At 31.9% G+C, this 72089-nt stretch overlaps 5 long non-coding RNA genes and 5 pseudogenes across 5 annotated transcripts; all 10 read right to left on the reverse strand.

Annotated features, from left to right (window-relative positions):
- Positions 1 to 1924: 1924 nt before the first annotated feature.
- LOC129920614 (uncharacterized) lies at positions 1925 to 2766 on the reverse strand. Its single transcript, XR_008773276.1, has 3 exons — positions 2440 to 2766; positions 2216 to 2354; positions 1925 to 2144 (listed from the first exon to the last, which is right to left on the reverse strand). It is a non-coding gene; the product is annotated as an uncharacterized LOC129920614 (long non-coding RNA).
- Positions 2767 to 5570: 2804 nt separating this feature from the next.
- On the reverse strand, positions 5571 to 6187 carry LOC129920615 (uncharacterized). The gene is made up of 3 exons (XR_008773277.1): positions 5995 to 6187; positions 5771 to 5909; positions 5571 to 5699 (listed from the first exon to the last, which is right to left on the reverse strand). It is a non-coding gene; the product is annotated as an uncharacterized LOC129920615 (long non-coding RNA).
- A 13720-nt stretch (positions 6188 to 19907) lies between these two features.
- Positions 19908 to 21603, reverse strand: LOC129920613 (phosphatidylinositol 4-kinase type 2-beta-like; annotated as a pseudogene).
- A 4937-nt stretch (positions 21604 to 26540) lies between these two features.
- LOC129920606 (uncharacterized) lies at positions 26541 to 28383 on the reverse strand. The gene is made up of 4 exons (XR_008773271.1): positions 27157 to 28383; positions 26966 to 27091; positions 26742 to 26880; positions 26541 to 26670 (listed from the first exon to the last, which is right to left on the reverse strand). It is a non-coding gene; the product is annotated as an uncharacterized LOC129920606 (long non-coding RNA).
- A 4151-nt stretch (positions 28384 to 32534) lies between these two features.
- Positions 32535 to 33709, reverse strand: LOC129920604 (phosphatidylinositol 4-kinase type 2-beta-like; annotated as a pseudogene).
- Positions 33710 to 38395: 4686 nt separating this feature from the next.
- LOC129920605 (uncharacterized) lies at positions 38396 to 39320 on the reverse strand. The gene is made up of 3 exons (XR_008773270.1): positions 38986 to 39320; positions 38762 to 38900; positions 38396 to 38690 (listed from the first exon to the last, which is right to left on the reverse strand). It is a non-coding gene; the product is annotated as an uncharacterized LOC129920605 (long non-coding RNA).
- A 48-nt stretch (positions 39321 to 39368) lies between these two features.
- Positions 39369 to 42094, reverse strand: LOC129920603 (phosphatidylinositol 4-kinase type 2-beta-like; annotated as a pseudogene).
- Positions 42095 to 53273: 11179 nt separating this feature from the next.
- Positions 53274 to 55289, reverse strand: LOC129920655 (phosphatidylinositol 4-kinase type 2-beta-like; annotated as a pseudogene).
- A 6295-nt stretch (positions 55290 to 61584) lies between these two features.
- Positions 61585 to 62461, reverse strand: LOC129920563 (uncharacterized). Its single transcript, XR_008773265.1, has 3 exons — positions 62127 to 62461; positions 61903 to 62041; positions 61585 to 61831 (listed from the first exon to the last, which is right to left on the reverse strand). It is a non-coding gene; the product is annotated as an uncharacterized LOC129920563 (long non-coding RNA).
- Positions 62462 to 63561: 1100 nt separating this feature from the next.
- Positions 63562 to 65224, reverse strand: LOC129920555 (phosphatidylinositol 4-kinase type 2-beta-like; annotated as a pseudogene).
- Positions 65225 to 72089: the final 6865 nt, after the last annotated feature.

The following is a 72089-nucleotide window of genomic DNA, read 5'->3' on the forward strand; positions in this document are numbered from 1 at the left end:
AAAACGACAACATATTTTTGAATCTGGTTTTCTGTTTCTGTTTAAAAATAAATAAAAGCATCGAATTTTAATTTTAAATTAGTACTTTATTACATGAAATTTTGAAAAAAAGTAGTTTGAAATTTTTTTTTTCCAATTTTTTTTTCAAAATTTTGTTTTTAAAAATTAATTTTTCAAAAACTGTGCCATAAAATGGCTTTGTTTACAAATTTTGTAAAAGACTAATGTTTTGGCTTTAATAAAAAAAAGTATAGCACGTTATTGTAAGTATAACCGTTAATTTTTAATAATTTTTTTCCAAATTAAGTCAATTTTTTTTAAATTGCCCCTCCCCGCTACACGAAGGGGAATAGACCCCCCCTCCCATAAGATTTTTTTTAATCTTGACCTAACCTACACGCTCTAGCTTTTTGGCACATTACTCCTGAGTCCTGAATCACCCTGTATATCACCTATAGCGAGTGCAAAGCCTTGCTTGCGTCGCCTGTAGTTTGGACAACAAATATGTACGTCTTCTCTGGATCGGACGAGATGAACATCCGCATGTGGAAGGCCAGAGCATCGGAAAAACTTGGCTTGGTCAGACCACTTGAACGATCCAACTTTAACTACCAGAATACTTAGAGAAAATGAGTATACGAGTCCATGGGATATGGAACCCATCGATGAAAATAGTTTCTGGAGTTGATGCAAAATATAAAAGCTTGTAAGTCAAAATAGATGCAAGATTAATAATTGAATCTTATTGATTAAATTTGATACACTCCTTTTTGGATATCTGACAAGTAAAGAATCAGCGTATTGGATACATGTATAAAGGTCATAAAATTCCACCACAACCTAAAAATTCCGAACACCTCCTGTTAATACTCAGAATCCAGCATAGTTAACACCTCCACAGCAACAGCAAGAGCATCAAAAACAGATCAATCCAAATCAAACAATTATCTTGCAAAGTGCCGGAAGATTAAAGGACGCCTACGCTATCGACATTCAATCCCAGTACAAAGAAACGAGCACAAAGCTGATATTTTCGTTTGTTATTCCATAATTTATAAAAAAAAAACAAAATATATCATTGAAAATTTGTTTAGATTATTATTTAGAATTGTTGTCGGCGGAAAGCAAAATTGTTCTAAATCCACTGCTTACCTAAAATGAGATAATGATGCAATTTTAGTAATATGAGGGTGCTCTTTCCGAATTTGAAAATCGTTTTTGTCTAAGAAATTTCTTCAGCAGATAATATAATTTAATGGTACATCACATTATAAAAACAGCCAAGCAGCCTTCTGAAAATGAGACCCGAGTATTCTTGATTGTTCTAAGTCCCATCATATTTTCTTCTAAGTCCACTTTTTATTTAAGGAAAGTGCGTACTTGTATAGGAATTGTTCTATAAATCCAAGTTTGGGTTCTTAGTTTTTAAAAATATTAAAAAATAGTATTTATTTACTAATGAAGAAAGTTTGTATCGTTTCTTCAAAAGGGAAGACCAAACTTTATAAAAAACATAACTTGAACTACCGAGGAGCAAAAAAATATCACTCTCAATCAATTTGAAACTTAAAAATCGCTCCCTGTTAAATTTGCTTTTTGTGACTTAGAACAATTTTGCTTTCCGCCGCTTATATGTGGTCATCATAATTCAAATACGTAACCATATGATCAATGGTATCTGAATCAACGAAATCCTTATCACGCCTTTCAGCTTTATTCCAAAGTAGAATTGGACAAGTTCTCGTATTGCACGGGTCCGAACCTATAAATACGTAGCAATACGAAAAAAATAAACAATTTCCAAAAACCAAACATGGCATAAATTCAAAAAAAATGTTTACCGATGTTTCATGTTCGCTTACTTGTGATGGTTCCCATATTAATCTGTCTTCATTTTCAAAAGAAAACATAAAACTAATCAAAATAAACTCTGAATGAATTTTTAGCTGACAATCAAATTTAATTTTCCGTGTTAACTTCTGATTAACTTTATTCAATAAATTAAATATTCACCTATATTTACAAAACAAAAAATTTAAACGTATCATTACTTGACTTGGCCTTCTCGTTAGCACCATGAAAAAAATGGGCTTTTTTATTGGAAGCGCTGGGTAAACGAGGTTAATCTGCTTTTCGGTTCACTTCTGAAAAATTAAATAAAAATTTTACTAAATACTTGAATTTTGAAAAGAAGAAAAAGGAAACAAAAATTTACTTTTCAATGACCACTGCTGGCATTTGGACTAGTTGAACGGGAGATTTACCGTCCTTGAGGCTTGAGTTAAATTTAAAATTTTTCCCCGCATCACAGACATTTGACGTTAATACAATTTTCTATCGAATCCTTTGTCTTGCTAAAATTTTTTCATTTTGAAATAAAGCCAAAAAAAATTTGTAATTTAACTTATTGATAACAAAATAAATTAAATTCATCCAAACCTTAAACTAATACATTGCACAGTTCCTCTACAAAATTCATATCGGATAACGAAGGAAGGACAAGTTGTTTGGTTTCTTCACTAAAAGGCAACCACGCGTAATGGTATGGATATGCACGCCATGAATCTGAATGTTTAAATGGAAATGTAAAAGCCAGTCCATTTTAATGGATATATATATATATAAATTACTAGCTGACCCGGCGGACTTCGTTCCGCCTTTCCAAGTATTTGTTTTCAAATTTTAGCCCTGTAATGTGTTAAACTTTTTCCGGTTCACTCGGTTCGGTTGATATGTGGAGCACAAATAAATTGACTACAGCGCAACCTACAGCCCAAATAACATTTTGTGGTTAAAAAGCGGAAAATAAACCGGATATTTACTCTGGTTATTTAACGGATAAGTTACAAAACTCGTTAAAAAAATGTCTTAAAGACGTTCCAGAAACGTCTCCACAACCGAAAATGGTCAGTTATTTTTTAACTTCGTCTAAATCGGGTTTTTAAAAAACCCACTTTTTTCTACAAATACTGGGTTTTTAAAAACCTAGATTTTACGGTTATTAAATAACTGTTTATTTTAAGTTAAAGAAGAACTTGAAATAAACCATTTACGGCTATTTTATGACCGTTTACAAACCGTTATTATACAGTTTAAAAAAAAACCTGTACTGAGTTATTTGACGGTTTTTTTATAACCGTTTTACTACGGTTATTATAAAACCTGTAATTTACGTTATTACAGGTTTTTTTGAAACCTGTAATATAACAAGTTCTTATAAAACCTGTTTTAAACGTTATTTTACGGTTTTTATTATAACCTCTTACCTATAGGCAGCGTTACCGTTAAGCGACTTTAGTCGCTATTAGCGACCTTTTTGAAGCCTTAGCGACCAAGCGACGACTTTTTATTTAAAGCGACCTTTTCACTAATTTCATAATAGCGACTTTTTTTTTTCTTTCTAAAAATTTATTTCTTTTTTAATTCTGAACATTTAGAGCTTCAAATTTGTGTTTCTTTTTTCGTTCTGAACGTATTCTGAGCTTGTTCAGAGCACCATCGATGGACTCAGAATAAAATAACTGAGCAGACCGAGTTGAATGCTGAACACAAGCATTTAGCGAGTGAAATTGAAAAAAAATTTCAAAACTAATAATATAATAATCGGTCTAGTTTTTTTATTTTTAAATTTTATTTCTTGTTTCTGTAAAAGTAAATTACAAGTAAATAGACAAATGTTCAGGTGTGTTTCAAATATAATTCTGAGCGCTCAGAACAAGCTTTGTTCAGAGGCTATTCAGAGCGTGTTCAGAATGTTCTGGCTCTGTTCAGAGCTTTTTTTTGAGTTATAAAAGAAAAACGCCTACCCATAAACTCATCCATTTCCATACCCACCACCACAGTACACAAACACATAATAAGATAATATCTTCCGAACGTTGTTAAAATTTGCTTGTCAAAAATGGGCACCAATCTGTCAGGTCGGCCTTTAATTTTAATATTTCAATAGCAGTAAACAGGAAGTTTGTTTTTGTTTTAATTTATAAAATGTCATTTGAAACAATTATAAATAGAAAAATAACAAATTTTCTTTGTTTTTCTTGTCGAAAAACATTCGGTTTTTGTGCGATTTTCTACTTTTATTTAAAACAATTAAAAATAACGGTCATTGGTCGAAGATATTACGCGTATAGCCGAACAAAAAGAGGGAGTTTTCAATGGAATTTGAAAATGAAAAAATGTGTTGGAAAGCTTGAAGGCCTTTTTTCATTTAATATTTTATTTTTGTTCAAATTAAATGTTTCAAACTTCAAATGTTACGGGCCAAGCGTAGCTTTCAACTAAATTTAAGTTCCTAAAATGAAGACTGTTTTTTTAGTTTATAATTTTGTTATTATTTTTGTTGTTAGTAAAAAATTTGTTTCAAGACAACTTGTGTTTATTTTTCTATGTAAAAACATATGAAAACGGTTTAGCGACTTTTTTTTTGTCAAATAGCGACTTTTTCGACAAAAAAGCGACTTTTTTCAATTTTTCAGATTAGCGACCTTTTTTTTCTGAAAGCGACTTTTTAAGCGACCTTTCAAAAATTTTCAACGGTAACGCTGCCTATAGGTTTTTATAAAACCTGTAATAAACGTTATTTGACGGTTTTTTTTATAACCGTTTTCCTCCAGTTTTTTTAAAACCCGTAATAAACGTTGTACAGGTTTTTATAAAACTGTTAAAGTTCTTTCGATGACGTTTTATTGAAACAACCGTTTAGATTAATGGTTACAATCGGACTCTCTGCAGTTCCATAGACCAACCTGGAACTTCTTTATGAACTTCCAAAATGCATTACTCAGCTTTGACCTACTGAGTTGCATTCTGGAAGTTGGCTTGGCCCAATGAGCGTTGCGTCACATTAAGTGTGACACACAACTGCCATTCTGCATAATTAGTATGCAGTAGGAACAGTGGGTTAGGTTGTAAGGTAATGTGGGCATAACATTCCTCCCCCCTTAGGAAGCTCAAGCCAGGTCTCTGGAACTGGAGTGTTTTTCTTTATTTAATTCTTACAGCTTAATTCTAACAACAATTTACAATTAATTCTTTTTTTTGTTTATTTAAAAAAGGTTAAATAAAATCCTTTTTTTTTAACAGTGCTTATGTTGTATCTTTTTTTTTATCTTTTAATTTCATACAACTAACATGTTTGTATTTCTCTTTCTGTAAATTTCTTTTTTTTTTATTTAATTAATTAGTTAATATTTTGAATTAATTTAAATTTATATTTTTGCTCGGTCAGTTTGTTCAAGTTTGGTGTTGTTTAACGGCTTGCTGCGGAGTCGATGATTGTCGTTTCCATGTAGGTACTGAATTATTAGCCTTGACTTCAGTCTGCTTCAACTCGGGAGAACCAATTGCCATTTCTATATCTAAAAACATGGCATAAATTCAAAAAAAATGTTTACCGATGTTTCATGTTCGCTTACTTGTGATGGTTCCCATATTAATCTGTCTTCATTTTCAAAAGAAAACATAAAACTAATCAAAATAAACTCTGAATGAATTTTTAGCTGACAATCAAATTTAATTTTCCGTGTTAACTTCTGATTAACTTTATTCAATAAATAAAATATTCACCTATATTTACAAAACAAAAAATTTAAACGTATCATTACTTGACTTGGCCTTCTCGTTAGCACCATGAAAAAAATGGGCTTTTTTATTGGAAGCGCTGGGTAAACGAGGTTAATCTGCTTTTCGGTTCACTTCTGAAAAATTAAATAAAAATTTTACTAAATACTTGAATTTTGAAAAGAAGAAAAAGGAAACAAAAATTTACTTTTCAATGACCACTGCTGGCATTTGGACTAGTTGAACGGGAGATTTACCGTCCTTGAGGCTTGAGTTAAATTTAAAATTTTTCCCCGCATCACAGACATTTGACGTTAATACAATTTTCTATCGAATCCTTTGTCTTGCTAAAATTTTTTCATTTTGAAATAAAGCCAAAAAAAATTTGTAATTTAACTTATTGATAACAAAATAAATTAAATTCATCCAAACCTTAAACTAATACATTGCACAGTTCCTCTACAAAATTCATATCGGATAACGAAGGAAGGACAAGTTGTTTGGTTTCTTCACTAAAAGGCAACCACGCGTAATGGTATGGATATGCACGCCATGAATCTGAATGTTTAAATGGAAATGTAAAAGCCAGTCCATTTTAATGGATATATATATATATAAATTACTAGCTGACCCGGCGGACTTCGTTCCGCCTTTCCAAGTATTCGTTTTCAAATTTTAGCCCTGTAATGTGTTAAACTTTTTCCGGTTCACTCGGTTCGGTTGATATGTGGAGCACAAATAAATTGACTACAGCGCAACCTACAGCCCAAATAACATTTTGTGGTTAAAAAGCGGAAAATAAACCGGATATTTACTCTGGTTATTTAACGGATAAGTTACAAAACTCGTTAAAAAAATGTCTTAAAGACGTTCCAGAAACGTCTCCACAACCGAAAATGGTCAGTTATTTTTTAACTACGTCTAAATCGGGTTTTTAAAAAACCCACTGGGTTTTTAAAAACCTAGATTTTACGGTTATTAAATAGGGTCAATGTGGGTAAATGTAAACAGGGGTAAATGAAAACATGGCTCATAACAAGCTTCAGTTAAATCTATTTGATGCATACATAAGTACAAATCGCGGACGCATGTATCTTTTAACTTATACGTCAAGCTCATTGCTGTCAAGAGAGAATTCATTCGACGAGCGTATTTTCCGTGAAAGATAATTTTTTAAAGTGCCAAACAAGTCGTTAGTCTTTCAGAAAAATTAAATATTTTTGCAGATTCAATAAAGTCAGTATAATTTGCAAATATTTTTTTGTTTTTAATTTTGATGTAGATTCTATGTGATACAAGCAAATTTTAAAATACAGGACATTTATGTCGATTTGCATGTGTTTACATTTACCCCAGAATATTTTTCATAATGGGTAAATGTAAACAACGTATTCTGGGGGTAAATTTAAACATACATTTTTGGTGAAATTATTGGTTTTAATAAAAATAACATATTTTAAGTCAATTACTACTGCTAAAGTGCCGCGGAGTCACATTTTAAAGTAGCCAACACCATCATTTTCAGTGGATGATGTTGCAAAATCGGCCTTTGACGTAAAAAAACAAAAAATATTACGTTCAGAGCTGCTCAGGATGCATATTGGGCGCCTATATAAAGAATCAAAGGAAGAAAACAAAAACTTTTATTGGAATTTGAAAAAGTTTTTGTCAAATACCTTCTTGAACGTTTTTCAAGTTGTTATCCATATGATAAAGAGGAAATTCTAAATTTTATACCACCGTTTACATTTACCCCGAATTTGCAAAAAAACACAAACATGGTGGGGTATTTGTAAACATGCCATATTTGACAGTAATGTAAACAATTTGGAAAATATTTGTTTATATTTATAAAGAAGAATTGCCATCATTTCATATTTGCATTTGAAGATACCATTCAAGTTGTTCCGTGAAAACATAAAAAATCTAAAGTCGAAAGAAAAAAAAGACATGAAATTGTTTACATTTACCCACATTGACCCTAACTGTTTATTTTAAGTTAAAGAAGAACTTGAAATAAACCATTTACGGCTATTTTATGACCGTTTACAAACCGTTATTATACAGTTTAAAAAAAAACCTGTACTGAGTTATTTGACGGTTTTTTTATAACCGTTTTACTACGGTTATTATAAAACCTGTAATTTACGTTATTACAGGTTTTTTTGAAACCTGTAATATAACAAGTTCTTATAAAACCTGTTTTAAACGTTATTTTACGGTTTTTATTATAACCTCTTACCTATAGGTTTTTATAAAACCTGTAATAAACGTTATTTGACGGTTTTTTTATAACCGTTTTCCTCCAGTTTTTTTAAAACCCGTAATAAACGTTGTACAGGTTTTTATAAAACTGTTAAAGTTCTTTCGATGACGTTTTATTGAAACAACCGTTTAGATTAATGGTTACAATCGGACTCTCTGCAGTTCCATAGACCAACCTGGAACTTCTTTAAGAACTTCCAAAATGCATTACTCAGCTTTGACCTACTGAGTTGCATTCTGGAAGTTGGCTTGGCCCAATGAGCGTTGCGTCACATTAAGTGTGACACACAACTGCCATTCTGCATAATTAGTATGCAGTAGGAACAGTGGGTTAGGTTGTAAGGTAATGTGGGCATAACATTCCTCCCCCCTTAGGAAGCTCAAGCCAGGTCTCTGGAACTGGAGTGTTTTTCTTTATTTAATTCTTACAGCTTAATTCTAACAACAATTTACAATTAATTCTTTTTTTTGTTTATTTAAAAAAGGTTAAATAAAATCCTTTTTTTTTTAACAGTGCTTATGTTGTATCTTTTAATTTCAATACAACTAACATGTTTGTATTTCTCTTTCTGTAAATTTCTTTTTTTTTATTTAATTAATTAGTTAATATTTTGAATTAATTTAAATTTATATTTTTGCTCGGTCAGTTTGTTCAAGTTTGGTGTTGTTTAACGGCTTGCTGCGGAGTCGATGATTGTCGTTTCCATGTAGGTACTGAATTATTAGCCTTGACTTCAGTCTGCTTCAACTCGGGAGAACCAATTGCCATTTCTATATCTAATCGCACAAGATGCAATTGCTTAAGCTTCTAACACATTTTTATTATTGAAGTATAACAACAATTCTGGGTTGATGATGTTGAAGTATAAACATCTTCGAAGGGTATTGATTTATTTTATCGAAGTTGAATGTTTCCAGAAGGTATTTTAAGCAGGACCGGGATCGCCGACATCAGCACTGTTGCCTATTAGGTGACTGTTGTGCAGTTCGACATGTTATCTCGGCTTTGAGTTAAACTACATTTCAACTAATACGGCTGAGCTTGCCATCTAGTATGTTGATGATTGTAACTACTTCAATTCGAGTAAAATATCCCTTAGATCTTACAGCTTCCTGGCATGGGTGAAACATCATTGTGGTTAAATGTGGTAGCTTTTATGTGAGCAATAGTGTGTGTTTGAGGCAGAGATAAAGATAGGCGGTTCCCCTCCCCACCTGGAACTCAATTTTGTATCTCTAGTACTGGCAGAACATTTTATGTACATTGTACAGTCCACAGCACCTTTCCCAAACATAAACTTCGTGGCCATTCATTTTAAAGTTTTAAAGTATTTAAATAACAATTTCAATTTAAATTTAGTTCTACTTTACATAATAGTTTTTAATTAATATCTTTGTATTTTTTTTTTTTTATAAAATTTAATATTTTTTTATTATATTTTTTTTTTCAAATTTATACTATTTTTACATTTAACAATATTTTTTCCTTATTTTTCTTTAATTTTTAAGTACTTCTTGCATTATAGTTTCATAAAAATTTAATATTTGAATTTTTTTTTGTAATTAAGTTAGTTAGTTGATTTTAAAAGAACATTATATGTATTATGTAAATTTACATACATATGTTTATTAGAAATTAATTTGTTGTTTATATCTGTGTTATTTTAAAATTCTTTGCTTTTTTGGCTGTAATTGGTTACAAAATTTTTTTTTTTTTTTTTTTGCTTATTTTTTTAATCGTTTTGCAAATTTATACGGTTGTTATAGTCATAAGTGTTTTCATTTTCGTTACCATTTTTTTTGATCTAGCTATCATCAGAAAAAAAATAAACTTCTGTGTTTCCTGAAATAAAAGAATTCGTTATTATTTATTGCAAATCGTTTTAAATGCAAATTTTGAATATATAAGTATTTAAATAGAAATTACTTATTTGAGTTTTTGTAAGCAAGTTTGTGTTTACTTTTATTTACTCTTTTTGTTTTTCTGTCAAATCTTATTTTATTGGTCACATCTCCACTGCCTGAAAGTTTCGTTTTTGGCTGACCATATTTTGAAGGTTTTGAATCTGCCCCTTTCTCGACAAGAACGAGTATTTTACTTCCCTTGACAAATGGCACCGGCAGTTCAATAAACACTTTGTACTTACGAGTGTTTTTAAAGTATTTTTTATTTGTTTTCTTCTTCTTGATAGAACAATAAAGAAGTTTAAACTTTTCTAGACATAAACGCCAGAGATACAACAATTTTAACCCAATACACTCTATCAAAACAAAATAAATATTCATAATGAGTAACCATAGATCAAACTGACCTAGGTTAAGTTTTGACCCATATGTTTGCTGTTTTATTTTTTGTTTTGATTTAGGAAACGAAAAGCAATTTGACACTATAGAATGAAGTTTTGCATTCTTTTTTTGTGTTTGCCGTTTTTCGTTGCCTGGGTTCAATGCTTTGCATTTGTTTATTTCAAAAGTGTCTTCATATTTAATGTATGATATCATATGCGGTGCTTGACTGCATAATTTTGATGATATCATCATTTGTGAAGAGAGACTTTTTGGCGTTGTAATTTTGGAGGGCAAAGTTTTCGGGGCGCAGTTTAAAGGTTTTAACTGGCCATCTAATCGTTTGACTTTGAAATAGTTTCTCTTAGAGAAACAATCTTCCTCCAAATGCCGCTTCCTAGAACACCACATGCACTTAACTTTAGGCACTTTAGTTGTTTGCGTCACTGTTTTTTGTGCGCCGGGACAACTATTCTGTGTATGCTCAAAAGTTCTGCAAGTGTAGCAGAATGATGTTCTGTAACGTATTTGACAATTAATATAGGTGTGGTTTTGTTTTCCACAGAACTCACATGTAATGAATTCCTTTGAGAACCTATTTAATTGTCTACTGGACTGGGGGGAGTCGTCATTCAACCGGTTGTATGTTTGTTTAAAATTTACAAACTTTGTTTGTTTGGATCGTTGATTGAATAAAGAAGATCCAACAACTTTAGCATTTTTTTTACAACTCATTTTAGTATTTTGTAGCAAAATTATAAAAGAGACAAAAAAAATACAATACTTACCTGCACACAATTTGAGTCTATTCTTTAAGTAGTGTATTCTGTTGATATAAATATATGTATAATTATTTTTATCTGTTCTTGCACACCACCTGATATTGATTTTATTTGTGCGTACTCTTCACGTAAGTATGAAACGTCATACAAAACACTTTATTTTTTTTTATTATTTTTTTACGAAGAGAAAAAAAAAAACAAAAAACAAAAAAAAAATTTAGTTAGTTCGCGAGGTGAAATGATTAAAAACCGAGGTTCGCGGACCGGCTGCGCCAATGTTAAAGTTCTTTCGATGACGTTTTATTGAAACAACCGTTTAGATTAATGGTTACAATCGGACTCTCTGCAGTTCCATAGACCAACCTGGAACTTCTTTAAGAACTTCCAAAATGCATTACTCAGCTTTGACCTACTGAGTTGCATTCTGGAAGTTGGCTTGGCCCACTGAGCGTTGCGTCACATTAAGTGTGACACACAACTGCCATTCTGCATAATAATAAACGTTATTTGACGGTTTTTTTTTTAACCGTTTTCCTCCAGTTTTTTTAAAACCCGTAATAAACGTTGTACAGGTTTTTATAAAACCTATAATAAACGTTATTTGACGGTTTTTTTATAACCATTTACCTACAGTTTTTATAAAACCTGTAAATAACTTCGTACAGGTTCTTATAAAACCTGTAATAAACGTTACTTGACGGTTTTTTTATAACCGTTTATTTATAGTTTTTTATAAAATCTGTAAAATGTTATTTCACGGCTTTTTTATAACCGGTTATTTACAGATTTTAAAAAACCTTTAAAATGTTTGCTTACCAACATGCTGCAAACCATAAGATTCTTCCCAGCTGAAAATTTAATATTTTAAATAAGAACGCTGAAATTTAAGTTAAGTGAAACATTATTTTTTAATGAATTTAAAACTAAAACTAAAAATAAAACTAAAAATAAAACTAAAAATAAAACAACCTATGTCGTGGATTGCCCGTCAGAGGTAGAGGAGCTGGTGTTGGAACTGTAAAGAGAAAAATGTTAACTTAAATGTTGATTATAATTTTTTTCTTTTAACTTACGTGGGCGGTTTTCCCATTCGAAATGGGGCTTGCTTTAAAAAAGTTTTGAAAAATGAAGCACCCTCGGCTTCACTGTAAGTGGGGAACCTTGTTCGGACCGCTTCCATTATAGTTTTATATAAAAACTTGTATTGGCTGAAGCTTTTTTTGGCGTTTGTGCCCAGCCAAGAATGTTCCGCCAGTAGTGCATCTGTAAAAATGCACTTGCATATAGTGCGGATCGTTTTCGTTCCGTTGACCCCCCCATATGAGCTCAACTTACAGACCTGAAAGAAAACAAAAATATGTTTTAAAAATAATGTGGTTTAAAGTGTGTTAAGTTTCGCATCTTTGAGTGCAATATGACACAGACCCTAAACTTTTAAATTTTCTGAATCAAAGTTATATACCTCTCTGAAAAAAGGAGACGACAAGTGTGACATAATTATTTACCTAAGTTGTCAAAATCATTTGTTGAAATAAATGTAGCTGATGTAGGCACAGTCCCAGCTCTCGTTTATGAGATATACCAGGTTATTATTTTAATTTTCTGATGGAATACCTGTACCTCAAAAACGAGGGCTGGCAGGAAGATTCTGATTTCGAATTATAGTTCAGCACATCAAAAGCATAAGTGGCTTTGTTTAAGAATATTAAAAAAAATCAATTTTATTGGTCTGTGTCATATTGCATTCAAAGATTTCAGGATAAAAATAACCTATCAACATAAACTTAATATTTTTAGAGAAGTAACAAATGAAAATGAAATCAATATAGAATCTATTGATATCTTATAAATTCAAATATTTCATATATTTTGGTACTTTCCAATTTTTTTTTTAACAATCCATTTTGATGGAGTTTTTCCTCCATTTCCTCAATTTGTTGGACAGAGGTAAGTGGGAAAATTTCATCAAGTTCCAGTTCCTCATCCACTTCCTCTGCATTGTCTTTTCCAATTTTGGACGCCAACAAATTGACCGAAACTTCGGACTTCGCCATGAATGCCTCCAGCATTCCTTGCATGGCCTGCACCTTCACCTCAGTGGAACGCTGTCTTTCCAAAATTTCGTCTATTTTGGACGACAGTTCCTTGAATTGGGTACTGGTGCTGGGGCCTATAAACAATTTAAAATAAGAGTTATAGTAAAATACAAAAAAAAAGTAATACGGTTAGTGAAAGAACTAATATGCTATCTCAGCTGTTACTAAGAGGGACAGGGGTTTATCCTATTCAAATAACATTGGATAAACCCCAGTCTAAGATAAGCTGGAGTTTAAAAACGACTTTAAAAATGGTACTAGTGTTAAAATACATTTTTTATACCTTCATGCGTGTATAACTCGGAAATGACATTAGTGATGGTAACATCTTCATTTGGGTTGGTGAACGGGGAAACGTCTTGAAAATTAGAAGTAAGTATGACAAAATTAGTTACTTTGTTCCCATGTTTATACATTTTAAACTTACCAGAATTAGGAATCAAAGTTGACATCAATTTGTTCAGATCTGTCATGTATTCCGAAGAATTGGTGTCGATGGTCTCTTCTTCCGTATTTTCTTCAGAAGAAGACAAATACTCGGCATCCTTTGCCTTCTGAACTGCTTCCTCCCAGGAACCTTAAAAGGAAATACATGTTTCGTCGTAAATATAAGTGGCATGAAAGGGATAGGGTCAATGTGGGTAAATGTAAACAGGGGTAAATGAAAACATGGCTCATAACAAGCTTCAGTTAAATCTATTTGATGCATACATAAGTACAAATCGCGGACGCATGTATCTTTTAACTTATACGTCAAGCTCATTGCTGTCAAGAGAGAATTCATTCGACGAGCGTATTTTCCGTGAAAGATAATTTTTTAAAGTGCCAAACAAGTCGTTGGTCTTTCAGAAAAATTAAATATTTTTGCAGATTCAATAAAGTCAGTATAATTTGCAAATATTTTTTTGTTTTTAATTTTGATGTAGATTCTATGTGATACAGGCAAATTTTAAAATACAGGACATTTATGTCGATTTGCATGTGTTTACATTTACCCCAGAATATTTTTCATAATGGGTAAATGTAAACAACGTATTCTGGGGGTAAATATAAACATACATTTTTGGTGAAATTATTGGTTTTAATAAAAATAACATATTTTTAGTCAATTACTACTGCTAAAGTGCCGCGGAGTCACATTTTAAAGTAGCCAACACCATCATTTTCAGTGGATGATGTTGCAAAATCGGCCTTTGACGTAAAAAAAACAAAAAATATGACGTTCAGAGCTGCTCAGGATGCATATTGGGCGCCTATATAAAGAATCAAAGGAAGAAAACAAAAACTTTTATTGGAATTTGAAAAAGTTTTTGTCAAATACCTTCTTGAACGTTTTTCAAGTTGTTATTCATATGATAAAGAGGAAATTCTAAATTTTAAACCACCGTTTACATTTACCCCAAATTTGTAAAAAAACACAAACATGGTGGGGTATTTGTAAACATGCCATATTTGACAGTAATGTAAACAAATTGGGAAATATTTGTTTATATTTATAAAGAAGAATTGCCATCACTTCATATTTGCATTTGAAGATACCATTCAAGTTGTTCCGTGAAAACATAAAAAAATCTAAAGTCGAAAGAAAAAAAAGACATGAAATTGTTTACATTTACCCACATTGACCCTACAAGAAAATATTTGTTCAAAAGGTGAAGTGGCTTAAGACCGGCCGAACAGCTCTGATTTTGACGATTTTTTTTCAAACGTAGGTAATTAAAAATGCTTTAAAGTCTATAGATTAAAAATTGCCGATGTTGCCGTATTGTGTTTTAAAATTACAATTAAATTTTTTTTGAACAAAACCATTTTTTTTGCTTAAATTTCATAAAACAAATGATAGCAAAAGATTCTCTAGGTTATTTAAGGAAAAAAAATAAAAGGGAGTAAGGGACAATCTTCCATCGTTTAAGGGATAAATGCAATTTTCTCATAATCTGACTTTAAACACAAAAAAAATATTTTGAAAACAACGGCAACACCTACAATATATTAAAATACATTTTTAAAAAGCCAGAAGCTCATTCTTATCTCCTAAATTTAAATCCACTAAATTTAATCAAGAGTTTTTGAAAAAAATTTCAATTTCAATTTTGATAAAAACTGAATTTTTGCATTGAAATAATTAATTTTCTCAAAGACTTTGGTAAATAAGAACTTTAAATTTTTGCTATTTAACTTTCAACAATAAGGGCTATTGACTGAAGAAAAAATAACTTTATAACTTTTTAAAAAACAAAAAAGTAAATTTTTTTTTCAAAACTTCTAATAAAAAAAGTTCTTCGAAAATGAAATAATTTTTATTTTTTTTCATTTACCGTAATACATATTGACATTTTCTTTTATAATTTCAAATCGTAATAAATGTGGCCAGAAAAATTTGAAAATAAATGCATTTTATATTACGAAAAAGTTTAAAAAACGACATCTTAAAATTTTTTCAATAATTTTTTTTTTTCAAAAATCTGAGTTCAGATACCATTCTTTCAAAAGCTCTTAATTCAATTAACTTAATTTTAATTTTAAAAATATGACTAAGCTTCTAGCTTTTTAAAAATGTATATTTAAATGTTGTAGGCTTGTAGGTGTTGCCGTTGTTTTCAAAATATTTTTTTTGTGTTTGAAGTCAGATTATGAGAAAATTGCTTTTATCTCTTAAACGATGGAAGATTGTCCCTTAGTCCCTTTTATTTTTTTTCCTTAAATAACATAGAGAATCTTTTGCTATCATTTGTTTTATGAAATTTAAGCAAAAAAAATGGTTTTGTTAAAAAAAAATTTAATTTAAAAAAAAATCTTCAATTAAATTTAAAAAATCAAAACGACAACACCGCCAATTTTTAATATATAGACTTAAAAGTATTTTTAATAACCGAATTTTGAAAAAAAGATCATCAAAATCTAAGCTGTTCAGCCGGGTTCCCTAATATTGCCAATTTTTGAGCTTTAGTTACTCCACTATATGTGTACTTTAGACCGTTCGTTGTGTTTTTTTTTTATTAGGGTCAAGCTCTAAAGCCAAGTACGCTGCTGATATATGAGAAATACATTGGATTTTTTTAATGTTTAAGAGTTTTATTTATCCCTACGTTCAGTATATTCCAAAAAAATGTTGGAGATGGTTGGAAATTTTTTGAGGAAAAAACTTTTTTTTTAAATATTGAAAGGTCATAACCGCGATTACTTTAAGTATATGAAAGGGGACCTAAAGTGTATCAAAATTAACGTAACTAAGCTTTCAAAAATAGGCCCCCAGGATAAACTGCTTTAAGTTTAGATACGAATAAAATTTTACTTGGAGAAAAGTGGTCTAAGTGAACTTAATAAAAATAAAATAAAAATGATGTAGTTAAACTTGTATCTTACCGATGTCATCAAATATTAATTTGCATGCTATGCTTTGCCAATCATCCGATGCTGTGATGCAATTTTTCCGACCGCAAATGGAATCTTTCTTGGACTTTGGCCATAATAGCTTCGTTCCATCGATGACCCAATTTTTGGGAACTGCCGTCACGAACTTCCCTTCATCTTCGAGCGTCTCCACAACACAATACATTTTGATTAACAATGTACTAATGGAAAAAAAACAGATTCAGTGTTTGGTAAAGTTATTTTGAAAAATTTAGAGGAAATATTTTCTATGTTATAAAAATTAGGCAAATTTTCTTCTTCATTTGATTTATAAACGCTTAAAAATTTAGAATAGAACGGTTTTTCGTAAAAAATTTGTTTTTTTTTTAAGCTTGAACCATAGATAACTGGGATGCCATGTCGATATGTTGCAAACTCCATTCTAACAATTATTAGTTATTTTTTCAAACTCAGAAGTTATTTTTCAAACTCAGAAGTTATTTTCCAAACTCAGAAGATATTTTTCAAACTCAGAAGTTATTTTCCAAACTCAGAAGATATTTTTCAAACTCAGAAGTTATTTTGCAAACTCAGAAGTTATTTTCCAAACTCAGAAGCTATTTTCCAAACTCAGAAGATATTTTTCAAACTCAGAAGTTATTTTTCAAACTCAGAAGTTATTTTCCAAACTCAGAAGATATTTTTCAAACTCAGAAGTTATTTTTCAAACTCAGAAGTTATTTTTTAAACAATATTTAAAATAAATTACAAACAAATAACAATATTTAATATTAATTAAATTAATGATAATTTGACCAATTATTTGAACTATTAATGTTTATGTTGAATCGGGCTTTTTTGGTCACTTCCTTTTATATGCAAATAAAATAAAAAAAAAATAGTATGAAATAAAGATTTTTATTGCATATGAAAGGAAGTGACCAAAAAAGCCCGATTCAACATAAACAACAATATTTAATATTTAAAATAAATTATAAACAAATAACTTACCTCTTAATAATTTTTCACAGATAGATATTTTTTTTAATTTACTTTTATATTTTTTCACAATAACTTTCGCGCACAATAAGTTGTCACCACCAGCCACAAAAGAATACTGAGAGATCTGAGAAAAATGAGAGACAAAAATATGATAGGCGACGCGCGACGCTCGAGTATGGTGAATGTGTATGTGTAGAGAGTTATTGGTTAGTTGAAATTGGGTTGGAACTTAGTTGAAAAATTACCAATGTTGTTAAAAGGTAAATAACGAGTTGATTAAAAACTTATGCGTACTTATAGTAGTTATTTAAAAACTTACTTTAAACTTAGGATTTATAATGGGTTAATTTTAAACCAATAAACAACTTTCATGGTAAAAAGTCAGTAATTTAAAATCTCGTTTCAAACTTAAGGTCAAATTTGGTTAATTTCTAGTCTATAAAAAGCTTTTTGTGTAAAAAAGGAGTTATTTAAATACTTACTTGAAACTTGTAATGAAAATCTGGTTATTTTTTAGCCCATAAAAGACAAATAAAGAAGTTAATTAGAAACTTTCTTTAAACTTAGGATTTATAATGGGTTAATTTTAAACCACTAAACAACTTTAATGGTAAAAAGTCAGTAATTTAAAATCTCGTTTCAAACTTAAGGTCAAATTTGGTTAATTTCTAGTCTATAAAAAGCTTTTTGTGTAAAAAAGGAGTTATTTAAATACTTACTTGAAACTTGTAATGAAAATTTGGTTATTTTTTAGCCCTTAAAAGACAAATAAAGAAGTTAATTAGAAACTTACTTTAAACTTAGGATTTATAATGGGTTAATTTTAAACCAATAAACAACTTCCATCTTAAAGTGAGTAATTTAAAAACTCGTTTCAAACTATAGATAAAATTTGGTTAATTTATAAGCAATAAAAAACTTTTTGGGTAAAAAAAGAGTTATTAAAATACTTATTTAAAACTTTGAGATCAGATTTGGTTAAATTCTAACCTAAAAACAACTTTTTGTGCGAAAAAAAAGTTATTAAAATACTTACTTCAAACTTGGAGTCAAAATTTGGTTATTTTTTAACCCTTAAAACACAAATCTAGGAGTTATTTAAAAACTTACTTATGACTTTGTGTCAAAAACGAGTTATTAAAATACTTTTCTGAAACTTTTGAAGAAATTTGGTTATTTTAAAACCAACTTCAAACTGAGGTTATAATTTAACCAAAAAAATTGGGTTGAAAAAATAACAAGAATGTAACCTGGGTTTTATAAAAGTAAATAAATAGCCAAAATATTTCCTTAGTTTAAAAATGGAATTTTTGAAACTAATTTATGACTTAAAAGTTTATTTTACGTATAATTTTAACCCAAAACAAACCTTCGAAAATACTGGGTTTTTTTTCTAACCTAAAATTAACCACAGACTTTAAACAACCCGTTTATAGCCGCTTTATGACCGCGGTTATTTGCAGTTATTTTATAACTTTGGTTATTTTGTAACCGAGGTTTGAAATTGTTACTTGGGAGGGTCCAATTATAACACAAAACCTGTCTGGGGCAAACCTTATCACACACACAAAATTTCACAAAAAATATCCAGTCATTCGACCCCAAATACGGATTTTGAATTAAACTTGACAACAGCGCCACCTACCGGGTCCAATTATAACACAATACCTGTCTCAGATGGACCTTATCGCACACACAAAATTTCACAAAAATCTATTCAGTCTTTCGACCCCAAATATGGAATTTGCATATACATAACTTGACAACAGCGCCACCTACCGGGTCCAATTATAACACAAAACCTGTCTCGGATAGACCTTATCGCATACACAAAATTTCACAAAAATCTGTTCAGTCATTCGACCCCAAATACGGAATTTGCATATAAATTGACAACAGCGCCACCTACCGGGTCCAATTATAACACAAAACCTGTCTCGGATGGACCTTATCGCACACACAAAATTTCACAAAAATCTGTTCAGTCATTCGACCCCAAATACGGAATTTGCATATAACTTGTCAACAGCGCCACCTACTGGGTCCAATTATAACACAAAACCTGTCTCGGATAGACCTTATCGCATACACAAATTTTCACAAAAATCTGTTCAGTCATTCGACCCCAAATACGGAATTTGCATATAAATTGACAACAGCGCCACCTACCGGGTTCTATTATAACACAATACCTGTCTCAGATGGACCTTATCGCACACACAAAATTTCACAAAAATCTATTCAGTCTTTCGACCCCAAATATGGAATTTGCATATACATAACTTGACAACAGCGCCACCTACCGGGTCCAATTATAACGCAAAACCTGTCTCGGATAGACCTTATCGCATACACAAAATTTCACAAAAATCTGTTCAGTCATTCGACCCCAAATACGGAATTTGCATATAACTTGTCAACAGCGCCACCTACTGGGTCCAATTATAAAACAAAACCTGTCTCGGATGGACCTTATCACCCCCACCAAATTTCAGAAAAATCTATCAAGTCGTTTAGAAGGAGTAGGGTCACAAACAAACGCACAGGAGAATTATAAATATAAGATAGCGGCGATTTTAATTTCTGGCAATTGAACAACATTCCAATTATTTGTGTTATCTGGATTAAGATATTGCTTTATCAGTTAGAGATGTAACTCCATCAGTTCTCGATGACTCGGTTGGGATAATCTCAGTTGTTCTTGTTGGCATAACAGTATCATTAACTTGTTTAACAATTTTTGGTTGATCATATTTTACTAGCCAATTATCGTTCCCACGATATGTGTTTCTTATGATTTGTAGTCTAAGAGAAATAATCTTTCAAATTGTAATTGAAAAGATTTAGCTAGGACAGATGTTAGAGCTTTGTTTTCAAAACGTCGTAGGCAGTAATCAGCTCCCTGTAGTTTTGCACGAATATTTGAAATGATCCTTTCTAAAAAATTAATAATTAACATAACATTTTCTATACAAAAACAATTTAGGGTTGAAAAACTAACTTTCAAAGGAAAGCTCATTCAATTAAATCTTGTGATGGGAAGTCTTCATTGATTTGTTTTTTTTTTTTTTTAGTTTCGCTTTTCGTCTATCGATTCGGGCATAATTAAATGTCTCGGCAACTAAACGAACTATTCGTGTATTCGGTACAACGCCTAATTGTATTTTTTGGTCAACTTGACTTGCTCCAGCTTCCGAGAGATATCTGAAACAAAATAATAACAAGTTATCAGAGATTGTATTATTTAGTAAAATGATTTAAATCCTTACCCTTGATCCGGAATTAAACAAGCACGTCCAAAACAACACAGTTTGTGCATCCATTTTGTCGTTTTGGATTCATTTGTCCATATGGCTCTTCGTTTTTGGGTTTGAATACTGCCACTACTTTCTGTTTGAAGTTCTGAAAAAGTTTTATGTTATTTGATATGCATTATATTTAGATATGTTTGCAAGTCAATGTATTAGGTATATTTTAATGTAGATGACACAAATCCCTTCTAACTAGAAATCATTTAAATATTCTAAAAGTTTTGAGACTTATTGGCCTGGTCAGACCATGTGAATACCTTTCAGAATACCTTGAAGGAGAAATACGCTGCCCATCCACAAACCATACGAATCTACCTCAATGCGAATATACAAATCTGCTGGATGATCGAGATTCGAGACTCTTTAGTCCTTACACAGTAATATAAAACTCTCCTACAACTCTATCGTCGTTGTTGAAGCGCAACAAATAGGAACTTATCTCAGCCTTCATGCTTTCTTGCATAGCCAGAAGGCATTGATAATTTTTGCTCAGGGAATATGTATACTACATAGAAGGAGGGGGTAAGGGTTGTGAAAGGATAAAGGAACAACTTACATTCCTTAACGATTTAATAGATTCAATCCATTGCGTTCGCTTAACGGACTCAGGAAGATAATGTCATCGTCTTAGTGGTGGACTTATCGTCTATTCTAAAAACTTAGTTGGGTGAAACCCAGACCAGGTGGGACTCGAGATAGACACTTTAGTTCATCGACATACAAATTGTATCGTTGTTACTGTAGATTTGATCTTATTCGACCACGCGAAAATGTTGATGTATCCTCTTCGAAGAAAACAGCAACAAATTCTCCTCTAATATAATGGTTTAGAGGGTTTTTCATGGACGTAATGTTTCCAGAACATTATGTTGTATAGTTTGTTGAATTTTTCTATTGGTTTTGGTAAAAAATTTTTTTCCTCAAAAATTTGTTTCTTTACTTTGTTTGTTTATTATTACTGACAAATGTCACTTAAATGTTAAATCGATAAGTATTACCAACTGCAAGAAAAATAAACTCTTTTTTTTCACGAGAAGATGTCGCCAACGTATGTGTATGGAAGCTTTTCACTTTTTCACTTTTTATAATTTTTTTAAAAAGTGCCCATTGTAGTTATGGCTTTAAAGGCTTAACTACATTGGCCACTTTTTGAAAAAATTTCAAAAAGTGGAAAAGTGAAAAGCTTTACAAAAAGTGAAAAGCTTTTACACACATACCGTAGCGACATCTTCTCGCGAAAAAGAGTTCATTCAATTTTTTTTTGGAGCTGGTAACACTTATGAATTTAAGTGACATTAATGGCGTTTTTAATTGGCAATCTGGAAGCAAAAAAAAGCAATCTGAAAGCGTTCAATTGGGCAAAACTGACAGTTCTGATTCTGAAAAAAAGAGAATTTCTCTTCTGGTTTTAAAAACAGAATCAGAAGCAGAATCACTCCAACATTCATAGAGCAGCACAAATGTTTGCAGCATAAAAACAAATGAAATTTGGCGCGAATACACGTATATGTGACACAAGTCAAACTCAGAGATACCCAAAAGAGATGAGAAACTTCTGACGTCATACGGGTTTGCCTACAAGCATAGAGGAAGGAATAAATAAACCAGTTTAAAAAAAAAAACAAGAATACAAAAAAAAACTCGTTTGTCCTATTCCATATTACTCCAGTCAAAGCGTCACGACCTTGCTCGTGTGGGTCATAGAGAGCTAATTTTTTTTTTAAATTGTAGATAATTTAAAGGACTACAATAATATTTTATTTTCTTAGCCAATACTCGCACCGTTTGCAAAATAATAAGGCGAGAGTTTGCTAAACAAAAAAACGACTGACTTAATATTACTTATTTTTTATTTGTTTCAACAAAAAGATTGTGCACTAAATTGATAGAAAATGTTGTAATGAACAATTCATTGCTTTATTTTTTGCCGTAGGACATTCTGAAGTCGAGTTATTCCCAAAAAACGATATTTTTGGGTGTTTTCGCACCGGTTTTGCATGCGTTCATTTATCAATAGCTCGGCCATCTTTGGTGATACAGAGCTGATTTTTTCTGTAAAATGCAGGACATGAACAGGGCTACAAAATAGGTTGGAAAAATGTCAATCATGATATAAGCTTTTTTCGAAATAATGACAAAAATGTGTTTTTTAACAACAAGAATTTGATTTTAAATGGTTGCCATTTTATATTTACTCACTCAAATACAATGAAATTACATACAACGATAGAAAATATTATAAGGAAGAGAATGTATGTTTATTTTTTGGTCTACGATAATCTGGAGCAAAGATATTAGCTTAGAAGTAAAATATCCCAAAAAATGCATTTTTGTGAATAACTCCGCTAAAAAGAATGATCAGGTGGTGAGAAATTGGGTTTAAGCCTTTTAGATATACCCCTATCGATCCATGAAATAAAAACTGACAGTGCCTCTCATCGCAAGGTGAGGCCCTTTTTTCCGACGCTTTGACTGGAGTATATACCTACCACGCAACACCAGATACCATACATTGCGAACGTGCGAGAGATCCATTTCCTGTATCCTCTCATTTTCGCAAAAAAAATACAACACTTTGCATGCGCGATGAGCTTGCCTGGCTCCAATCCTTTTTTATGGAAAAACCTATGTACAAACAATATGTAGAATGTAGATACCTAAGTTCATCTTATTCTTTATACCACCAAACAACCACTCGACAGAGCGAGTGCGAGAGATCATGTAGAAACAAAATAGAAGATAATAAAGAGAGAGAGATACAACTAGCGCCAGCGGAATTTGTTTAAACTACAAATTCCAATACATACGCATTCCATGAATTTCTGAGGAAAAAAATGGAAAGTAGACTCTTTTTCAAAAATTAATTGTAAGAAAACTATTATAGCAATTCTTGTTTTCTAACTTGATATTGATAGAAAAAATAATGAAAAAAAATAAAAAAAATATAACAAAAAATCTAAAAATTCTGGTTTCTTAGTACAGTTTATTGTTTTTGGGACTACTTAAAAAGCGATTGGAGGGTTACAAAATAATATTTTCCAACAAAATATAGCTTTACTCCATAGTCAATAAACTAAGCTTTTAAATAAAATAAAAATCAAAATCATACTTTGAAAAACAAAGAAATTAAACCACTTTGTTTTAAAAAAGTTAAGAAAAAATGACTTTTTAACTTTATTTTTGTTGTTTAAGACCTTAAAACTTAATATAAATTTCTTTAACTAATCAATGTGTTAGTATTTGAGTTGAGTAACTTATTTCTTTTTATTTCGATGAATTTTATTAATAATTGCAGAAGTTACACATGTTCAAATATTCTAACATAAGGAAAAATAGCTTCAGTTTCGATTAATTTTTTTCTATGAAAAAATACATTTTTAGTTTTTCAAAATAGTTTTACTCCGTAGTTTGATTCAATCTCAATCCAAAATAGAAATAAAAAAAATAAAAATTTTAGTCTAACTAAGAAACAAACCAATGTCTTTCAGGGTTTCAGGTCGTTCTAAAACAACGAAAATTTTATCATGTTTTGTTCTCTCTTCATTACAAGTGCACAAATTTGGAAATTGTAGGGATCAAGATATTTAGCCTTGTTTATTATCTAAATAATAAAATTTATTTCATTCAATTATCTTTAAAAATGTGAAAGTTATGCACCGATTTGTAAACGATAGCCTGATTTTTACGTGGTCCACTCAGCCTTAATCCAATACGGTATCACTTAATTGTATCCTTATTTAAGTCTGAATGTTAAAAAATAATTGACGAATTGTTAATGTTTCATAAATTAATTTATCAACAAGTCCAGCTACGTAAAAACAGAATATAAAGAGGTTTTTTTTTAGAAAAAAGCCGTTTTGGTTTTTTGTTAATTTCTCGAATCTGGTTTTCTGTTTCTGTTTAAAAATAAATAAAAGCATCGATTTTTAATTTTAAATTAGTACTTTATTACATGAAATTTTGAAAAAAAGTAGTTTGAAATTTTTTTTTTCCAATTTTTTTTCAAAATTTTGTTTTTAAAAATTAAATTTTCAAAAACTGTGCCATAAAATGGCTTTGTTTACAAATTTTGTAAAAGACTAATGTTTTGGCTTTAATAAAAAAAAGTATAGCACGTTATTGTAAGTATAACCGTTAATTTTTAATAATTTTTTTTCCAAATTAAGTCAATTTTTTTTAAATTGCCCCTCCCCGCTACACGAATTGGAATAGACCCCCCCTCTCATAAGATTTTTTTTTTATCTTGACCTAACCTACACGCTCTAGCTTTTTGGCACATTACTCCTGAATCACCCTGTATATCACCTAAAGCGAGTGCAAAGCCTTGCTTGCGTCGCCTGTAGTTTGGACAACAAATATGTACGTCTTCTCTGGATCGGACGAGATGAACATCCGCATGTGGAAGGCCAGAGCATCGGAAAAACTTGGCTTGGTCAGACCACTTGAACGATCCAACTTTAACTACCAGAATACTTAGAGAAAATGAGTATACGAGTCCATGGGATATGGAACCCATCTATGAAAATAGTTTCTGGAGTTGATGCAAAATATAAAAGCTTGTAAGTCAAAATAGATGCAAGATTAATAATTGAATCTTATTGATTAAATTTGATACACTCCTTTTTGGATATCTGACAAGTAAAGAATCAGCGTATTGGATACATGTATAAAGGTCATAAAATTCCACCACAACCTAAAAATTCCGAACACCTCCTGTTAATACTCAGAATCCAGCATAGTTAACACCTCCACAGCAACAGCAAGAGCATCAAAAACAGATCAATCCAAATCAAACAATTATCTTGCAAAGTGCCGGAAGATTAAAGGACGCGTACGCTATCGACATTCAATCCCAGTACAAAGAAACGAGCACAAAGCTGATATTTTCGTTTGTTATTCCATAATTTATAAATAAATTAAAAAATAAACAAAAACAAAATATTTCATTGAAAATTTGTTTAGATTATTATTTAGAATTGTTGTCGGCGGAAAGCAAAATTGTTCTAAATCCACTGCTTACCTAAAATGAGATAATGATGCAATTTTAGTAATATGAGGGTGCTCTTTCCGAATTTGAAAATCGTTTTTGTCTAAGAAATTTCTTCAGCAGATAATATAATTTAATGGGACATCACATTATAAAAACAGCCAAGCAGCCTTCTGAAAATGAGACCCGAGTATTCTTGATTGTTCTAAGTCCCATCATATTTTCTTCTAAGTCCACTTTTTATTTAAGGAAAGTGCGTACTTGTATAGGAATTGTTCTATAAATCCGAGTTTGGGTTCTTAGTTTTTAAAAATATTAAAAAATAGTATTTATTTACTAATGAAGAAAGTTTGTATCGTTTCTTCAAAAGGAAAGACCAAACTTTATAAAAAACATAACTTGAACTACCGAGGAGCAAAAAAATATCACTCTCAATCAATTTGAAACTTAAAAATCGCTCCCTGTTAAATTTGCTTTTTGTGACTTAGAACAATTTTGCTTTCCGCCGCTTATATGTGGTCATCATAATCCAAATACGTAACCATATGATCAATGGTATCTGAATCAACGAAATCCTTATCACGCCTTTCAGCTTTATTCCAAAGTAGAATTGGACAAGTTCTCGTATTGCACGGGTCCGAACCTATAAATACGTAGCAATACGAAAAAAATAAACAATTTCCAAACACCAAACATGGCATAAATTCAAAAAAAATGTTTACCGATGTTTCATGTTCGCTTACTTGTGATGGTTCCCATATTAATCTGTCTTCATTTTCAAAAGAAAACATAAAACTAATCAAAATAAACTCTGAATGAATTTTTAGCTGACAATCAAATTTAATTTTCCGTGTTAACTTCTGATTAACTTTATTCAATAAATTAAAAAATCACCTATATTTACAAAACAAAAAATTTAAACGTATCATTACTTGACTTGGCCTTCTCGTTAGCACCATGAAAAAAATGGGCTTTTTTATTGGAAGCGCTGGGTAAACGAGGTTAATCTGCTTTTCGGTTCACTTCTGAAAAATTAAATAAAAATTTTACTAAATACTTGAATTTTGAAAAGAAGAAAAAGGAAACAAAAATTTACTTTTCAATGACCACTGCTGGCATTTGGACTAGTTGAACGGGAGATTTACCGTCCTTGAGGCTTGAGTTAAATTTAAAATTTTTCCCCGCATCACAGACATTTGACGTTAATACAATTTTCTATCGAATCCTTTGTCTTGCTAAAATTTTTTCATTTTGAAATAAAGCCAAAAAAAATTTGTAATTTAACTTATTGATAACAAAATAAATAAAATTCATCCAAACCTTAAACTAATACATTGCACAGTTCCTCTACAAAATTCATATCGGATAACGAAGGAAGGACAAGTTGTTTGGTTTCTTCACTAAAAGGCAACCACGCGTAATGGTATGGATATGCACGCCATTAATCTGAATGTTTAAATGGAAATGTAAAAGCCAGTCCATTTTAATGGATATATATATATATAAATTACTAGCTGACCCGGCGGACTTCGTTCCGCCTTTCCAAGTATTTGTTTTCAAATTTTAGCCCTGTAATGTGTTAAACTTTTTCCGGTTCACTCGGTTCGGTTGATATGTGGAGCACAAATAAATTGACTACAGCGCAACCTACAGGGTCCAATTATAACACAAAACCTGTCTGGGGCAAACCTTATCACACACACAAAATTTCACAAAAAATATCCAGCCATTCGACCCCAAATACGGATTTTGAATTAAACTTGACAAAAGCGCCACCTACCGGGTCCAATTATAACACAATACCAGTCTCAGCTGGACCTTATCGCACACACAAAATTTCACAAAAATCTATTCAGTCTTTCGACCCCAAATATGGAATTTGCATATACATAACTTGACAACAGCGCCACCTACCGGGTCCAATTATAACACAAAACCTGTCTCGGATAGACCTTATCGCATACACAAAATTTCACAAAAATCTGTTCAGTCATTCGACCCCAAATACGGAATTTGCATATAAATTGACAACAGCGCCACCTACCGGGTCCAATTATAACACAAAACCTGTCTCGGATGGACCTTATCGCACACACAAAATTTCACAAAAATCTGTTCAGTCATTCGACCCCAAATACGGAACTTGCATATAACTTGTCAACAGCGCCACCTACTGGGTCCAATTATAACACAAAACCTGTCTCGGATAGACCTTATCGCATACACAAAATTTCACAAAAATCTGTTCAGTCATTCGACCCCAAATACGGAATTTGCATATAAATTGACAACAGCGCCACCTACCGGGTCCTATTATAACACAATACCTGTCTCAGATGGACCTTATCGCACACACAAAATTTCACAAAAATCTATTCAGTCTTTCGACCCCAAATATGGAATTTGCATATACATAACTTGACAACAGCGCCACCTACCGGGTCCAATTATAACGCAAAACCTGTATCGGATAGACCTTATCGCATACACAAAGTTTCACAAAAATCTGTTCAGTCATTCGACCCCAAATACGGAATTTGCATATAAATTGACAACAGCGCCACCTACCGGGTCCAATTATAACACAAAACCTGTCTCGGATGGACCTTATCGCACACACAAAATTTCACAAAAATCTGTTCAGTCATTCGACCCCAAATACGGAATTTGCATATAACTTGTCAACAGCGCCACCTACTGGGTCCAATTATAAAACAAAACCTGTCTCGGGTGGACCTTATCACCCCCACCAAATTTCAGAAAAATCTATCAAGTCGTTTAGAAAGAGTAGGGTCACAAACAAACGCACAGGAGAATTATATATATAAGAGATATAAATTAAAATCTTATAACTTTAAACGAGCTAAAATTGTTTATATATATGTATATATATATATAAAATTGGGATCTCGGAAACGGCTCTAACGATTTCGATGAAATTTTCAGGGTTTGTTCATCTAAGCGAGTAAAAAATTTTGGAAGTATTTTTGGAAAAATCCGCCCACTGCCACGCCCACTTTTTTAACATATAAGTTTTTTCAGAAACGGCTCTAACGATTTCGATGAAATTTTCAGGGTTTGTTTATCTTAGCGAGTCAAAAGTTTTGCAAGTTTTTTTTGGAAAAATCCGCCCACTGCCACGCCCACTTTTTTAACATATAAGTTTTTTCAGTAACGGCTCTAACGATTTCGATGAAATTTTCAGGGTTTGTTTATCTTAGCGAGTCAAAAGTTTTGGAAGTTTTTTTTGGAAAATCCGCCCACTGCCACGCCCACTTTTTTAACATATAAGTTTTTTCAGAAACGGCTCTAACGATTTCGATGAAATTTTCAGGGTTTGTTTATCTTAGCGAGTCAAAAGTTTTGGAAGTTTTTTTTGGAAAAATCCGCCCACTGCCACGCCCACTTTTTTAACATATAAGTTTTTTCAGAAACGGCTCTAACGATTTCGATGAAATTTTCAGGGTTTGTTTATCTTAGCGAGTCAAAAGTTTTGGAAGTTTTTTTGGAAAAATCCGCCCACTGCCACGCCCACTTTTTTAACATATAAGTTTTTTCGGGAACGGCTCTAACGATTTCGATGAAATTTTCAGGGTTTGTTTATCTAAGTGAGTAAAAAGTTTGGAAGTATTTTTGGAAAAATCCGCCCACTGCCACGCCCACTTTTTTAACATGGAATTTTTTTTTGGTAACCACTTTAAGGATTTCGATGAAATTTTCGGAGTTTGTTTATCTAAGTGAGTAAAAAGTTTGGAAGTATTTTTGGAAAAATCCGCCCACTGCCACGCCCACTTTTTTAACATGGAATTTTTTTTGGTAACAACTTTAAGGATTTCGATGAAATTTTAAGGTTTTGGTCCCCTAGCCGAATAAAATGTTTTGGAAGTACTTTTAGAAACATCCGCTCACAGCTACGCTTATTTTTCTCACATATTAGTTTTTTGGTAATTGCTTTAAAGATTTCGATAAAATTTTGAGGGTTTTTTCCTCTAGGCAAATACAACATTTTGAAAGTATTTTCTCTTACATTAGTTTTTTTTCGCGGAGACAGATTCAACGATTTCAATAAAATTTTGAAGGATGGTTCCATATTTTACGCATTGTTCTTTTTCTTTTTGTTACAATAACTAAACAAAAATTTTTAGATCATGACTTTTTTGATCATGTATTGAAACTTTTAAGTAATTTGTTAATTAGGTATCACACATTACCTTTGTCTTACGTTTTTCTTTTGATTAAATGCAACTATTGTTAACGTATAAAAATAAAATAACTCACAACAAGCCGACAAGGCTTAACTTGAAAAAAAGATTAACTTTATGTACACTATCCAAAACTTTCTGACCCGTAAATTAAAATTTGAACAAAAAGGGATCTCATTGCTGTAGGCATTTTCGATAATGCAGATTCCTGTAACCCTTCTATCCATTACTGATCGTCGTATGTGTATTCAAACGTAAATAAACTGGATTATAAAGTGGGAATGTGGTGTTTTGTAACCCGCGAAAAAACTGGTCATTGCAAACTCAAACCCACTCCAAAAAATTGCTGTTTACATTTGACTTTTTTCACTGAAAGTTATGACATTTAAAGATACCGAGCAAAGCTCGGTCACCCAGGTACTAATCCATTTATGTATGATCATGACTCAGAATTAATTGTATGAAATACTTTATATGCATTTATATATGATCATGACTCAGAATTAATTGTAGGAAATGCTTCTAACATATTTATATTTATTGTTAATTTAATGAAATGTTTTTTAAATTCATACATTTTCTTTAAAAATTTTATAATCAAAGGATGAAAAATGTTGTTATTTATGTTTATAGTCGACGACAGTTTTTTTTTGTTGTCCATTTATTTTAATATTTAATCCGTCAAGACTTCTACTATATACCTAATATAATACTATTTTGAAAACCTTTTATTAAATAAATAAACACAAACTATGAAAACTAAAAATTTACTTTTTTGATATTGGAATGTCGTGCGTGCATATCTTATAACTTTAAACGAGCTAAAATTGTTTATATATATGTATATATGTATATAAATATATATAAAATTGGGATCTCAGAAACGGTTCTAACGATTTCGATGAAATTTTCAGTGTTTGTTCATCTAAGCGAGTAAAAAGTTTTGGAAGTATTTTTGGAAAAATCCGCCCACTGCCACGCCCGCTTTTTTAACATATAAGTTTTTTCGGGAACGGCTCTAACGATTTCGATGAAATTTTCAGGGTTTGTTTATATAAGCGAGTAAAAAGTTTTGGAAGTTTTTTTTTTTGAAAAATCCGCCCACTGCCACGTCCACTTTTTTAACATATAAGTTTTTTCGGAAACGGCTCTAATGATTTCGATGAAATTTTCAGGGTTTGTTCATCCAAGAAAGTAAAAAGTTTTGGAATTTTTTTTTTGGAAAAATCTGCCCACTGCCAAGCCCACTTTTTTAACATTTAAGTTTTTTTTTTCGGAAACGTCTCTAACGATTTCGATGACATTTTAAGGGCTTGTTTATCTAAGGGAGTTAAAAGTTTTGTAAGTATTTTTGGAAAAATCCGCCCACTGCCATGCCCACTTTTTTACCATAGATTTTTTTTTTTGAAATTTTGAAGTCCTCTAGACATTTTGGAAGTATTTTCTCTTATATTAGTTTTGTTTTCGCAGAGAGAGATTCAACGACTTCAATAAAATTTTGAGGGATGGTTCCATGTTTTACGCATTGTTCTTTTTCTTTTTGTTATAATAACTAAACAAAATTTTTTAGATCATGACTTTTTTGATCATGTATTGATCATTTATTCAGTTGGTTGTTTTTTGTTCTGAAAAACCCTGTTTTGTTGAATTCAAATTGTAATATTTTGTGATCTAACTGCAACTTAGGAAACTTTTATACTTTTTTGAAAACTACAATAACAGGGCAACTTTTTAAAATAATAAACCATTTTCACAGCGTAAAATTTTGTTTGTGGTGTTGGTCGCAAATAAAAGTTAGAAATAGATTTTCTATAAAACTTGAAACTGTTAGTTAATTTGCAGCGAAATATGGCGTATGGAATAAAAAATATTTTGATTAATTAATTGTTCCTAATTATTGGCAATGTTTTCGTAAAAGAATTAAAAAGAAAAAACAAATATCAATAATGGGCGCAGGAAGCAAAATACTGTTGTCAAGTAGGGATTTTTCGAAATTTCACAAGAATTGCATTAAATTGAAACCCGTAAGGATTTGGGAGGAACAAGGTTCCAAATTCTGAGAGCCCTTAAGTTCCCCAATCAGCATATTTCGTTTGATCCATTACTTTTGGGACACCCTATATAAGTAAAAAAAAGAAAGGAGTAAAGCATCCACTGATACTAGTTCATACTAGCTAGTTCACCCAAAAACATACTAAGTTTTCTAAACTCAGGATTTCTACGTGAACTCTAAAAAGAGGACATCACAATAGGCCCATCAGAGGCCGCAGTGATAAGGCAAATTATTCCCACCTCTCACCCTAATCTTAGTCTTAATCCACTGATACAGAATAGAACAGAGACAGGCTATACAAAAAAAAAAGATTAACTTTATATTCACCATCCAAAACTTTCTGACCCGTAAATTAAAATTTGAACAAAAAGGGATCTCATTGCTGTAAGCATTTTCGATAATGCAGATTCCTGTAACCCTTCTATTCATTGCTGGTCGTATATTCAAACTTAAATAAACTTGATTATAAAGTGGGAATGTGGTGTTCTGTAACCCGCGAAAAAACTGGTCATTGCAAACTCAAACCCACTCCAAAAAATTGCTGTTTACATTTGATTTTTTTTTCACTCAAAGCTATAACATTTTAGGATACCGAGCAAAGCTCGGTCACCCAGGTACTATTATTAATAGCGGCGATTTTAATTTCTGGCAATTGAACAACATTCCAATTATTTGTGTTATCTGGATTAAGATATTGCTTTATCAGTTAGAGATGTAACTCCATCAGTTCTCGATGACTCGGTTGGGATAATCTCAGTTGTTCTTGTTGGCATAACAGTATCATTAACTTGTTTAACAATTTTTGGTTGATCATATTTTACTAGCCAATTATCGTTCCCACGATATGTGTTTCTTATGATTTGTAGTCTAAGAGAAATAATCTTTCAAATTGTAATTGAAAAGATTTAGCTAGGACAGATGTTAGAGCTTTGTTTTCAAAACGTCGTAGGCAGTAATCAGCTCCCTGTAGTTTTGCACGAATATTTGAAATGATCCTTTCTAAAAAATTAATAATTAACATAACATTTTCTATACAAAAACAATTAAGGGTTGAAAAACTAACTTTCAAAGGAAAGCTCATTCAATTAAATCTTGTGATGGGAAGTCTTCATTGATTTGTTTTTTTTTTTTAATTCGCTTTTCGTCTATCGATTTGGGCATAATTAAATGTCTCGGCAACTAAACGAACTATTCGTGTATTCGGTACAACGCCTAATTGTATTTTTTGGTCAACTTCACTTGCTCCAGCTTCCGAGAGATATCTGAAACAAAATAATAACAAGTTATCAGAGATTGTATTATTTAGTAAAATGATTTAAATCCTTACCCTTGATCCGGAATTAAACAAGCACGTCCAAAACAACACAGTTTGTGCATCCATTTTGTCGTTTTGGATTCATTTGTCCATATGGCTCTTCGTTTTTGGGTTTGAATACTGCCACTACTTTCTGTTTGAAGTTCTGAAAAAGTTTTATGTTATTTGATATGCATTATATTTAGATATGTTTGCAAGTCAATGTATTAGGTATATTTTAATGTAGATGACACAACTTCCTTCTAACTAGAAATCATTTAAATATTCTAAAAGTTTTGAGACTTATTGGCCTGGTCAGACCATGTGAATACCTTTCAGAATACCTTGAAGGAGAAATACGCTGCCCATCCACAAACCATACGAATCTACCTCAATGCGAATATACAAATCTGCTGGATGATCGAGATTCGAGACTCTTTAGTCCTTACACAGTAATATAAAACTCTCCTACAACTCTATCGTCGTTGTTGAAGCGCAACAAATAGGAACTTATCTCAGCCCTCATGCTTTCTTGCATAGCCAGAAGGCATTGATAATATTTGCTCAGGGAATATTATATTGTTGCTAAAAAAAAATATACTATTTTATGTATACTACATAGAAGGAGGGGGTAAGGGTTGTGAAAGGAACAACTTACATCCCTTAACGATTTAATAGATTCAATCCATTGCGTTCGCTTAACGGACTCAGGAAGATAATGTCATCGTCTTAGTGGTGGACTTATCGTCTATTCTAAGAACTTAGTTGGGTGAAACCCAGACCAGGTGGGACTCGAGATAGACACTTTAGTTCATCGACATACAAATTGTATCGTTGTTACTGTAGATTTGATCTTATTCGACCACGCGAAAATGTTGATGTATCCTCTTCGAAGAAAACAGCAACAAATTCTCCTCTAATATAATGGTTTAGAGGGTTTTTCATGGACGTAATGTTTCCAGAACATTATGTTGTATAGTTTGTTGAATTTTTCTATTGGTTTTGGTAAAATTTTTTTTTCCTCAAGAATTTGTTTCTTTACTTTGTTTGTTTATTATTACTGACAAATGTCACTTAAATGTTAAATCGATAAGTATTACCAACTGCAAGCATTGTATATATATTCTTATAATATATATATACAATGTGCAAGAAAAATAAACTCTTTTTTTTCACGAGAAGATGTCGCCAACGTATGTGTATGGAAGCTTTTCACTTTTTGGAAAGCTTTTCACTTTTTGGAATTTTTTTAAAAAGTGCCCATTGTAGTTATGGCTTTAAAGGCTTAACTACATTGGCCACTTTTTGAAAAAATTTCAAAAAGTGGAAAAGTGAAAAGCTTTACAAAAAGTGAAAAGCTTTTACACACATACCGTAGCGACATCTTCTCGCGAAAAAGAGTTCATTCAATTTTTTTTTGGAGCTGGTAACACTTATGAATTTAAGTGACATTAATGGCGTTTTTAATTGGCAATCTGGAAGCAAAAAAAAGCAATCTGAAAGCGTTCAATTGGGCAAAACTGACAGTTCTGATTCTGAAAAAAAGAGAATTTCTCTTCTGGTTTTAAAAACAGAATCAGAAGCAGAATCACTCAAACATTCATAGAGCAGCACAAATGTTTGCAGCATAAAAACAAATGAAATTTGGCGCGAATACACGTATATGTGACACAAGTCAAACTCAACCAACACATTCACACCAAACATCAGATTCTTCGGAATAAAAAAAAAACTGTTCAATTGGGATTCCGAATCGAAGAACAATTCCGGATTGCCAATTAAAAACGCCATAAGTATGTTCAGCGAGGATTTTTCTAGATCAGAACAGGACAGGACAGCACAGTTTCGTGAGAAACGTCAGATCATGATCAAGAGATAAATAAACCAGTTTAAAAAAAAAAAAAACAAGAATACAAAAAAAACTCGTTTGTCCTATTCCATATACCTACCACGCAACACCAGATACCATACATTGCGAACGTGCGAGAGATCCATTTCCTGTATCCTCTCATTTTCGCAAAAAAAATACAACACTTTGCATGCGCGATGAGCTTGCCTGGCGCCAATCCTTTTTTATGGAAAAACCTATGTACAAACAATATGTAGAATGTAGATACCTAAGTTCATCTTATTCTTTATACCACCAAACAACCACTCGACAGAGCGAGTGCGAGAGATCATGTAGAAACAAAATAGAAGATAATAAAGAGAGAGAGATACAACTAGCGCCAGCGGAATTTGTTTAAACTACAAATTCCAATACATACGCATTCCATGAATTTCTGAGGAAAAAAATGGAAAGTAGACTCTTTTTCAAAAATTAATTGTAAGAAAACTATTATAGCAATTCTTGTTTTCTAACTTGATATTGATAGAAAAAATAATGAAAAAAAAATAAAAAAAATATAACAAAAAATCTAAAAATTCTGGTTTCTTAGTACAGTTTATTGTTTTTGGGACTACTTAAAAAGCGATTGGAGGGTTACAAAATAATATTTTCCAACAAAATATAGCTTTACTCCATAGTCAATAAACTAAGCTTTTAAATAAAATAAAAATCAAAATCATACTTTGAAAAACAAAGAAATTAAACCACTTTGTTTTAAAAAAGTTAAGAAAAAATGACTTTTTAACTTTTTTTTGTTGTTTAAGACCTTAAAACTTAATATAAATTTCTTTAACTAATCAATGTGTTAGTATTTGAGTTGAGGTACTTATTTCTTTTTATTTCGATGAATTTTATTAATAATTGCAGAAGTTACACATGTTCAAACATTCTAACATAAGGAAAAATAGCTTCAGTTTCGATTAATTTTTTTCTATGAAAAAATACATTTTTAGTTTTTCAAAATAGTTTTACTCCGTAGTTTGATTCAATCTCAATCCAAAATAGAATTAAAAAAAATAAAAATTTTAGTCTAACTAAGAAACAAACCAATGTCTTTCAGGGTTTCAGGTCGTTCTAAAACAACGAAAATTTTATCATGTTTTGTTCTCTCTTCATTACAAGTGCACAAATTTGGAAATTGTAGGGATGAAGATATTTAGCCTTGTTTATTATCTAAATAATAAAATTTATTTCATTCAATTATCTTTAAAAATGTGAAAGTTATGCACCGATTTGTAAACGATAGCCCGATTTTTACGTGGTCCACTCAGCCTTAATCCAATACGGTATCACTTAATTGTATCCTTATTTAAGTCTGAATGTTAAAAAATAATTGACGAATTGTTAATGTTTCATAAATTAATTTATCAACAAGTCCAGCTACGTAAAAACAGAATATAAAGAGGTTTTTTTTTAGAAAAAAGCCGTTTTGGTTTTTTGTTAATTTCTCGAATCTGGTTTTCTGTTTCTGTTTAAAAATAAATAAAAGCATCGAATTTCAATTTTAAATTAGTATACTTTATTACATGAAATTTTGAAAAAAAGTAGTTTGAAATTTTTTTTTTTTCCAATTTTTTTTTCAAAATTTTGTTTTTAAAAATTAAATTTTCAAAAACTGTGCCATAAAATGGCTTTGTTTACAAATTTTGTAAAAGACTAATGTTTTGGCTTTAATAAAAAAAGTATAGCACGTTATTGTAAGTATAACCGTTAATTTTTAATAATTTTTTTTCCAAATTAAGTCAATTTTTTTTTAAATTGCCCCTCCCCGCTACACGAAGGGGAATAGACCCCCCCTCTCATAAGATTTTTTTTTTATCTTGACCTAACCTACACGCTCTAGCTTTTTGGCACATTACTCCTGAATCACCCTGTATATCACCTAAAGCGAGTGCAAAGCCTTGCTTGCGTCGCCTGTAGTTTGGACAACAAATATGTACGTCTTCTCTGGATCGGACGAGATGAACATCCGCATGTGGAAGGCCAGAGCATCGGAAAAACTTGGCTTGGTCAGACCACTTGAACGATCCAACTTTAACTACCAGAATACTTAGAGAAAATGAGTATACGAGTCCATGGGATATGGAACCCATCGATGAAAATAGTTTCTGGAGTTGATGCAAAATATAAAAGCTTGTAAGTCAAAATAGATGCAAGATTAATAATTGAATCTTATTGATTAAATTTGATACACTCCTTTTTGGATACCTGACAAGTAAAGAATCAGCGTATTGGATACATGTATAAAGGTCATAAAATTCCACCACAACCTAAAAATTCCGAACACCTCCTGTTAATACTCAGAATCCAGCATAGTTAACACCTCCACAGCAACAGCAAGAGCATCAAAAACAGATCAATCCAAATCAAACAATTATCTTGCAAAGTGCCGGAAGATTAAAGGACGCGTACGCTATCGACATTCAATCCCAGTACAAAGAAACGAGCACAAAGCTGATATTTTCGTTTGTTATTCCATAATTTATAAATAATGATTTTATTTATAAATAAATTAAAAAATAAACAAAAACAAAATATTTCATTGAAAATTTGTTTAGATTATTATTTAGAATTGTTGTCGGCGGAAAGCAAAATTGTTCTAAATCCACTGCTTACCTAAAATGAGATAATGATGCAATTTTAGTAATATGAGGGTGCTCTTTCCGAATTTGAAAATCGTTTTTGTCTAAGAAATTTCTTCAGCAGATAATATAATTTAATGGGACATCACATTATAAAAACAGCCAAGCAGCCTTCTGAAAATGAGACCCGAGTATTCTTGATTGTTCTAAGTCCCATCATATTTTCTTCTAAGTCCACTTTTTATTTAAGGAAAGTGCGTACTTGTATAGGAATTGTTCTATAAATCCAAGTTTGGGTTCTTAGTTTTTAAAAATATTAAAAAATAGTATTTATTTACTAATGAAGAAAGTTTGTATCGTTTCTTCAAAAGGAAACACCAAACTTTATAAAAAACATAACTTGAACTACCGAGGAGCAAAAAAATATCACTCTCAATCAATTTGAAACTTAAAAATCGCTCCCTGTTAAATTTGCTTTTTGTGACTTAGAACAATTTTGCTTTCCGCCGCTTATATGTGGTCATCATAATCCAAATACGTAACCATATGATCAATGGTATCTGAATCAACGAAATCCTTATCACGCCTTTCAGCTTTATTCCAAAGTAGAATTGGACAATTTCTCGTATTGCACGGGTCCGAACCTATAAATACGTAGCAATACGAAAAAAATAAACAATTTCCAAACACCAAACATGGCATAAATTCAAAAAAAATGTTTACCGATGTTTCATGTTCGCTTACTTGTGATGGTTCCCATATTAATCTGTCTTCATTTTCAAAAGAAAACATAAAACTAATCAAAATAAACTCTGAATGAATTTTTAGCTGACAATCAAATTTAATTTTCCGTGTTAACTTCTGATTAACTTTATTCAATAAATTAAATATTCACCTATATTTACAAAACAAAAAATTTAAACGTATCATTACTTGACTTGGCCTTCTCGTTAGCACCATGAAAAAAATGGGCTTTTTTATTGGAAGCGCTGGGTAAACGAGGTTAATCTGCTTTTCGGTTCACTTCTGAAAAATTAAATAAAAATTTTACTAAATACTTGAATTTTGAAAAGAAGAAAAAGGAAACAAAAATTTACTTTTCAATGACCACTGCTGGCATTTGGACTAGTTGAACGGGAGATTTACCGTCCTTGAGGCTTGAGTTAAATTTAAAATTTTTCCCCGCATCACAGACATTTGACGTTAATACAATTTTCTATCGAATCCTTTGTCTTGCTAAAATTTTTTCATTTTGAAATAAAGCCAAAAAAAATTTGTAATTTAACTTATTGATAACAAAATAAATTAAATTCATCCAAACCTTAAACTAATACATTGCACAGTTCCTCTACAAAATTCATATCGGATAACGAAGGAAGGACAAGTTGTTTGGTTTCTTCACTAAAAGGCAACCACGCGTAATGGTATGGATATGCACGCCATGAATCTGAATGTTTAAATGGAAATGTAAAAGCCAGTCCATTATAATGAATATATATATATATAAATTACTAGCTGACCCGGCGGACTTCGTTCCGCCTTTCCAAGTATTTGTTTTCAAATTTTAGCCCTGTAATGTGTTAAACTTTTTCCGGTTCACTCGGTTCGGTTGATATGTGGAGCACAAATAAATTGACTACAGCGCAACCTACAGGGTCCAATTATAACACAAAAACCTGTCTGGGGCAAACCTTATCACACACACACAAAATTTCACAAAAAATATCCAGTCATTCGACCCCAAATACGGATTTTGAAATAAACTTGACAAAAGCGCCACCTACCGGGTCCAATTATAACACAATACCTGTCTCAGATGGACCTTATCGCACACACAAAATTTCACAAAAATCTATTCAGTCTTTCGACCCCAAATATGGAATTTGCATATACATAACTTGACAACAGCGCCACCTACCGGGTCCAATTATAACACAAAACCTGTCTCGGATAGACCTTATCGCATACACAAAATTTCACAAAAATCTGTTCAGTCATTCGACCCCAAATACGGAATTTGCATATAAATTGACAACAGCGCCACCTACCGGGTCCAATTATAACACAAAACCTGTCTCGGATGGACCTTATCGCACACACAAAATTTCACAAAAATCTGTTCAGTCATTCGACCCCAAATACGGAACTTGCATATAACTTGTCAACAGCGCCACCTACTGGGTCCAATTATAACACAAAACCTGTCTCGGATAGACCTTATCGCATACACAAAATTTCACAAAAATCTGTTCAGTCATTCGACCCCAAATACGGAATTTGCATATAAATTGACAACAGCGCCACCTACCGGGTCCTATTATAACACAATACCTGTCTCAGATGGACCTTATCGCACACACAAAATTTCACAAAAATCTATTCAGTCTTTCGACCCCAAATATGGAATTTGCATATACATAACTTGACAACAGCGCCACCTACCGGGTCCAATTATAACGCAAAACCTGTCTCGGATAGACCTTATCGCATACACAAAATTTCACAAAAATCTGTTCAGTCATTCGACCCCAAATACGGAATTTGCATATAACTTGTCAACAGCGCCACCTACTGGGTCCAATTATAAAACAAAACCTGTCTCGGATGGACCTTATCACCCCCACCAAATTTCAGAAAAATCTATCAAGTCGTTTAGAAGAAGTAGGGTCACAAACAAACGCACAGGAGAATTATATATATAAGATAGCGGCGATTTTAATTTCTGGCAATTGAACAACATTCCAATTATTTGTGTTATCTGGATTAAGATATTGCTTTATCAGTTAGAGATGTAACTCCATCAGTTCTCGATGACTCGGTTGGGATAATCTCAGTTGTTCTTGTTGGCATAACAGTATCATTAACTTGTTTAACAATTTTTGGTTGATCATATTTTATTAGCCAATTATCGTTCCCACGATATGTGTTTCTTATGATTTGTAGTCTAAGAGAAATAATCTTTCAAATTGTAATTGAAAAGATTTAGCTAGGACAGATGTTAGAGCTTTGTTTTCAAAACGTCGTAGGCAGTAATCAGCTCCCTGTAGTTTTGCACGAATATTTGAAATGATCCTTTCTAAAAAATTAATAATTAACATAACATTTTCTATACAAAAACAATTTAGGGTTGAAAAACTAACTTTCAAAGGAAAGCTCATTCAATTAAATCTTGTGATGGGAAGTCTTCATTGATTTGTTTTTTTTTTTTTTTAGTTTCGCTTTTCGTCTATCGATTCGGGCATAATTAAATGTCTCGGCAACTAAACGAACTATTCGTGTATTCGGTACAACGCCTAATTGTATTTTTTGGTCAACTTGACTTGCTCCAGCTTCCGAGAGATATCTGAAACAAAATAATAACAAGTTATCAGAGATTGTATTATTTAGTAAAATGATTTAAATCCTTACCCTTGATCCGGAATTAAACAAGCACGTCCAAAACAACACAGTTTGTGCATCCATTTTGTCGTTTTGGATTCATTTGTCCATATGGCTCTTCGTTTTTGGGTTTGAATACTGCCACTACTTTCTGTTTGAAGTTCTGAAAAAGTTTTATGTTATTTGATATGCATTATATTTAGATATGTTTGCAAGTCAATGTATTAGGTATATTTTAATGTAGATGACACAACTTCCTTCTAACTAGAAATCATTTAAATATTCTAAAAGTTTTGAGACTTATTGGCCTGGTCAGACCATGTGAATACCTTTCAGAATACCTTGAAGGAGAAATACGCTGCCCATCCACAAACCATACGAATCTACCTCAATGCGAATATACAAATCTGCTGGATGATCGAGATTCGAGACTCTTTAGTCCTTACACAGTAATATAAAACTCTCCTACAACTCTATCGTCGTTGTTGAAGCGCAACAAATAGGAACTTATCTCAGCCTTCATGCTTTCTTGCATAGCCAGAAGGCATTGATAATATTTGCTCAGGGAATATTATATTGTTGCTAAAAAAAAATATACTATTTTATGTATACTACATAGAAGGAGGGGGTAAGGGTTGTGAAAGGAACAACTTACATCCCTTAACGATTTAATAGATTCAATCCATTGCGTTCGCTTAACGGACTCAGGAAGATAATGTCATCGTCTTAGTGGTGGACTTATCGTCTATTCTAAAAACTTAGTTGGGTGAAACCCAGACCAGGTGGGACTCGAGATAGACACTTTAGTTCATCGACATACAAATTGTATCGTTGTTACTGTAGATTTGATCTTATTCGACCACGCGAAAATGTTGATGTATCCTCTTCGAAGAAAACAGCAACAAATTCTCCTCTAATATAATGGTTTAGAGGGTTTTTCATGGACGTAATGTTTCCAGAACATTATGTTGTATAGTTTGTTGAATTTTTCTATTGGTTTTGGTAAAATTTTTTTTTCCTCAAGAATTTGTTTCTTTACTTTGTTTGTTTATTATTACTGACAAATGTCACTTAAATGTTAAATCGATAAGTATTACCAACTGCAAGCATTGTATATATATTCTTATAATATATATATACAATGTGCAAGAAAAATAAACTCTTTTTTTTCACGAGAAGATGTCGCCAACGTATGTGTATGGAAGCTTTTCACTTTTTGGAAAGCTTTTCACTTTTTGGAATTTTTTTAAAAAGTGCCCATTGTAGTTATGGCTTTAAAGGCTTAACTACATTGGCCACTTTTTGAAAAAATTTCAAAAAGTGGAAAAGTGAAAAGCTTTACAAAAAGTGAAAAGCTTTTACACACATACCGTAGCGACATCTTCTCGCGAAAAAGAGTTCATTCAATTTTTTTTTGGAGCTGGTAACACTTATGAATTTAAGTGACATTAATGGCGTTTTTAATTGGCAATCTGGAAGCAAAAAAAAGCAATCTGAAAGCGTTCAATTGGGCAAAACTGACAGTTCTGATTCTGAAAAAAAGAGAATTTCTCTTCTGGTTTTAAAAACAGAATCAGAAGCAGAATCACTCAAACATTCATAGAGCAGCACAAATGTTTGCAGCATAAAAACAAATGAAATTTGGCGCGAATACACGTATATGTGACACAAGTCAAACTCAACCAACACATTCACACCAAACATCAGATTCTTCGGAATAAAAAAAAAACTGTTCAATTGGGATTCCGAATCGAAGAACAATTCCGGATTGCCAATTAAAAACGCCATAAGTATGTTCAGCGAGGATTTTTCTAGATCAGAACAGGACAGGACAGCACAGTTTCGTGAGAAACGTCAGATCATGATCAAGAGATAAATAAACCAGTTTAAAAAAAAAAAAAACAAGAATACAAAAAAAACTCGTTTGTCCTATTCCATATACCTACCACGCAACACCAGATACCATACATTGCGAACGTGCGAGAGATCCATTTCCTGTATCCTCTCATTTTCGCAAAAAAAATACAACACTTTGCATGCGCGATGAGCTTGCCTGGCGCCAATCCTTTTTTATGGAAAAACCTATGTACAAACAATATGTAGAATGTAGATACCTAAGTTCATCTTATTCTTTATACCACCAAACAACCACTCGACAGAGCGAGTGCGAGAGATCATGTAGAAACAAAATAGAAGATAATAAAGAGAGAGAGATACAACTAGCGCCAGCGGAATTTGTTTAAACTACAAATTCCAATACATACGCATTCCATGAATTTCTGAGGAAAAAAATGGAAAGTAGACTCTTTTTCAAAAATTAATTGTAAGAAAACTATTATAGCAATTCTTGTTTTCTAACTTGATATTGATAGAAAAAATAATGAAAAAAAATAAAAAAAATATAACAAAAAATCTAAAAATTCTGGTTTCTTAGTACAGTTTATTGTTTTTGGGACTACTTAAAAAGTGATTGGAGGGTTACAAAATAATATTTTCCAACAAAATATAGCTTTACTCCATAGTCAATAAACTAAGCTTTTAAATAAAATAAAAATCAAAATCATACTTTGAAAAACAAAGAAATTAAACCACTTTGTTTTAAAAAAGTTAAGAAAAAATGACTTTTTAACTTTTTTTTGTTGTTTAAGACCTTAAAACTTAATATTAATTTATTTAACTAATCAATGTGTTAGTATTTGAGTTGAGGTACTTATTTCTTTTTATTTCGATGAATTTTATTAATAATTGCAGAAGTTACACATGTTCAAACATTCTAACATAAGGAAAAATAGCTTCAGTTTCGATTAATTTTTTTCTATGAAAAAATACATTTTTAGTTTTTCAAAATAGTTTTACTCCGTAGTTTGATTCAATCTCAATTCAAAATAGAAATAAAAAAAATAAAAATTTTAGTCTAACTAAGAAACAAACCAATGTCTTTCAGGGTTTCAGGTCGTTCTAAAACAACGAAAATTTTATCATGTTTTGTTCTCTCTTCATTACAAGTGCACAAATTTGGAAATTGTAGGGATGAAGATATTTAGCCTTGTTTATTATCTAAATAATAAAATTTATTTCATTCAATTATCTTTAAAAATGTGAAAGTTATGCACCGATTTGTAAACGATAGCCCGATTTTTACGTGGTCCACTCAGCCTTAATCCAATACGGTATCTTCTTCTTCTTCTTCCTTTTTCTCGGCGCTGTTATGATCTCGATGTCGAGGGGATCATAACTATCCCACGTAACTGCTTCACACTAGTGATCCGCCTGTGGGGTTCGCCGGGTTGACCTCAGAAATCGGCGGCAAGCCTCCCGGTTTTGTATTGTTCCATTTCTAAGGCCAACTGAATGCTGGTGGTTTTGCATTTGCTTGTACCAGGAGTTTTTAGGCCTACCTTTCTTTCTATTTCGTGTTGGAACGTTGTATGATATTGCTTTTTTGACGGGGTTCTCAGGATCTCTCCTTTGAACATGGCAATACCAACTGAGTCGGTCGTGTTCAATTTTTTGGGAGATGGTGTTTTTAACATGAAGGCTTCCTCGGATCTTCGTACTTCTAATTCTATCAAGCTTTGTTACTCCTGCTGTCATACGAAGCATCTTCATCTCAGCTGCCGTTAACTTACTCTCATACTTTTTGTACATTGTCCAACATTGTGAACCGTATGTGAGTGCTGGACGCACAACTGCGGTGTAGAGTCTTCCTTTCCTTCCAATACGGTATCACTTAATTGTATCCTTATTTAAGTCTGAATGTTAAAAAATAATTGACGAATTGTTAATGTTTCATAAATTAATTTATCAACAAGTCCAGCTACGTAAAAACAGAATATAAAGAGGTTTTTTTAGAAAAAAGCCGTTTTGGTTTTTTGTTAATTTCTCGAATCTGGTTTTCTGTTTCTGTTTAAAAATAAATAAAAGCATCGAATTTCAATTTTAAATTAGTACTTTATTACATGAAATTTTGAAAAAAAGTAGTTTGAAATTTTTTTTTTTCCAATTTTTTTTTCAAAATTTTGTTTTTAAAAATTAAATTTTCAAAAACTGTGCCATAAAATGGCTTTGTTTACAAATTTTGTAAAAGACTAATGTTTTGGCTTTAATAAAAAAAGTATAGCACGTTATTGTAAGTATAACCGTTAATTTTTAATAATTTTTTTTCCAAATTAAGTCAATTTTTTTTAAATTGCCCCTCCCCGCTACACGAAGGGGAATAGACCCCCCCTCTCATAAGATTTTTTTTTTATCTTGACCTAACCTACACGCTCTAGCTTTTTGGCACATTACTCCTGAATCACCCTGTATATCACCTAAAGCGAGTGCAAAGCCTTGCTTGCGTCGCCTGTAGTTTGGACAACAAATATGTACGTCTTCTCTGGATCGGACGAGATGAACATCAGCATGTGGAAGGCCAGAGCATCGGAAAAACTTGGCTTGGTCAGACCACTTGAACGATCCAACTTTAACTACCAGAATACTTAGAGAAAATGAGTATACGAGTCCATGGGATATGGAACCCATCGATGAAAATAGTTTCTGGAGTTGATGCAAAATATAAAAGCTTGTAAGTCAAAATAGATGCAAGATTAATAATTGAATCTTATTGATTAAATTTGATACACTCCTTTTTGGATATCTGACAAGTAAAGAATCAGCGTATTGGATACATGTATAAAGGTCATAAAATTCCACCACAACCTAAAAATTCCGAACACCTCCTGTTAATACTCAGAATCCAGCATAGTTAACACCTCCACAGCAACAGCAAGAGCATCAAAAACAGATCAATCCAAATCAAACAATTATCTTGCAAAGTGCCGGAAGATTAAAGGACGCGTACGCTATCGACATTCAATCCCAGTACAAAGAAACGAGCACAAAGCTGATATTTTCGTTTGTTATTCCATAATTTATAAATAATGATTTTATTTATAAATAAATTAAAAAATAAACAAAAACAAAATATTTCATTGAAAATTTGTTTAGATTATTATTTAGAATTGTTGTCGGCGGAAAGCAAAATTGTTCTAAATCCACTGCTTACCTAAAATGAGATAATGATGCAATTTTAGTAATATGAGGGTGCTCTTTCCGAATTTGAAAATCGTTTTTGTCTAAGAAATTTCTTCAGCAGATAATATAATTTAATGGGACATCAAATTATAAAAACAGCCAAGCAGCCTTCTGAAAATGAGACCCGAGTATTCTTGATTGTTCTAAGTCCCATCATATTTTCTTCTAAGTCCACTTTTTATTTAAGGAAAGTGCGTACTTGTATAGGAATTGTTCTATAAATCCAAGTTTGGGTTCTTAGTTTTTAAAAATATTAAAAAATAGTATTTATTTACTAATGAAGAAAGTTTGTATCGTTTCTTCAAAAGGAAAGACCACACTTTATAAAAAACATAACTTGAACTACCGAGGAGCAAAAAAATATCACTCTCAATCAATTTGAAACTTAAAAATCGCTCCCTGTTAAATTTGCTTTTTGTGACTTAGAACAATTTTGCTTTCCGCCGCTTATATGTGGTCATCATAATCCAAATACGTAACCATATGATCAATGGTATCTGAATCAACGAAATCCTTATCACGCCTTTCAGCTTTATTCCAAAGTAGAATTGGACAAGTTCTCGTATTGCACGGGTCCGAACCTATAAATACGTAGCAATACGAAAAAAATAAACAATTTCCAAACACCAAACATGGCATAAATTCAAAAAAAATGTTTACCGATGTTTCATGTTCGCTTACTTGTGATGGTTCCCATATTAATCTGTCTTCATTTTCAAAAGAAAACATAAAACTAATCAAAATAAACTCTGAATGAATTTTTAGCTGACAATCAAATTTAATTTTCCGTGTTAACTTCTGATTAACTTTATTCAATAAATTAAATATTCACCTATATTTACAAAACAAAAAATTTAAACGTATCATTACTTGACTTGGCCTTCTCGTTAGCACCATGAAAAAAATGGGCTTTTTTATTGGAAGCGCTGGGTAAACGAGGTTAATCTGCTTTTCGGTTCACTTCTGAAAAATTAAATAAAAATTTTACTAAATACTTGAATTTTGAAAAGAAGAAAAAGGAAACAAAAATTTACTTTTCAATGACCACTGCTGGCATTTGGACTAGTTGAACGGGAGATTTACCGTCCTTGAGGCTTGAGTTAAATTTAAAATTTTTCCCCGCATCACAGACATTTGACGTTAATACAGTTTTCTATCGAATCCTTTGTCTTGCTAAAATTTTTTCATTTTGAAATAAAGCCAAAAAAAATTTGTAATTTAACTTATTGATAACAAAATAAATTAAATTCATCCAAACCTTAAACTAATACATTGCACAGTTCCTCTACAAAATTCATATCGGATAACGAAGGAAGGACAAGTTGTTTGGTTTCTTCACTAAAAGGCAACCACGCGTAATGGTATGGATATGCACGCCATGAATCTGAATGTTTAAATGGAAATGTAAAAGCCAGTCCATTATAATGAATATATATATATATAAATTACTAGCTGACCCGGCGGACTTCGTTCCGCCTTTCCAAGTATTTGTTTTCAAATTTTAGCCCTGTAATGTGTTAAACTTTTTCCGGTTCACTCGGTTCGGTTGATATGTGGAGCACAAATAAATTGACTACAGCGCAACCTACAGGGTCCAATTATAACACAAAAACCTGTCTGGGGCAAACCTTATCACACACACAAAATTTCACAAAAAATATCCAGTCATTCGACCCCAAATACGGATTTTGAAATAAACTTGACAAAAGCGCCACCTACCGGGTCCAATTATAACACAATACCTGTCTCAGATGGACCTTATCGCACACACAAAATTTCACAAAAATCTATTCAGTCTTTCGACCCCAAATATGGAATTTGCATATACATAACTTGACAACAGCGCCACCTACCGGGTCCAATTATAACACAAAACCTGTCTCGGATAGACCTTATCGCATACACAAAATTTCACAAAAATCTGTTCAGTCATTCGACCCCAAATACGGAATTTGCATATAAATTGACAACAGCGCCACCTACCGGGTCCAATTATAACACAAAACCTGTCTCGGATGGACCTTATCGCACACACAAAATTTCACAAAAATCTGTTCAGTCATTCGACCCCAAATACGGAACTTGCATATAACTTGTCAACAGCGCCACCTACTGGGTCCAATTATAACACAAAACCTGTCTCGGATAGACCTTATCGCATACACAAAATTTCACAAAAATCTGTTCAGTCATTCGACCCCAAATACGGAATTTGCATATAAATTGACAACAGCGCCACCTACCGGGTCCTATTATAACACAATACCTGTGTGAATATATACAATATATAGTGTGAAGACGAGAGTTCTTTTAAGACTGATTTATTCATCAATATAAAATAACTTAAAACTATGACATTTCTCTTATGTACTAAACTTATATACTAAACTAATAATAAGAACTATACTTCTCAACTTCATATGGTATGTTCTCACAACATCTCCCTTCTTATTATATAAAAAATACATAATATGAAAACATAAATAATATTTGGTTGTTAATTATTTCATTTAACAAAATTATTTCATTTAACAAAATAAGAATTCGATTATAGATTTATTAATGGATTACATCCTTTTTTTTTTTTTTTTTTTTAGTTGATTCAAAATTATTAAAAAAAAAATAATTAATTCATTATAAACTTAATTTAATTCAATTCATTTATTTATACTTTTATTTCATTAATTTTGTTTTGTTTTTTTTTTTTTTTTTAATTTTACAAAGGATATCTCTTCGGCTCTTTAACCTTTCTTCCTCTTTGAGTTTTATAATTTGGACTTTTACATGTAGTATCTGATGTTTCGACTGATGAAGATCGTTTGTCAGAACATTCTGGAGTTATACTATCTGCATTTGATTGCTTATTGGTATTATCCGAATGTAAACCTTCAATTGATTTATTTTCACGAGACTGATTTTGTAAAATTATATGTTCCCTATTTCGTCTATACTGTCCCGTACCGGATCGATCATCGGACAGATCTTCAACTATATACGAATTAGGTTCTTTGCATTGCTCTAATATTTTACCTGGCGACCAAGTATCATTAGGTTTTCGTTTAAAAAGAACTCCATCACCAAGAACAACTTTGGGTAATATCTTTGTATGTATGTCGTAGTATTTTTTCATTTTTTCATTATATTTTTTTACGTTTTTGCTGTGAGTTTTTGCGTCGACTATTTCAGGTTTCAAATACTTTGTATTGACAGGTAAATTAGATCTGAGATTTCTAGACATTAATAATTTAGCTGGTGATTCAAACTTATCTTTGGGTGTGTTTCTGTACTGCAGAAGACCTATATAAGGATCAGTATTTGATTCATAACATTTTTTAAAAATATTTTTAATTGTTTTAACAGATCGCTCTGTTAAACCGTTAGACCTAGGGTAATTAGGACTGGACGTAAGATACTCAATATCCCAAGCAGATAAAAAGTTTTTATATTCCATTGAATTGAAAGGCGGTCCATTATCGGACATCAAAATTTTTGGTATACCATGCCTAGCAAAGAAAGATTTGAGATGGTTTATAATGTTTTTACTTGTAGAATTTTTTTTTAAATTTGCAACCTCTATATATTTAGAGTAGTAATCTACAGCTAAGAGGTAAACTTCATTTTTCCAATGAAAAAGATCAACACCTAACTTTTCCCATGGAAGATTTGTCGGAGGGTGAGGAGTAAGAGGCATTTTTGGATTTGATGGTCTATATTTACCGCACGTTTTGCAACTCAGAACAATATTCTTTATGTCATTGTAAATATTGGGCCAGTACACAATGTCTCTGGTTTGATTCAAACATCTTTTAATGCCAAAATGACCCTCATGAATCTTATTTAAAATCTCTCTCCTCATTGATTTAGGTATGATAAGACTTTTGTTTTTAAAAATTAAATCGTCAATAACCGTTATCTCTCCCCTCATATGAAAATAAGGTTGCGCTTCTATTTTTGTCAAACTATTTCTTTCTGGCCATCCGTTTAAACAATATTCTTTGACGACTTGCAGAGCACCATCATCATTCGTTTTTCTTTTAATTTCTTCTAATTTTGTTTCTGTTACTGACAAATTTGATAATATCAAATTAACATGTACATTTACCTCATCAGAGCTTTTTTTGAATTCAGAATCATTAACGCAGCATGCTCTTGATAAAGTATCCGCAACATACATGTTTTTCCCTGGGACATAAATAGGGTGTAAATCATAGATTTGAAGCTTAAGAAGAATTCTTTGAAGTCTAGGAGAAACTTTACATAAACTTTTTTTTAAAATCGGTATGAGTGGTTTGTGGTCTGTTTCAACCGTAACCGCTTGACCATAAAGATATCTGTGAAACCTATTGCAGCCGAAATATATTGCCAAGAGTTCCTTTTCAATCTGGGAATAATTTTGTTGAGTTTCGGTTAACGTTGTAGATGCATAGGCTATAGGGCTTTTTTCATGCAAAATAACCGCTCCCATCGCATCTTTGGAAGAGTCAACTGAAAGTGTTATTGACTTTTTAGGGTCAAAATGACATAATATTGGTGATTTACAAAGTAAATTTTTAATTTTTTCAAATTCTTTTTGATGTGAACTAGTCCATTGCCAGTCAATGTCTTTTTTAAGAAGCGATCTTAGATTTAGCGTCTCTGCTGATAAATTTTGAATGTAAGCACCAAGATAATTTACCATGCCTAAAAATCTCTGTAGGTCTTTAACACATGATGGCGTAGTCATGTTCTGGATAGCTTCTATCTTTGAAGGATCCGACGATATACCTTCAGGTTCGAAAATGTGCCCTAAATATTTGATTTTAGTAACCCCTATTTTGCATTTGTTTTTGTTTAATTTTAGGCCTAACTGTTTTGTTCTTTCTAAAACTAGTCTTAAATTGTTATCATGCTCTTCTCTCGTTCTTCCATGCACTAAAAAATCATCAACGTATATTAATAATCCTGGTAAATCACTAAATAATCTTTGCATGCAATTATGAAAAATTTTTGAAGCCGCGCTGATTCCATATGGTAATCTTAAAAAACGTTTCCTTCCAAAAGGAGTATTAAAAGTACAAAGAAAAGAACTTTTTTCGTCTAATTCTAACATCCAAAATCCTGAATTCGCATCAAGAAGGCTAAAGAACTTAGAACCTGCCAGCTGAGAACGAATATATTCAAAATCAGGCATTTCGAAATGCGGGCGAACTATTGCCTCATTTAAATTTCTAGGATCAAGACAGACTCTGAGTTCTTTATTTGCCTTTTCTACTAGAACAATCGAACTTACCCATGAAGTGGGTTCATGAACATCAGTTATTACACCAAGCTGCTCCATACGACCAAGTTCTTCTTTATAACGCTTCATTAATTTAAACGGCACTTTTCTTGGAGCATCTATTTTAGGTTTTACATCCGGATTTACTTTTAAACTTATTTTTTCTGACAAAAGACCTAAGCCTTCGAAAACATCACTGAACTCCTTTAATAAATTATTTTCACATGTTTCATTAGTTATTTCATAAACTTTTTTCAATAAATTTAATTCTTTGCATGTTTTTAAACCAATAATTGGAATACAATCATCTTTTTTAACTACAAAAAAATCAATATCTACTTCTTTTTTATTGTCAAGACTACATTTTAATTTGCAAATTCCGCTGTTAATAATACTTTCACCGGTATAAGATATGATTTTAGCAATAGTAGGTTTAATTTTTATATTTTTTAACAAAAGTTGATTTAATGTTTTTTCTGAAATTACATTGGCTTGAGCGCCGGTGTCTAACAAACAACTAACTTTTTTCTTATTTATACATAATTCTACAGTCCAAAGATCATTACCAGTCATCGTCTTACCATTGCCACCTTTCATCTGCTTTATTGTTCCCAAAAATAACTCCTCTTCTCCTTCTTCCGCATTTATGACTCTTACATGAAGCTTACTTTTGCACATAACAGCGTAATGATTCCGTTTACCGCATTTCTTACATGTTGAACCTAAAGCTGGGCATTTGAAGTGGTGTTGCTGTCCACATCGATAACAGGTTTTTTGTGTATGTGTAGCCTTTGTCTGGTGATAATTTTTCTCCGCTACTGATGACGTCTTCGTATTTCTGCCTCTTTCCTTCATTGCATTGCTATTGTAGTTAACGTTAGATCTCGGTAGCCTTCTATCGATTTTGGCAACTACACTTGTTGTTGGAGTTTCAAGTTGCTTTGCCTGCTCTTTCGTATTTTCCATAAGGCGTGCAATTTCTATTGCTTTATCAAGTTTTAATTTGTCATCTTGCAATAGCTTATCTCTAATGGAACTATTTTCTTTACTTAAGCCACAAATGAAGATGTCTTTTACTATGCTGCTTTGCAACGTTCCAAGTTCACATGATTTGCTTAAATTTTTAAGATTTGTAACAAATTCTGTAATGGACTCACCAATGATTTGCTTTCGCGTAAAGAAGTTGTGTCTTTCCATCGCAATATTCTTTTTTGGAGAACAGAATTCTTCGAATTTATCGATTACGTCTTGCAAACTTACTGTGTCCATTTCGAGATTAAACGAGCTGAAGATAGGCAACGAGTCTGGTCCAAGATAATGCAGAAATATAGCCACTTTTCGTTGATCTTTTTCTTTTTCCATGTTGGATGCTCTCAGGAAAATTTTAAATTGTAGGATCCAATTTTTCCAGAGATCTGATAAATTTTGATGACCATGTGTAAAATCCAATGGTGATAACGTTGGGACTATTCCCACGTGTCCTTCGTCAGACATAACTTCAATTTTTGGTTTAGTTTCAACAATTTCTGTTTTATTTGGACTTTTGCCTTTAGTCATAAATTTTTTTTTTAAACTTTTTATAAATTGCAAATTTTCAATTTAAATTTAAATTTGTCACTTTTTTTTTTTTTTTTTAATTTAAGTTTTTACTTCTGACACCATATTATAGTGTGAAGACGAGAGTTCTTTTAAGACTGATTTATTCATCAATATAAAATAACTTAAAACTATGACATTTCTCTTATGTACTAAACTTATATACTAAACTAATAATAAGAACTATACTTCTCAACTTCATATGGTATGTTCACAACATCTCAGATGGACCTTATCGCACACACAAAATTTCACAAAAATCTATTCAGTCTTTCGACCCCAAATATGGAATTTGCATATACATAACTTGACAACAGCGCCACCTACCGGGTCCAATTATAACGCAAAACCTGTCTCGGATAGACCTTATCGCATACACAAAATTTCACAAAAATCTGTTCAGTCATTCGACCCCAAATACGGAATTTGCATATAACTTGTCAACAGCGCCACCTACTGGGTCCAATTATAAAACAAAACCTGTCTCGGATGGACCTTATCACCCCCACCAAATTTCAGAAAAATCTATCAAGTCGTTTAGAAGAAGTAGGGTCACAAACAAACGCACAGGAGAATTATATATATAAGATAGCGGCGATTTTAATTTCTGGCAATTGAACAACATTCCAATTATTTGTGTTATCTGGATTAAGATATTGCTTTATCAGTTAGAGATGTAACTCCATCAGTTCTCGATGACTCGGTTGGGATAATCTCAGTTGTTCTTGTTGGCATAACAGTATCATTAACTTGTTTAACAATTTTTGGTTGATCATATTTTACTAGCCAATTATCGTTCCCACGATATGTGTTTCTTATGATTTGTAGTCTAAGAGAAATAATCTTTCAAATTGTAATTGAAAAGATTTAGCTAGGACAGATGTTAGAGCTTTGTTTTCAAAACGTCGTAGGCAGTAATCAGCTCCCTGTAGTTTTGCACGAATATTTGAAATGATCCTTTCTAAAAAATTAATAATTAACATAACATTTTCTATACAAAAACAATTAAGGGTTGAAAAACTAACTTTCAAAGGAAAGCTCATTCAATTAAATCTTGTGATGGGAAGTCTTCATTGATTTGTTTTTTTTTTTAGTTTCGCTTTTCGTCTATCGATTCGGGCATAATTAAATGTCTCGGCAACTAAACGAACTATTCGTGTATTCGGTACAACGCCTAATTGTATTTTTTGGTCAACTTCACTTGCTCCAGCTTCCGAGAGATATCTGAAACAAAATAATAACAAGTTATCAGAGATTGTATTATTTAGTAAAATGATTTAAATCCTTACCCTTGATCCGGAATTAAACAAGCACGTCCAAAACAACACAGTTTGTGCATCCATTTTGTCGTTTTGGATTCATTTGTCCATATGGCTCTTCGTTTTTGGGTTTGAATACTGCCACTACTTTCTGTTTGAAGTTCTGAAAAAGTTTTATGTTATTTGATATGCATTATATTTAGATATGTTTGCAAGTCAATGTATTAGGTATATTTTAATGTAGATGACACAACTTCCTTCTAACTAGAAATCATTTAAATATTCTAAAAGTTTTGAGACTTATTGGCCTGGTCAGACCATGTGAATACCTTTCAGAATACCTTGAAGGAGAAATACGCTGCCCATCCACAAACCATACGAATCTACCTCAATGCGAATATACAAATCTGCTGGATGATCGAGATTCGAGACTCTTTAGTCCTTACACAGTAATATAAAACTCTCCTACAACTCTATCGTCGTTGTTGAAGCGCAACAAATAGGAACTTATCTCAGCCTTCATGCTTTCTTGCATAGCCAGAAGGCATTGATAATATTTGCTCAGGGAATATTATATTGTTGCTAAAAAAAAATATACTATTTTATGTATACTACATAGAAGGAGGGGGTAAGGGTTGTGAAAGGAACAACTTACATCCCTTAACGATTTAATAGATTCAATCCATTGCGTTCGCTTAACGGACTCAGGAAGATAATGTCATCGTCTTAGTGGTGGACTTATCGTCTATTCTAAAAACTTAGTTGGGTGAAACCCAGACCAGGTGGGACTCGAGATAGACACTTTAGTTCATCGACATACAAATTGTATCGTTGTTACTGTAGATTTGATCTTATTCGACCACGCGAAAATGTTGATGTATCCTCTTCGAAGAAAACAGCAACAAATTCTCCTCTAATATAATGGTTTAGAGGGTTTTTCATGGACGTAATGTTTCCAGAACATTATGTTGTATAGTTTGTTGAATTTTTCTATTGGTTTTGGTAAATTTTTTTTTTCCTCAAGAATTTGTTTCTTTACTTTGTTTGTTTATTATTACTGACAAATGTCACTTAAATGTTAAATCGATAAGTATTACCAACTGCAAGCATTGTATACAGGGTGTCCCACAGTCACCGCCCCAAACGAAAACCATGGATTCCTGAGGTCATTTTAAGTCGAAAAACTTAAGAGGTAAATTTCTCGTTTTCGTCCCGTTTTCGAGTTACCACGGTTTTTATGATTTTTGTTCTCTTTTCCCTTATCTGGCTTTATCTTTGCCAAACTACGTTTAATTTGAAAAATTTTTTTTACAACCAATCTAGAATTTAGTACAGTTTTAGTTTGTCTCAAAACTTTTTTTACTGCGGACAACCGTTTCTCCACAATTTTGCATCAAATACAATTTTCTTCGTTTTTTAAGTTGTTTTTTACACTTTCATATCATTTAAGTCAAAAAAACACGTTAATGAGTATTAATTTTTTGTCCTTTTTATTAAAGCCCAGTTTATTTTCATAAAAAAAATAAGTTTTATTTCATAAAAAAGGCTACTGAAAGTAATTAAAAAAAATAAACAAACTGAGTGAATTAAAAAAAAAAATAATTTTTAAATACAAAATTTATTTAAATGAATTAAAAACTTTTTCTGAGCTATTGTGGCTAAGAAAAGAACAAATAAATAAATCTCAGAAAAAGTTTAAATTCATTTAAATAAATTTTGTATTTAAAAATTATTTTTTTTTTTTAATTCACTCAGTTTGTTTATTTTTTTTAATTACTTTCAGTAGCCTTTTTTATGAAATAAAACTTATTTTTTTTATGAAAATAAACTGGGCTTTAAAAAAAGGACAAAAAATTAATACTCATTAACGTGTTTTTTTGACTTAAATGATATGAAAGTGTAAAAAACAACTTAAAAAACGAAGAAAATTGTATTTGATGCAAAATTGTGGAGAAACGGTTGTCCGCAGTAAAAAAAGTTTTGAGACAAACTAAAACTGTACTAAATTCTAGATTGGTTGTAAAAAAAATTTTTCAAATTAAACGTAGTTTGGCAAAGATAAAGCCAGATAAGGGAAAAGAGAACAAAAATCATAAAAACCGTGGTAACTAGAAAACGGGACGAAAACGAGAAAATTACCTCTTAAGTTTTTCGACTTAAAATGACCTCAGGAATCCATGGTTTTCGTTTGGGGCGGTGACTGTGGGACACCCTGTATATATTCTTATAATATACAGGGTGCCCCACAGTCACCGCCCCAAATGAAAACCATGGATTCCTGAGGTAATTTTAAGTCGAAAAACTTAAGAGGTAATTTTCTCGTTTTCGTCCCGTTTTCGAGTTACCACGGTTTTTATGATTTTTTCTCTTTTGTCCTTTAACTGGCCTTAACTTTGCCAAACTACGTTTGATTTGAAAGATTTTTTTTGCAACCAATCAAGAATTTATTGCAGTGTAAGTTTGTCTCAAAACTTTTTTTTCTGCGGACAACCGTTTCTCCACAATTTTGCATCAAACACAATTTTCTTCGTTTTTTAAGTTGTTTTTTACACTTTCATATTATTTAAGTCAAAAAAACACGTTAATGAGTATTAATTTTTTGTGCTTTTTATTAAACCCCAGTTTATTTTCATAAAAAAAATAGGTTTTATTTCATAAAAAAGGCTACTGAAAGTAATTAAAAAAAAATAAACAAACTGAGTGAATTAAAAAAAAAAATAATTTTTCAATACAAAATTAATTTAAATGAATTAAAACTTTTTCTGAGCTTTATCTATTTCTTTTCTTTTTTTCTTTTCTTAACCACAATTGCTCAGAAAAAGTTTTTAATTCATTTAAATTAATTTTTTATTTAAAAATTATTTTTTTTTTCATTCACTCAGTTTGTTTATTTTTTTTAATTACTTTCAGTAGCCTTTTTTATGAAATAAAACTTATTTTTTTTTATGAAAATAAACTGGGCTTTAATAAAATGCACAAAAAATTTATACTCATTAACGTGTTTTTTTGACTTAAATGATATGAAAGTGTAAAAAACAACTTAAAAAACGAAAAAAGTTGTGTTTGATGCAAAATTGTGGAGAAACGGTTGTCCGCAGAAAAAAAAGTTTTGAGACAAACTTAAACTGCAATAAATTCTTGATTGATTGCAAAAAAAATCTTTCAAATCAAACGTAGTTTGGCAAAGATAAGGCCAGTTAAAGGACAAAAGAGAAAAAATCATAAAAACCGTGGTAATTTGAAAACGGGACGAAAACGAGAAAATTACCTCTTAAGTTTTTCGACTTAAAATGACCTCAGGAATCCATGGTTTTCATTTGGGGCGGTGACTGTGGGACACCCTGTATATATACAATGTGCAAGAAAAATAAACTCTTTTTTTTTCACGAGAAGATGTCGCCAACGTATGTGTATGGAAGCTTTTCACTTTTTGGAAAGCTTTTCACTTTTTCACTTTTTGGAATTTTTTTAAAAAGTGCCCATTGTAGTTATGGCTTTAAAGGCTTAACTACATTGGCCACTTTTTGAAAAAATTTCAAAAAGTGGAAAAGTGAAAAGCTTTACAAAAAGTGAAAAGCTTTTACACACATACCGTAGCGACATCTTCTCGCGAAAAAGAGTTCATTCAATTTTTTTTTGGAGCTGGTAACACTTATGAATTTAAGTGACATTAATGGCGTTTTTAATTGGCAATCTGGAAGCAAAAAAAAGCAATCTGAAAGCGTTCAATTGGGCAAAACTGACAGTTCTGATTCTGAAAAAAAGAGAATTTCTCTTCTGGTTTTAAAAACAGAATCAGAAGCAGAATCACTCAAACATTCATAGAGCAGCACAAATGTTTGCAGCATAAAAACAAATGAAATTTGGCGCGAATACACGTATATGTGACACAAGTCAAACTCAACCAATACATTCACACCAAACATCAGATTCTTCGGAATAAAAAAAAAACTGTTCAATTGGGATTCCGAATCGAAGAACAATTCCGGATTGCCAATTAAAAACGCCATAAGTATGTTCAGCGAGGATTTTTCTAGATCAGAACAGGACAGGACAGCACAGTTTCGTGAGAAACGTCAGATCATGATCAAGAGATAAATAAACCAGTTTAAAAAAAAAAAAAACAAGAATACAAAAAAAACTCGTTTGTCCTATTCCATATACCTACCACGCAACACCAGATACCATACATTGCGAACGTGCGAGAGATCCATTTCCTGTATCCTCTCATTTTCGCAAAAAAAATACAACACTTTGCATGCGCGATGAGCTTGCCTGGCGCCAATCCTTTTTTATGGAAAAACCTATGTACAAACAATATGTAGAATGTAGATACCTAAGTTCATCTTATTCTTTATACCACCAAACAACCACTCGACAGAGCGAGTGCGAGAGATCATGTAGAAACAAAATAGAAGATAATAAAGAGAGAGAGATACAACTAGCGCCAGCGGAATTTGTTTAAACTACAAATTCCAATACATACGCATTCCATGAATTTCTGAGGAAAAAAATGGAAAGTAGACTCTTTTTCAAAAATTAATTGTAAGAAAACTATTATAGCAATTCTTGTTTTCTAACTTGATATTGATAGAAAAAATAATGAAAAAAAATAAAAAAAATATAACAAAAAATCTAAAAATTCTGGTTTCTTAGTACAGTTTATTGTTTTTGGGACTACTTAAAAAGTGATTGGAGGGTTACAAAATAATATTTTCCAACAAAATATAGCTTTACTCCATAGTCAATAAACTAAGCTTTTAAATAAAATAAAAATCAAAATCATACTTTGAAAAACAAAGAAATTAAACCACTTTGTTTTAAAAAAGTTAAGAAAAAATGACTTTTTAACTTTTTTTTGTTGTTTAAGACCTTAAAACTTAATATAAATTTCTTTAACTAATCAATGTGTTAGTATTTGAGTTGAGGTACTTATTTCTTTTTATTTCGATGAATTTTATTAATAATTCTAACATAAGGAAAAATAGCTTCAGTTTCGATTAATTTTTTTCTATGAAAAAATACATTTTTAGTTTTTCAAAATAGTTTTACTCCGTAGTTTGATTCAATCTCAATCCAAAATAGAAATTTTATCATGTTTTGTTCTCTCTTCATTACAAGTGCACAAATTTGGAAATTGTAGGGATGAAGATATTTAGCCTTGTTTATTATCTAAATAATAAAATTTATTTCATTCAATTATCTTTAAAAATGTGAAAGTTATGCACCGATTTGTAAACGATAGCCCGATTTTTACGTGGTCCACTCAGCCTTAATCCAATACGGTATCACTTAATTGTATCCTTATTTAAGTCTGAATGTTAAAAAATAATTGACGAATTGTTAATGTTTCATAAATTAATTTATCAACAAGTCCAGCTACGTAAAAACAGAATATAAAGAGGTTTTTTTTAGAAAAAAGCCGTTTTAGTTTTTTGTTAATTTCTCGAATCTGGTTTTCTGTTTCTGTTTAAAAATAAATAAAAGCATCGAATTTCAATTTTAAATTAGTACTTTATTACATGAAATTTTGAAAAAAAGTAGTTTGAAATTTTTTTTTTCCAATTTTTTTTTCAAAATTTTGTTTTTAAAAATTAAATTTTCAAAAACTGTGCCATAAAATGGCTTTGTTTACAAATTTTGTAAAAGACTAATGTTTTGGCTTTAATAAAAAAAGTATAGCACGTTATTGTAAGTATAACCGTTAATTTTTAATAATTTTTTTTCCAAATTAAGTCAATTTTTTTAAAATTGCCCCTCCCCGCTACACGAAGGGGAATAGACCCCCCCTCCCATAAGATTTTTTTTTTATCTTGACCTAACCTACACGCTCTAGCTTTTTGGCACATTACTCCTGAATCACCCTGTATATCACCTAAAGCGAGTGCAAAGCCTTGCTTGCGTCGCCTGTAGTTTGGACAACAAATATGTACGTCTTCTCTGGATCGGACGAGATGAACATCAGCATGTGGAAGGCCAGAGCATCGGAAAAACTTGGCTTGGTCAGACCACTTGAACGATCCAACTTTAACTACCAGAATACTTAGAGAAAATGAGTATACGAGTCCATGGGATATGGAACCCATCGATGAAAATAGTTTCTGGAGTTGATGCAAAATATAAAAGCTTGTAAGTCAAAATAGATGCAAGATTAATAATTGAATCTTATTGATTAAATTTGATACACTCCTTTTTGGATATCTGACAAGTAAAGAATCAGCGTATTGGATACATGTATAAAGGTCATAAAATTCCACCACAACCTAAAAATTCCGAACACCTCCTGTTAATACTTAGAATCCAGCATAGTTAACACCTCCACAGCAACAGCAAGAGCATCAAAAACAGATCAATCCAAATCAAACAATTATCTTGCAAAGTGCCGGAAGATTAAAGGACGCGTACGCTATCGACATTCAATCCCAGTACAAAGAAACGAGCACAAAGCTGATATTTTCGTTTGTTATTCCATAATTTATAAATAATGATTTTATTCATAAATAAATTAAAAAATAAACAAAAACAAAATATTTCATTGAAAATTTGTTTAGATTATTATTTAGAATTGTTGTCGGCGGAAAGCAAAATTGTTCTAAATCCACTGCTTACCTAAAATGAGATAATGATGCAATTTTAGTAATATGAGGGTGCTCTTTCCGAATTTGAAAATCGTTTTTGTCTAAGAAATTTCTTCAGCAGATAATATAATTTAATGGGACATCAAATTATAAAAACAGCCAAGCAGCCTTCTGAAAATGAGACCCGAGTATTCTTGATTGTTCTAAGTCCCATCATATTTTCTTCTAAGTCCACTTTTTATTTAAGGAAAGTGCGTACTTGTATAGGAATTGTTCTATAAATCCAAGTTTGGGTTCTTAGTTTTTAAAAATATTAAAAAATAGTATTTATTTACTAATGAAGAAAGTTTGTATCGTTTCTTCAAAAGGAAAGACCAAACTTTATAAAAAACATAACTTGAACTACCGAGGAGCAAAAAAATATCACTCTCAATCAATTTGAAACTTAAAAATCGCTCCCTGTTAAATTTGCTTTTTGTGACTTAGAACAATTTTGCTTTCCGCCGCTTATATGTGGTCATCATAATCCAAATACGTAACCATATGATCAATGGTATCTGAATCAACGAAATCCTTATCACGCCTTTCAGCTTTATTCCAAAGTAGAATTGGACAAGTTCTCGTATTGCACGGGTCCGAACCTATAAATACGTAGCAATACGAAAAAAATAAACAATTTCCAAAAACCAAACATGGCATAAATTCAAAAAAAATGTTTACCGATGTTTCATGTTCGCTTACTTGTGATGGTTCCCATATTAATCTGTCTTCATTTTCAAAAGAAAACATAAAACTAATCAAAATAAACTCTGAATGAATTTTTAGCTGACAATCAAATTTAATTTTCCGTGTTAACTTCTGATTAACTTTATTCAATAAATTAAATATTCACCTATATTTACAAAACAAAAAATTTAAACGTATCATTACTTGACTTGGCCTTCTCGTTAGCACCATGAAAAAAATGGGCTTTTTTATTGGAAGCGCTGGGTAAACGAGGTTAATCTGCTTTTCGGTTCACTTCTGAAAAATTAAATAAAAATTTTACTAAATACTTGAATTTTGAAAAGAAGAAAAAGGAAACAAAAATTTACTTTTCAATGACCACTGCTGGCATTTGGACTAGTTGAACGGGAGATTTACCGTCCTTGAGGCTTGAGTTAAACTTAAAATTTTTCCCCGCATCACAGACATTTGACGTTAATACAATTTTCTATCGAATCCTTTGTCTTGCTAAAATTTTTTCATTTTGAAATAAAGCCAAAAAAAATTTGTAATTTAACTTATTGATAACAAAACAAATTAAATTCATCCAAACCTTAAACTAATACATTGCACAGTTCCTCTACAAAATTCATATCGGATAACGAAGGAAGGACAAGTTGTTTGGTTTCTTCACTAAAAGGCAACCACGCGTAATGGTATGGATATGCACGCCATGAATCTGAATGTTTAAATGGAAATGTAAAAGCCAGTCCATTTTAATGGATATATATATATATAAATTACTAGCTGACCCGGCGGACTTCGTTCCGCCTTTCCAAGTATTTGTTTTCAAATTTTAGCCCTGTAATGTGTTAAACTTTTTCCGGTTCACTCGGTTCGGTTGATATGTGGAGCACAAATAAATTGACTACAGCGCAACCTACAGGGTCCAATTATAACACAAAAACCTGTCTGGGGCAAACCTTATCACACACACACAAAATTTCACAAAAAATATCCAGTCATTCGACCCCAAATACGGATTTTGAAATAAACTTGACAAAAGCGCCACCTACCGGGTCCAATTATAACACAATACCTGTCTCAGATGGACCTTATCGCACACACAAAATTTCACAAAAATCTATTCAGTCTTTCGACCCCAAATATGGAATTTGCATATACATAACTTGACAACAGCGCCACCAACCGGGTCCAATTATAACACAAAACCTGTCTCGGATAGACCTTATCGCATACACAAAATTTCACAAAAATCTGTTCAGTCATTCGACCCCAAATACGGAATTTGCATATAAATTGACAACAGCGCCACCTACCGGGTCCAATTATAACACAAAACCTGTCTCGGATGGACCTTATCGCACACACAAAATTTCACAAAAATCTGTTCAGTCATTCGACCCCAAATACGGAATTTGCATATAACTTGTCAACAGCGCCACCTACTGGGTCCAATTATAACACAAAACCTGTCTCGGATAGACCTTATCGCATACACAAAATTTCACAAAAATCTGTTCAGACCCCAAATACGGAATTTGCATATAAATTGACAACAGCGCCACCTACCGGGTCCTATTATAACACAATACCTGTCTCAGATGGACCTTATCGCACACACAAAATTTCACAAAAATCTATTCAGTCTTTCGACCCCAAATATGGAATTTGCATATACATAACTTGACAACAGCGCCACCTACCGGGTCCAATTATAACGCAAAACCTGTCTCGGATAGACCTTATCGCATACACAAAATTTCACAAAAATCTGTTCAGTCATTCGACCCCAAATACGGAATTTGCATATAACTTGTCAACAGCGCCACCTACTGGGTCCAATTATAAAACAAAACCTGTCTCGGATGGACCTTATCACCCCCACCAAATTTCAGAAAAATCTATCAAGTCGTTTAGAAGAAGTAGGGTCACAAACAAACGCACAGGAGAATTATATATATAAGATAGCGGCGATTTTAATTTCTGGCAATTGAACAACATTCCAATTATTTGTGTTATCTGGATTAAGATACTGCTTTATCAGTTAGAGATGTAACTCCATCAGTTCTCGATGACTCGGTTGGGATAATCTCAGTTGTTCTTGTTGGCATAACAGTATCATTAACTTGTTTAACAATTTTTGGTTGATCATATTTTACTAGCCAATTATCGTTCCCACGATATGTGTTTCTTATGATTTGTAGTCTAAGAGAAATAATCTTTCAAATTGTAATTGAAAAGATTTAGCTAGGACAGATGTTAGAGCTTTGTTTTCAAAACGTCGTAGGCAGTAATCAGCTCCCTGTAGTTTTGCACGAATATTTGAAATGATCCTTTCTAAAAAATTAATAATTAACATAACATTTTCTATACAAAAACAATTAAGGGTTGAAAAACTAACTTTCAAAGGAAAGCTCATTCAATTAAATCTTGTGATGGGAAGTCTTCATTGATTTGTTTTTTTTTTTAGTTTCGCTTTTCGTCTATCGATTCGGGCATAATTAAATGTCTCGGCAACTAAACGAACTATTCGTGTATTCGGTACAACGCCTAATTGTATTTTTTGGTCAACTTCACTTGCTCCAGCTTCCGAGAGATATCTGAAACAAAATAATAACAAGTTATCAGAGATTGTATTATTTAGTAAAATGATTTAAATCCTTACCCTTGATCCGGAATTAAACAAGCACGTCCAAAACAACACAGTTTGTGCATCCATTTTGTCGTTTTGGATTCATTTGTCCATATGGCTCTTCGTTTTTGGGTTTGAATACTGCCACTACTTTCTGTTTGAAGTTCTGAAAAAGTTTTATGTTATTTGATATGCATTATATTTAGATATGTTTGCAAGTCAATGTATTAGGTATATTTTAATGTAGATGACACAACTTCCTTCTAACTAGAAATCATTTAAATATTCTAAAAGTTTTGAGACTTATTGGCCTGGTCAGACCATGTGAATACCTTTCAGAATACCTTGAAGGAGAAATACGCTGCCCATCCACAAACCATACGAATCTACCTCAATGCGAATATACAAATCTGCTGGATGATCGAGATTCGAGACTCTTTAGTCCTTACACAGTAATATAAAACTCTCCTACAACTCTATCGTCGTTGTTGAAGCGCAACAAATAGGAACTTATCTCAGCCTTCATGCTTTCTTGCATAGCCAGAAGGCATTGATAATATTTGCTCAGGGAATATTATATTGTTGCTAAAAAAAAATATACTATTTTATGTATACTACATAGAAGGAGGGGGTAAGGGTCGTGAAAGGAACAACTTACATCCCTTAACGATTTAATAGATTCAATCCATTGCGTTCGCTTAACGGACTCAGGAAGATAATGTCATCGTCTTAGTGGTGGACTTATCGTCTATTCTAAAAACTTAGTTGGGTGAAACCCAGACCAGGTGGGACTCGAGATAGACACTTTAGTTCATCGACATACAAATTGTATCGTTGTTACTGTAGATTTGATCTTATTCGACCACGCGAAAATGTTGATGTATCCTCTTCGAAGAAAACAGCAACAAATTCTCCTCTAATATAATGGTTTAGAGGGTTTTTCATGGACGTAATGTTTCCAGAACATTATGTTGTATAGTTTGTTGAATTTTTCTATTGGTTTTGGTAAAATTTTTTTTTCCTCAAGAATTTGTTTCTTTACTTTGTTTGTTTATTATTACTGACAAATGTCACTTAAATGTTAAATCGATAAGTATTACCAACTGCAAGCATTGTATATATATTCTTATAATCGCAACAAAAACATTACTGTTAAAAAAAGAGCCAAGTTCTCCTTTGTTGAAATTATGCTGGCACAAAAGGTACTGAGATGTAAAAGTGTACCAAGTTCTAAAGTTTGGGTTCAAATTCGTATCAATAAAATTTTGATTGTTCTCTTGACAATTTTTCTTAATTATCGATTTTTAAAGTTATTTCAAAAATTGCCAAGTAAACAATCAAAATTTTATTGATACGAATTTGAACCCAAACTTTAGAACTTGGTACACTTTTACATCTCAGTACCTTTTGTGCCAGCATAATTTCAACATAGGAGAACTTGGCTCTTTTTTTAACAGTAATGTTTTTGTTGCGATTTCACTACTTTTTGCAAGGTATGGCTGTAGAATATAAAATCTCTATATTTGATGAAAATTCAGTGAAAATGGTTGGTTGCCACGCCCCCTGCCTGAAATTCTCAAACTTTAAATTTTTTCCTTTGTGTAAACTACCAGCTCCACCATTCTACCAAATTTCAAGATTCTACGACAATCAGAAGTGCTCTATAATAATTTATGAAAATTCAGCGGAAATGGGCGGTTGCCACGCCCCCTGGCTGAAATTCTCAAATTTTAAATTTATTCCTTTGTATAAACTATTAGCTCTACTATTCTACCAAATTTCAAGATTCTACGACAATCAGAAGTGCTCTATAATAATTTATGAAAATTCAGCGGAAATGGGCGGTTGCCACGCCCCCTGGCTGAAATTCTCAAATTTAAAATTTTTTCCTTTGTATAAACTACCAGCTCTACCATTCTACCAAATTTCAAGATTCTACGACAATCAGAAGTGCTCTATAATAATTTATGAAAATTCAGCGGGAATGCCGGTTGCCACGCCCCCTGGCTGAAATTCTCAAATTTAAAATTTTTTCCTTTGTATAAACTACCAGCTCTGCCATTCTACCAAATTTCAAGATTCTACGACAATCAGAAGTGCTCTATAATAATTTATGAAAATTCAGCGGAAATGGGCGGTTGCCACGCCCCCTGGCTGAAATTCTCAAATTTAAAATTTTTTCCTTTGTATAAACTACCAGCTCTACCATTCTACCAAATTTCAAGATTCTACGACAATCAGAAGTGCTCTATAATAATTTATGAAAATTCAGCGGAAATGGGCGGTTGCCACGCCCCCTGGCTGAAATTCTCAAATTTTAATTTTTTTCCTTTGTAAAAACTACCAGCTCTACCATTCTACCAAATTTCAAGATTCTACGACAATCAGAAGTGCTCTATAATAATTTATGAAAATTCAGCGGAAATGGGCGGTTGCCACGCCCAATGGCTGAAATTCTCAAGTTTTAAATTTTTTCCTTTGTATTAACTACCAGCTCGACTATTCTACCAAATTTCAAGATTCTACGATAATCAGAAGTGCTTTATAATATATGATGAAAATTCAGCGGAAATGGGCGGATGCCACGCCCCCTGAATTGAAAATCTCAAATTTTCGATTTTTTCCTTTGTATACACCACAAGTCCTATCACCGTGTAAAACTTCAAGTTTCTACGATATCGGGAAGTTCTCCATAATTTTGATGATCTGTCAGTGAGTCAGTGAGTCAGTTACGGTTTTTGCGATTTTTGAAGCCCTATATCTCAGAAACTACTCATCGTAGGAGGCTGAAATTTTGTGAGGAGTTTGGTTTTTACTAGCTCAACAAATGAAGTGAGTTTGAAATTTCTAGCATCTTTGGTGTGGAAGTTAGAGGGGGGTCGAAAATGGCCTGAGTTGTTTCCTGTAAATAAGGGTGTAGTGCCAAAGTTGCTAGAGAACTTGGCTGGGCACTACCGTGCCCCTTGATTATAGCTTTCACACGTATTCACAGATAGGAAAACAAGAGAAAAATAAGAGAGATGTATACCAATTATCTGAAATTAAATTTGCGGGTGTTTTAGGCAAGGGGGGTACGAGTCGGCTCTCTAGGTATTCCTTCCTCTATGACAAATGTTTGCAGCATAAAAACAAATGAAATTTGGCGCGAATACACGTATATGTGACACAAGTCAAACTCAACCAACACATTCACACCAAACATCAGATTCTTCGGAATAAAAAAAAAACTGTTCAATTGGGATTCCGAATCGAAGAACAATTCCGGATTGCCAATTAAAAACGCCATAAGTATGTTCAGCGAGGATTTTTCTAGATCAGAACAGGACAGGACAGCACAGTTTCGTGAGAAACGTCAGATCATGATCAAGAGATAAATAAACCAGTTTAAAAAAAAAAAACAAGAATACAAAAAAAAACTCGTTTGTCCTATTCCATATACCTACCACGCAACACCAGATACCATACATTGCGAACGTGCGAGAGATCCATTTCCTGTATCCTCTCATTTTCGCAAAAAAAATACAACACTTTGCATGCGCGATGAGCTTGCCTGGCGCCAATCCTTTTTTATGGAAAAACCTATGTACAAACAATATGTAGAATGTAGATACCTAAGTTCATCTTATTCTTTATACCACCAAACAACCACTCGACAGAGCGAGTGCGAGAGATCATGTAGAAACAAAATAGAAGATAATAAAGAGAGAGAGATACAACTAGCGCCAGCGGAATTTGTTTAAACTACAAATTCCAATACATACGCATTCCATGAATTTCTGAGGAAAAAAATGGAAAGTAGACTCTTTTTCAAAAATTAATTGTAAGAAAACTATTATAGCAATTCTTGTTTTCTAACTTGATATTGATAGAAAAAATAATGAAAAAAAATAAAAAAAATATAACAAAAAATCTAAAAATTCTGGTTTCTTAGTACAGTTTATTGTTTTTGGGACTACTTAAAAAGCGATTGGAGGGTTACAAAATAATATTTTCCAACAAAATATAGCTTTACTCCATAGTCAATAAACTAAGCTTTTAAATAAAATAAAAATCATACTTTGAAAAACAAAGAAATTAAACCACTTTGTTTTAAAAAAGTTAAGAAAAAATGACTTTTTAACTTTTTTTTGTTGTTTAAGACCTTAAAACTTAATATAAATTTCTCAAACTAATCAATGTGTTAGTATTTGAGTTGAGGTACTTATTTCTTTTTATTTCGATTAATTTTTATTAATAATTGCAGAAGTTACACATGTTCAAACATTCTAACATAAGGAAAAATAGCTTCAGTTTCGATTAATTTTTTTCTATGAAAAAATACATTTTTAGTTTTTCAAAATAGTTTTACTCCGTAGTTTGATTCAATCTCAATCCAAAATAGAAATAAAAAAAATAAAAATTTTAGTCTAACTAAGAAACAAACCAATGTCTTTCAGGGTTTCAGGTCGTTCTAAAACAACGAAAATTTTATCATGTTTTGTTCTCTCTTCATTACAAGTGCACAAATTTGGAAATTGTAGGGATGAAGATATTTAGCCTTGTTTATTATCTAAATAATAAAATTTATTTCATTCAATTATCTTTAAAAATGTGAAAGTTATGCACCGATTTGTAAACGATAGCCCGATTTTTACGTGGTCCACTCAGCCTTAATCCAATACGGTATCACTTAATTGTATCCTTATTTAAGTCTGAATGTTAAAAAATAATTGACGAATTGTTAATGTTTCATAAATTAATTTATCAACAAGTCCAGCTACGTAAAAACAGAATATAAAGAGGTTTTTTAGAAAAAAGCCGTTTTGGTTTTTTGTTAATTTCTCGAAAACGACAACATATTTTTGAATCTGGTTTTCTGTTTCTGTTTGAAAATAAATAAAAGCATGGAATTTTAATTTTAAATTAGTACTTTATTACATGAAATTTTGAAAAAAATTAGTTTGAATTTTTTTTTTTCCAATTTTTTTTCAAAATTTTGTTTTTAAAAATTAATTTTTCAAAAACTGTGCCATAAAATGGCTTTGTTTACAAATTTTGTAAAAGACTAATGTTTTGGCTTTAATAAAAAAAGTATAGCACGTTATTGTAAGTATAACCGTTAATTTTTAATAATTTTTTTTCCAAATTAAGTCAATTTTTTTTAAATTGCCCCTCCCCGCTACACGAAGGGGAATAGACCCCCCCTCCCATAAGATTTTTTTTTTATCTTGACCTAACCTACACGCTCTAGCTTTTTGGCACATTACTCCTGCACAGAAAAAAATATGACCCGCTTAAAACTAACAGATTGCCATATTGTTTTACCGTCCATACATTTCATAAGGAAATCTTATTAAAATCAACGATTAATAAGGTTTTTTTAAGGAGATTTCTTATTATTTTTATAGAGAAAATCTTATTAAAATTTGACTGAAAAGTTGATTTTTTTTGCAACTTAGCACTAGAACAAAAATCGCGATCAATATTTTCATGGCAGGTTGGTTCAGGTGGTAAGGTGGGCGACTAATGATTTGAAGTCTCCAGTTCGATTCCCAGCCTGGTCATGTTTTTTTTTATTTTTTTGCAGATTTTAAAACAATAAGGAAAACCCGATTGTTTTAATAAGGTTTCCTTCTTGGATGAAAACCATAGAGAAATCTTATTGTTTTTGTTCTATTTTATGTGGTCTATTTTTCTCTGTGTGAATCACCCTGTATATCACCTAAAGCGAGTGCAAAGCCTTGCTTGCGTCGCCTGTAGTTTGGACAACAAATATGTACGTCTTCTCTGGATCGGACGAGATGAACATCCGCATGTGGAAGGCCAGAGCATCGGAAAAACTTGGCTTGGTCAGACCACTTGAACGATCCAACTTTAACTACCAGAATACTTAGAGAAAATGAGTATACGAGTCCATGGGATATGGAACCCATCGATGAAAATAGTTTCTGGAGTTGATGCAAAATATAAAAGCTTGTAAGTCAAAATAGATGCAAGATTAATAATTGAATCTTATTGATTAAATTTGATACACTCCTTTTTGGATATCTGACAAGTAAAGAATCAGCGTATTGGATACATGTATAAAGGTCATAAAATTCCACCACAACCTAAAAATTCCGAACACCTCCTGTTAATACTCAGAATCCAGCATAGTTAACACCTCCACAGCAACAGCAAGAGCATCAAAAACAGATCAATCCAAATCAAACAATTATCTTGCAAAGTGCCGGAAGATTAAAGGACGCGTACGCTATCGACATTCAATCCCAGTACAAAGAAACGAGCACAAAGCTGATATTTTCGTTTGTTATTCCATAATTTATAAATAATGATTTTATTTATAAATAAATTAAAAAATAAACAAAAACAAAATATTTCATTGAAAATTTGTTTAGATTATTATTTAGAATTGTTGTCGGCGGAAAGCAAAATTGTTCTAAATCCACTGCTTACCTAAAATGAGATAATGATGCAATTTTAGTAATACTAGCCGACCCAGCCCTCGAAATTCGAGTGCCAATTTCTTTATTTTTTTTTTTTATTTGCAACAATTTTGAACACAATAATACCAAAATAGTTTCTTTATTTTTTATAGTATTTGTTGTTGTTTTCTTACGATTAACTACACTTTTTACACAGGAATATATAATATACCTATTTTTTGATATATTTTAAGCCTGATTTAGATATTGTTGAACTACGTTTTAACTACGCTCAACTACGTAAAAAAAGTATCGAAAAAGAAAATGCAAAGTGTAATCTCCTTAAGGTCATTGTGTTTGCACCTTGCATTTCAATTCAATTCAACCTGTTTCATGTTCCATTCGTTCAAATTCCATCCGTCAATCATTCAACCTCCACCAACTTCACTCAAATTTGTCATTCACACCATTTTTTTTTTCATTTAGCTTGTAGGAACATGAAAACATACCGAGTTCTTTTTGCGATTGCATGTGTCCTTTGACAACAATTTTAACACGTACGTCAATCTGAAATCAAAACAACTTCTGCAAAATAAAACCAGAGATTCCTTTGATCAATAATTTTGTTTATTTTCTTCGGTAATATAAATTCAATTAAATCAAAATCAATAGGAAATTGCAGATATTATTAAGATCTGAGTGAAGATGAAGTAGAAAGTTAATTAATTTGGCCGTATGCTGTCGTTTTACAGACAAAATATCCTGAAGACAATCACGGGAAGAAAAGTCACAGTAATTTGACTTTTTCACAATAACTATGCCAGGAAAAAATATATTTTGGTCGCAAATGTTTTTTTTTTTATTTATTTTATATTTTTCCGCAGTAAAAAAACGATATTCAATTAGAATTTACTCTTTATTTGAAGTTGGTGTTCTCAAATTAACAATACAAAAGTTTTCTTTCAGCTTGACGTTTGAGAAATGTCAAATCTTCCAGGAAAATTTTAATGAATGCGTTCAGACACTTAATAATGATTAAAGATATGTTCACATTTATTAAAGGTGCGTTCAGGTGTAGATCTTCATAATATACAGTAGTAAAGCCTGGTACGCTGCTCGCGCTAAATTTTAGCTCCCATACAAATTATCGAAAAATTTTAGCTGAGCTAAAATGGATCCCATACAAATTATCGATAACTTGTATGGGAATTTTATCTCGGCTAAAATTTAGCGCGAGCAGCGTACCAGGCATAAAAAGGTAATCCGTGGTACTATGTGGAAAGAAGCGACATTTTTTACTTGCGATATAGGTACTATAGGGCAAGTTTAGGATTCGTAAAAAAAATCGAACTCGAGATAACAATTTTACATGACATTACGATGATGGAGAATGCCAAAAAAGTGGGTCCGGCAATTCTGTCTGTCTGTCTGTCTGTCTGTCTGTCTGTCTGTCTGTAAGAACCTCGAGCTACAGCCTAAACTACTGGAGCTATTTTCTTCAAACTTGGTAGTTAAC

Source organism: Episyrphus balteatus, chromosome X (assembly GCF_945859705.1).
Source record: "Episyrphus balteatus chromosome X, idEpiBalt1.1, whole genome shotgun sequence".
In the NCBI taxonomy this organism is placed as follows: Eukaryota; Metazoa; Arthropoda; class Insecta; order Diptera; family Syrphidae; genus Episyrphus; species Episyrphus balteatus.